General features: G+C 48.4%; 1 protein-coding gene and 1 long non-coding RNA gene across 2 annotated transcripts in view; one reads left to right on the top strand and one right to left on the bottom strand.

Moving 5' to 3' along the window:
- Positions 1 to 5,833, top strand: part of LOC132538128 (uncharacterized) — a 78,039-nt gene extending 72,206 nt beyond the window's left edge. Inside the window, exon 3 of the long non-coding RNA XR_009549549.1 lies at positions 5,623 to 5,833. This is a non-coding gene — a long non-coding RNA (uncharacterized LOC132538128). The remainder of the gene's footprint in view (positions 1 to 5,622) is intronic.
- An 8,360-nt stretch (positions 5,834 to 14,193) lies between these two features.
- Positions 14,194 to 48,202, bottom strand: CD9 (CD9 molecule). The gene is made up of 8 exons (XM_007527834.3): positions 48,032 to 48,202; positions 26,520 to 26,622; positions 19,682 to 19,779; positions 18,989 to 19,063; positions 17,704 to 17,802; positions 17,475 to 17,564; positions 16,152 to 16,235; positions 14,194 to 14,763 (listed from the first exon to the last, which is right to left on the bottom strand). Exons 1-8 carry the CDS (start codon positions 48,095 to 48,097, stop codon positions 14,698 to 14,700), a joined length of 681 nt encoding a protein of 226 aa, XP_007527896.1. The 5' UTR covers positions 48,098 to 48,202; the 3' UTR covers positions 14,194 to 14,697.
- Positions 48,203 to 71,016: the final 22,814 nt, after the last annotated feature.

The following is a 71,016-nucleotide window of genomic DNA, read 5'->3' on the forward strand; positions in this document are numbered from 1 at the left end:
ACCTGTAGCACTGCTTCACCATTTGCCATCCTGCTTCCTGCGTGTGGGGACTGGAAGCTTGAACCCAGGTCCTTGTACATAGTAGCATGTGCGCTCTACCAGGTGAGCCACTGCTCAGCCCCTCACTTTCATTCTTTACACACAGACTTGTGATAGGAGATGAAACCTTGAAGTCTTTATAGCCACCTTGTACCCAGGAACAGACCAACCCAAAGGCAAAAAACGATGGTTTGAGGACATGAGGCTGGTTTTGGTGAGGTGGAGCCTGTCATTCTCAACCACTAGGAGTGGAGTATCGTGGAAGGGTTCAATAATAGCAATTTGTTCAGGCATTGGGCTATGGTACACCTGGTTGAGCACATCTGTTACCATGTGCAAGGACTAGGGTTCAAGCCCCTTCTCCCCACCTACAGGGAGGAAGCTTCATGAGCTGTAAAATAGTGCCACATGTTCTCCTCCTTTCTCTCTCTCTCTCTCCCTCTCTCTCCCTATTTTCCCACCCCCTCTCTTTTCTCTTGAAAAAAATGGCAGCCAGAAATGGTAGAGCTGTGCAGGTACCAAGTCCCAGAGTCCTGGTGACACAACAAAATAAAACAACCTCATTTGAGCCAGAACTTCCTATTAGCACTCAGAAGGACCAACAATCAAGGCCTATGGGTTATAATCTTAAAGTGACTCTCCTGTCTCATGCTGTCCCTCACTTGGGTTCAGTGGATGGGGGGTGAAGTGGGGGGAGGAGGAGATATTTGCCCAGGACAGACATGTGGCAGGCCCTGGACTCACTGATCCTTTGTAAATGGAGTCAGTGACTTCAAGTAGCAAAACACAGTTTTCCCTGTGAGCTGGATTGCAGGCGCTGGGAGACTAGCAATTGTGGTCCCCTGGCACTTGGGGGTGGGGTGTGGTCAGGGCTTCTCTCTCCTGTGAGTTTGTCTCTGCTGTGAAACTGTGTTTCCTGTCCTCCCAGCTGGAGATGATTTTAGGAAGTCCAGACCAGTGGTCAGAAACACAGAATGAGGGGTGGGCAGCACCTGCCCCCCAGCATCCCAGAAGCCTTTGGAGCACTGTGTCCTTCCTGACTCCCAGCTCTGCAGGGTGTCACCTCTGAGTACTTAAGGATGGTCTCATAGTTCCACCTCTTCTCTATCTCCTGTGGTCTCCATGTAGAGAGTTATTTCCTGGTTTTAGATAGAGACAGGGATAGAGACAGAGACAGTGACAGAGATAGAGACAGAGACACAGAGTGAAAAAGACCACAGCATCAAAGCTTCTCTCAGTGTAGTGGGGCCAGACTAGAATTGGGGTCTTGCACATGGCAAAGCAGTGCACTATCATAGTGGGATACTTTTCTGGATATATTTATTTATTTATAACTGTGTGGAAAGAGAGACCAGAACACCTCTCCGTCACTATGTGGTAGTTAGGATTGAACCCAGAGCCTCAAGGGTACAAGGCATTTCTTTAAAACAGAATCATTTTCTGGTTCCCTCCTGTGATTATTCCTCCCTCTCTCCCTTCCTTCCTTCCTTCCTTCCTTCCTTCTTCCTTCCTTCCTCCTTCCTTCCTTCCTCTCTCACTCCCTCCCTTCCTTCCTTCCTTTAGAATTTTAAAAATATTTATTTATTTTTTAAATTTATTTTAGATTGAGACAGAGAGAAATTGAAGGGGACAGAGGATACAGAGGGAGGGAGGTGGGAGGGAGGGAGAGAGAGAGCAAGAGAGAGAGAGAGAGAGAGCCCTGCAGCACTGCTCCACCACACTGTTCATGAAACTTCACCCCCCTGCAAATGGGGACTGGGGGCTTGAACCTGAGTCCTTGCACACTGTAATGCATGTGCTCAACTGGGTAAACCACCACCCAGCCCTGACATGATTATTTCTAGATTCTTTCATTTCTCTCTTTGATTTTTTTTTTATAGCCTTCCAAAACTTGCTCAGCTAATTTCCTCTATTAGATCCTCTCTGATGAAGCACCTATTTCAGATGCTGTCTTCCTCAGTAGACCTTGATGATAAGTTTGGCTATTTAACAATTTCTGGCTCATTTCAACTGAAAGGAGGTGTGAGTTACACTATGCACAGTAGGCGGTTCTTTAGGGAGAAAAAGATGAAACGCCTGCTTGCATCAACCGGGGCACGCTAAAATGCTCCTCTTCCTTGGGGAGAGGTTTGTGTTTCACTGAAGCACCACAACCTTCACTCCTGCCTGGCCTTCCCACCCAGAGCAAGTCTTTTGTGTCTTTCTTTCATGGACCAAACTATGAACACACCCTCCCCCAGAGCATCTGGGGGTGGTGGCGGTGCCAGGTAGTGGGGGAACAGACTCCAGGCTGGTCAGAAAGAAATGAAGGGGAAATCTTACCAGAAGGACAGAAGCATCCCTGGAGCTTCTGCCCTGTCTGTAGCACCCCAGAGGAGGCAGATGGCCTGGGGGAAATCCAATTTAAGAGGAGAGAAATCCAATCAGCTCTCCAGGAGTCTGCTGTCCAGGGGTGGGGTGGGGGAAAGAGGATTACATTAGCTGCTCAGCCTCTCTAAGCCAGGGTTAGACAGAGTGGTGAGGTGGGTGATTGATAGGTGAAAATTTAGTTGGTGGAATAAGGTGCTTAGGCACGAATGACAGCCCTGGCAAGGGCCCCAGGGACCTGCAGTTGGCCCTGCCCTCGGTTTTCCTCTCTGCTACCTCCCTCTTACAAAGACTGCAACCCTGCTTTGTTTGGGAGTATAGCCATAATTATTTAAGGGGACCCTCTCCCATCTGCAACCCTCTTTTTAATGAAAATTCCAAGGCAGGGCTCCTGGGGATAAAAGATTGTAGGATAGGAGCCAGGCGGTGGGGCAGCGGGTTAAGCGCACATGGCGGAAAGTGCACGGACCGGCATCAGGATCCCGGTTCAAGCCCCAGGCTCCCCACCTGTAGAGCGGTCACTTCACAGGTGAAGCAGGTCTGTAGGTGTCTTTCTCTCCCCCTCTCTGTCTTACCCTCCTCTCTCAATTTCTCTCTGTCCTATCCAACAACAACGACAGCAATAACAACAATAATAACAACAACAACGACGATAAACAACAAGAGCAACAAAGGAGAAAAAAAAATTTTTAAGTTTCTTTTAAAAGAAATAAATAAAGATAAAAAAAATTTAAAAAAGGGGAGTCGGGCGGTAGCGTAGCTGGTTAAGCGTATGTTGCGCAAAGTGCAAGGACCAGCGTACGCATCCCGGTTGGAGACCCCGGCTCCCCAACCTGCCGGTGTGTGTGGGGGGGTCGCTTCACAGGCGGTGTAGCAGGTCTGTAAGTGTCTATCTTTCTCTCCCCCTCTCTGTCTTCTCTTCCTCTCAATTTCTCTCTGTCTTATCCAACAACAGTAATAACAACAACAAATTAATAACCACTACAATGATAAAACAACAAGGGCCACAGAAGGGGAAAAAATAGCCTCCAGGAGCAGTGGATTTGAGGTGCAGGCACTGAGCCCCAGAAATAACCATGGAGCAAAAAAAAAATTAAAGAAGAAAGGTAGATTGGTTACCAGTAGCAGTGGATTCATTTCACAGGTACTAGGCCCCAGCAAGAACCCTGGTGGCAATACGTAAGTAAGTAAGTAAGTAAGTAAGTAAGTAAGTAAGTAAGTAAGTAAGTAAGTAAATAAAGATTGTGGGACAGGGCTCATCTAGGATGACTGTTCCTGTGGCCCTTGAGCCAGCCAGCTCTGATGCTATTCCAGGAGTCCTGCCACCTTGCATGTCCCACCATGGGGGAAATCCTGAACATGGACTTTGCTCCCTTGACCACAAGCCCTGGGAAGAGGAGTGTTTCAGTGGGGGTGGGGGTGCCTGGCTCCCTGATTAGATCCTTTCTGCTCAGGGGGTTGCTGGTGGGCTGGGGATGCTGGGGACAGAGGTTGCCTGAGGAGCTGGGGAGACTAAGGGTCTGAAGCCTCTGCAGACCTGTTGTTTAGCCTCTTATGGGAAGTTTGGAAGCACAGAAGTCATGGTATTGGTTGCTGAGTTGCTGGACACCTTTCCTTGACAAAGCCTGTTATTTAAGGATTAAGATGCTCTCTTGTTTGACTCTTGAAGAACCTGGCAATGGCACTGAGTATGGAAACTGCAATACTTGCAGAGGTAAAGCATTATTTTGAGTTATTTGGGGGTTGCTCATATATTCCACAATGAACACATGCATACACACACACACACACACTCCTTGAATTATGCTGAAGTTATGACAACTGATCTCCCATTCAATGGAAAATGTTATAACTTCATTTAAAAAAAATTTTTATTACTGGGGCTCAGTCAGTACAGCATATGCCTGTTCATGCCCAAAGCACGATAGGACTCATATTGGAGTCCTGACGCCACACCTGGGAGCACCATGCTGCCAAGGAAAGCTCCAGAGATGGAGGAATGTTGCTGTCGTGTCTCTCCTCGCCTGCTCCCAAAATAGAAATAATGAAGAAATTGGTCTAGGAATAGTGCAATCGCACATGAAGACCTGGTACTGCTCAAAGACTGCACAGACCTGTTGAAAACACTGTGGCAACCAGCGGAATAAAACTGAAGATCCAAGTCTTTCAGCTTATTGTGATCAGAAAAGGCTGTGACCACAAAATCATAACTGCTGTACATCATGCAGGAGTTAATTATATGCAATTATTAATTAACCCTATAGTTTTACCTTAAAAATTAATTTACTTACTGGATAGAGACAGAAAAATCAAGAGGGAAGGGGGAGATAGAGAGGAAGAGAGACAGAGATACCTGCAGCTCTGCTTCACCACTTGTGAAGTTTCTCCCCTGCAGGTGGAAACTGGGGACTTGAACCCAGGTCCTTGGGCACTCTAATATATGTTACTACCTGGCCTCAGCTCTTCAGACATTTGAAAACAAGGCTGACTGTGCTGTTGGCCCCTTATCCTCCTCAGGTTGGGAGTCCTTGGTCCTTCAGGCTGGGGTGATAGCTTGGTGTGTTAGTGTGCAAGTCTGGCACATTGGCACTCCAGAGGTCCCAGGTGAGATTCCTGGCACTGCCACATCCCCTCCTTTCTCTTTCTCTCTCTCTTGCAAAAACAAAGTAAATATTTTTGTGGAAAATAAATAAATAAAAGTCCCTGATCCTTTCCACTATTCTTTTTTATTTTTTTATATATTTTTTATTGTTTATTTTTCCTTTTGTTGCCCTTGTTGTTTTATTGTTGTTGTTGGATAGGACAGCAAGAAATGGAGACAGGATGGGAAGACAAAGAGGGGGAGAGAAAGATAGACACCTGCAGACCTGCTTCACTGCTTGTGAAGTGACTCCCTTGCAGGTGGGGAGCCGGGGGCTCGAACCAGGATCCTTACGCTGGTCCATGTGCTTTGTGCCACTTGCGCTTAACCCAATGAGCCACCGCCCGATTCTCTCCACTCTTCTTTGGTGTAGCTGCTGCCTCGCTTTTTCAGGAGTGGCCTGGATTGGAGCCCTGCGGTTTCTCTGCTGCACCTACAGCTCTTACTCTCCCTCCATCTGGACACCCCCTCTCTGGACTGAGGCCAGGCGTGTCCTCCCTGCATCCTACCCTCCCCCCCCCATCTAGGGCTGCTGCTACATTTGTGAGAAGCTATGTTTCCATGTCTTTTCCCAGATGAAAATTGGTTCTCTATCTCACATGGACGTCATGGAAATGCTGTTGTGGTTCCTCCTGTGATACTGATCTTGGGGCGCCCTGCTGATGCTTGCTGTAAGATGGCGCAGAAAGACAACTGGAGCTGGGCTGTTTCCAGCATGTCAGCTGTCTCATCTTGGGGAAAATAATTCACCCCTCTGAATCCCAAGTCCTCCCACTTTAAAATAAAGCAAAACACCCATCATTTATTTCCTGCCTTCATTACAGTTTGGAAAAAAAGAAACCTCTTTGTTCTCGGTCTCCTTTTTAGCTGTAAGAACCCAGGTGACAGACTTCTAGCCAACAATACACACACATATGTTTTCGGTTAAAAGGGATTGTTGTTAAAGAGTCTCTGCCCTTTTCCTCTATTTTCTCCCATGTATAGGTGCTGCAGCAGCTACTCTGTGATCATGGAGCACAAGTAAAGAGAATCATGACAGGGTCTATGACAGGGTCTAGCTGCTAAATCAATACCTGTGGGTCCCCACCCAGAGTGGGGAAGCTTTGTGAGTAGTGAAGCAGTGTTACACGTGTGTCTCTCTGTCTCCCTCTCTATATTCCCTTCCTCTTTTGGTTTCTGTCTCCATCCAGTAAATAAATTAGTCAAACAAACAATAAAGACAAGTCACAGATGCTACTATTCCATCCTGAACTCCCTAGAACCTCACCTCCCTAGAGCCCTTCCCCACTAGGGAAAGATAGAAATAGACTGGAGGTGTGGATCAACCTGTCAGTGTTCATGTCCAGTGGAGAAGCAATTACAGAAGCCAGACCTCCCAACCTTCTGCACCCCATAAAAAATTTTGGGCCATACTCCCAGAGAGGGAGAAATGATAAAGAAAGATGACCAAAGGACCCTGAACCCCAATTCCATCAAGACCCAGAGTGAGAAGAGGGAAAAAAGGAAAGATTCAGAAATAGACGTACAGAAAGGAGAAGGTAGGGCCATAGAAAAAAAAAGGATATATATATATATGTAGTCATCCATATCTGTGACCTTGGGAGAACCACTGCAGTTTCCAATGGAGGGGATGGGGACACAGAACTCTGGTGATGGGAGCGGTGTGGAATTATACCCCTGTTATCTTGTAATTTTGTAAACCAATATTACATCACTAAAACAAACAAACAAAAGCCAAAAAATAATACCTGTGATTGTCTGCAGACTTAACCTGTGATAATGGAAAATTCTCCATTATCTCCCAGTCAAACTTACCTAGCTAACTCAAAATGTTGCTGAAAGCAGAAAAGCAATTACAGAAGCCAGACCTTCTATCTTCTGCACCCCATAAAGAATTTTGGTTCATACTCCCAGAGGGATACAGTGGGAGAGTTTCTAATGAAGGGGATAGGACTCAGAACTCTGGTGGTGGAACTGTATGCAACTTTACCCCTGTTATTTTACAGTCTTGTTAATCATTATTAAATCACTGATAAACTTTGTTTTTACTGTTGCTGAAAGCACCAGGGATAATGCTAAACAGCATATTTGGGTTGTTTGATTTCATCAGTTGATACTTATCACTTATTTCTGTTAAGGTACACCTATTGGGCACCTTAAATTTGATCCCAGCCTGTGAGATTTCTTTGAATTACAATTATGCCACCCCAGTCATCAGGCTCTCCTCAGAACTCCACTAGTAATACTATTCCAAGATGTTATTTGTTTTTATGTTTCAGATTTTTTTGTTTTGCAAGTTGCTTTTATTTAGAATGTCAACTTTCTAAAAGGTCAACTTTCTAAAAGTTAACTGGACAGTAGACTAGGCCAAAATTGCTATGCACAAAAGAGGGAAAGCCCAAAATGTCACATTCTGTAGAGAACCCAAAGTTCTGTTTTATTCAGAGCAAACAAAAAAAGAAACTTTTAAAATCATGACTGAGTTAGCGTAGAGCTGGGCCTCCACAAGAGGGACCTGTCCTCTGCATGTGAATGAACATACCTGATTGTGCTAAAAATCTGCCCATGGTTCTCCATCTCATTCTTAAAAAAAAAAATTATTATGAAAGAGACAGAGATAATGAAAGGGAGAGACCAAAGTAATGCTCAGCTCTGGCTTATGGTGGTGGTAGGGATTGATCTTGGAAACTCAGAACCTGAGGCACACAAGTTGGAGCTCTACCAGGCTGAGCTATTTTTCTGCTCCCTCTTGTGCTCTAGATGCTCATGGGAATGACTGTGCTAAACATCTGGTGTCCTAAGGCTCTATCTAGTTAAACCCCCTACCCAAGAAATGAGGCTTCCATGGAGTGAACCATCTTAGCTCCACTTTTAGGTGTGGGGTGTGGAGATGGGCCCCTAAGTGGAGGCAGTAGGGAGTTGGTGGATTTTCAAATACTTTTGGTTTGTGACCTGGGAGGTGGTGCAGTGGGTAGAGTGCAGACACTCAAGCATGAGGTCCTAGCTTGGTTGCTGGCCTTGCCTGTGCCAGGTCCTCTCTCCCTCTTTCTCCATAAATCAGTAATAATGCAACTTGTCATCTTAAACATGCTTATATGTATAATTATTAAGTAATTGCTGTATAATACTAAGTAAAAATAACACACAAATTATTTTCACACTGTTGTGTAACCACTGTTAACCAACTATCCCCAGAACTTTTTCATTCCCTTTAAGAGAAAGGCCGTACTCAATCACTCACTAATCACTCAGCCCCGAGTTATCTGGAAGTCATTTTCATCCATTTATTTATTTATACTTTTGTTGCCCTTGTTTTTTATTGTTGTTGTAATTATTATTGTTGTTGTTATTTTTTTTAACTTTTTCTTTTCTTCATTTTCCCTTTTGTTGCCCTTTTTTTTTTAAAATCGTTGTAGTTGTTATTGTTGTATTGTTGTCATTGATGTCTTTGTTGGATAGGACTGAGAGAAATGGAGAGAGGAGGGGAAGACAGAGAGAAGGAGAGAAAGATAAGACACCTGCAGACCTGCTTCACCGCCTGTGAAGGACTCCCCTGCAGGTGGGGAGGGGGGGGCCTTGAACTAGGACCCTTATGCCGGTCCTTGCGCTTTACGTCAGGTGCGCTTAACCTGCTGCGCTACCGCCTGACTCCCAGTTGCTGTTATTGATGTTGTCGTTGTTAGATAGGACAGAGAGAATGGAGAGAGGAGGGGAAGACAGAGAAGGGGAGAGAAAGATAGACACCTGCAGACCTGCTTCACCACCTCTGAAGCAACTCCCCTGCAGGTGGGGAGCCATGGTCTCGAACTGGGGTCCTTACACCGGTCCTTTTGCTTCATACCATATATGCTTAACCCGCTGTGCTACCGCCTGACTCCCTGGAAGTAATTTTCTATCCTATGAATTGACCTCTTCTAGATCCCCCCCATATAGTTTGAATCTTAAAGTAATTGTGGTTTTTTTTATTTCTTTATTGGGGAATTAATGTTTTACATTCAATAGTAAATACAATAGTTTGTACATGCATAACATTCCCCAGTTTCCCATAAAACAATACAACCCCCACTAGGTCCTCTGTCATCTTTCTTGGACCTGTATTCTCCCCACCCACCCCCACCCCCACTCCCACCCCAGAGTCTTTTACTTTGGTGCAATATGCCAATTCCATCTCAGGTTCTACTTGTGTGTTTTTTTTTTCTTCTGATCTTGTTTTTCAACTTCTGCCTGAGAGTGAGATAATCCCATATTCATCCTTCTGTTTCTGACTTATTTCACTTAACACAAATTTTTCAAGGTCCATCCAAGATGGGCCGAAAACGGTGAAGCCACCATTTTTTACAACTGAGTAGTATTCCGCTGTGTATATATACCACAAATTGCTCAGCCACTCATCTGTTGTTGGACACCTGGGTTGCTTCCAGGTTTTGGCTATTACAAATTGTGCTGCTAACAACGTATGTGTACACAGATCTTTTTGGATGGATGTGTTGGGTTCCTTAGGATATATCCCCAGGAGAGGAATTGCAGGATCATAGGGTAGGACCATTTCTAGCCTTCTGAGAGTTCTCCAGACTGTTCTCCACAGAGGTTGGACCAATTGACATTCCCACCAGCAGTGTAGGAGGGTTCCTTTGACCCCACACCCTCTCCAGCATTTGCTGCTGTTACCTTTCCTGATGTATGACGTTCTCACAGGAATGAAGTGGTATCTCCTTGTTGTCTTTATTTGCATTTCTCTGACAATCAGAGACTTGGAACATTTTTTCATGTGTTTCTCAGCCTTTTGGATCTCTTCTGTGGTGAATATTCTGTCCATGTCCTCCCCCCATTTTTGGATGGGGTTATTTGTTGTCTTGTTGTTGAGTTTGGAAAGCTCTTTATATATGTTGGTTATTAAACTCTTGTCTGATGTATGGCATGTAAAGATCTTCTCCCATTCTGTGAGGGGTCTCTTGGTTTGGGTAGTGGCTTCTTTTGCTGTGAAGAAGCTTTTTAATTTGATGTAGTCCCATAGGTTTATATTTGCCTTAGTCTTCTTTGTAATTGGATTCATTTCATTGAAGATGTCTTTAAAATTTATGTGGAAGAGTTCTGCCAATATTTTCCTCCTAGTATCTGATAGTTTCTGGTCTAACATCCAAGTCCTTGATCCAATTGGAATTTACTTTTGTATTTGGTGAAATAAAGTGGTTCAGTTTCATTCTTCTGCATGTTTCAACCCATTGTTTCCAACAGCATTTGTTGAAGAGACTCTGCTTTCCCCATTTAATAGTCTGGGCACCTTTGTCAAAGATTAGATGTCCATAGGTGTGGGGGAGTAATTGTGTTTTTGACCAAATCTTTGACACTGGCTTAAGGCACTAGGATTAGAGTTGGGACTGCCAAACCTCAGGCAGGAAAGTGTTGTGTTAACTTTTGTGCTAACTTTTAGGCTTGAATTTCTTCAAAATTCCTGCATGGGGTCTGAGTAGTGGTTCACACAGTAAAGTACATGTTCCATGCTTGAAGACCAGAGTTTAAGCCCCTGGCCCCCATCTGTGGGGAAAAGTTTCATGAGTAGTGTACTGCAGGTGTTTCTTCTTGTTTTCCCTGTCTCTGCCTCTCACTCTGTTAAAACACAAAACAAAAAAAAAAAAAAGGGAAGTTGGGGTAGCACAGTGGGTTAAGTGCAGGTGGCACAAAGCGCAAGGAATGGCTATGGTTCCTGGTTGGAGCCCCCAGCTCCCCACCTGCAGGGGAGTCGCTTCGCAGGTGGTGAAGCAGGTCTGCAGGTGTCTATCTTTCTCTCCCCTTCTCTGTCTTCCCCTCCTCTCTCCATTTCTCTCTGTCCTATACAACAACTATGACATCAATAACAACAACAATAACTACAACAATAAAAAGGGCAACAAAAGGGAAAATAAATAAATAAATAAGTCACTGGGAGCAGCAGTCATGCAGGCACCAAGCCCTAGTGATAACCCTGGTGGCAAATACATATACCCCACACATCACAGCATGTGTTAGAATTTCATTTCATTAAAAAGAGTCTCATTCTGAGAGTCGGGCGGGTAGCACAGCAGGTTAAGTACAGGTGGCGCAAAGAGCAAGGACAGGCATAAGGACCCGGGTTTGAGCCTCCAGCTCCCCACCTGCAGGGGAGTCCCTTTACAGGAGGTGAAGCAGATCTGCAGGTGTCTATCTTTCTCTCCCCCTCTCTGTCTTTCCCTCCTTTCTCCATTTCTCTCTGTCTTATCTAATAATGATGACATCAATAACAACAATAAAACAACAAGGACAACAAAAGGGAATAAAATATAAAAAAAATTAAAAAAGAAATAAAAATGAAAAAAAGAATCTCATTCCATAAAACAATCATACTTGGGGCTGGGCAGTGATGCAGTATAATCAGTGTAAACGTTAGCATGTACAAGGCCCTGGGTTCAAGCCCTTAGTCCCCACCTGCAGTGGGGGAAGCTTCATGAGAAGTCTCTCCCTATCTCCTGCTCCATTCATTTTTTTCTCTGTCTCTCTTTAATTGTAATGGAAGCATCCTCACACCATAACAGTTGCAGATTCTAGCTATCATCGGCCTCGCCACACAGTTCCCCGAAATCCCCCTTGTTCTTCTAGAAACTACCCACTTAGCTGAGCTTGGAGTCTAACAGTTTATTTAGCTGGTTGGTTTATGGAATTTCATTTCTTTCCCAGGTAAATTGGGAGCTTGCTGCATGCACGCACCTCCTTCCTCAGCCACTCACCTGTGGATGGGCACCTGGGCTGCTTTGCCTTCTGCCTGCTGTGTGTGGTGCAGCTGTACACATCTGCATATTGGCCTTTTAATGGAATGGCATTCACGGCCCAGTTTTAATATTTTTAATATTGCCACCAGTTATTGCTGAGGCTTGCTGCCAGCACTATGAATCCACTGCTCCAGAAAGCTATGTTTTTTTTTTTTCTATTTTTCATTTGATAGGATAGAGATAAATTGAGAGGGGGAGATAGGGAGAGACACCTGCAGACTTGCTTCACCGCTTGTAAAGCTTTCCCCCTTTAGATGGGGAGTGGGGGCTTGAACATGCCAAGGCCTTTGTGCATGGTAATATTATGTATTCAACTGGGTATGCCACTACCAGGCCCCCTCCCCCAATTAAATCAGTACTATTATTTTACTTTAAAAAATCTCTTTCAGGCTGGCAACATAGCTCAGCTGGATGGTGTGTTTGCTTTGCCACACCAAATTTGAGCTAGGCCCCCACCATACTAGAGGAAGCTTTGCTGCTACGATCTCTCTGTTTTGATCTGTAAAAAAGTCAGGAGTCCGGCGGTAGCGCAGTGGGTTAAGCACATGGATGCAAAGCGCAAGGACTGGCATAAGGATCCCAGTTCCAGTCCCCAGCTCCCCACCTTCAGGGGAGTCACTTCACAAGCGATGAAGCAGGTCTGCAGGTGTCTATCATTCTCTCCCCATCTCTGTCTTCCTCTCCTCTCTCCATTCTTCTGACTGTCCTTTCCAACAATGACATCAATAACAACAACAATAACTACAACAATAATAAAAACAAGGGCAACAAAAGGGAAATAAATACTAAATATTAAAAATTTTGTTTTTAAAAAAAGTCATCCCAGAGTGGTGGAGTTCCAATATCAAAAACAGAAAGAGAGAGAGAGAGGAAGCCAGAATACCATTCCTGCACATGCATGCTGGGGGCTGAACCTGGGCCTTCAGGCATGCAAGTCTGGTCCCCAGCTGCTGATTTTTTCATCTTTAAATGTTAAGAACCCAAGCTGAATCAAGGAGTGTGAAGTAAAAGCAGGCTTCCTCTGTGTTTTTATTCTTGTGTGGCCATGAATGGCCTGGCAGACTGCAGCTGTTCCCAGGGAGCTCTCCCACTGGTAGCTTGCTGAGACAGACAAGCATCTCCAGTGGCCTCCTTCCTGCCCCACGTGCCAGCCCCTGGAGGACACAAGGAGCAGCGGCCATTTTGCAGCTCACACGCATCACTGCCTCTGTGCTGGCTCACTGCAGCCTCTCCAGCGCCTGACCAGGGTGGTGTCTGGCTCTGCTCTGAGCACTCCCTCGCCCCACCAGCTGTATAGCAGGCCTGGATCTCTTTTCTTCTTCTTAGTCTCCAGTTTGTTTTTGCAAGCTCAGCCTGCTCTTGCCTTCCTTCTTCATAGCCATCTGTCTTTGCAGACTGTCCCATGAACTCCAAATCCCAGAATCAGACAGAAAAACAAGAACCTTAGGGGCCAGGAGGTGGCACATACCCAGTTAAGCACACATATTACCATGCATGAAGACCTGAATTTGAGCCTCTGTTCCCCACCTGTATGGGGGGAATGCTTCACAAGTGGTGAAACATGTCTGCAGGTGTCTCTGTATTACCCCCCCCCAATATTTCTCTGTCCTAGTCAATAAAATAGAAAAAGAAAAAAAAAGGATGGCGGCAATGGTGGATTCATAGCGTAGGTACTAAGCCCCAGTGTTAACCCTGGTGGAAATAATACAAACAAACAAACAAAACACAACAACCACACAGGCTACTTAACTTGCTCCTATGCTGTTGTAAGATCAAATTCCCCATCTACCTACTGACCTGTCTTTCATATCTGAAACTTACTTCTCTTCTAAATCCCTGATGGTTAGGAACTGGATAATTAAGCATCAAATATTAGTGTTAGCACACAGTGATCGAGCACCAACTATATGCCAGATGCCAGGTTTGGGGTGAATGGATACCAAGTTCCTGCTATCATGGGCTCATGCTTCCTGTTGTACCCGTGATGTCACACACTGCAGTGAGAAGGATTCCAGTGCTCACTCTGTTATAAACAGTGTCATCCAGAATCACAATCCTTCCTCTCTCCATGCTTCCATTTTTACACTTCCCATTTTAATTTGATTATAAAGGTGTATAGGATTTATTTCATGAATGAGAAAGACTTTGAGTTGTGAGTGAGAGAGGGCAGAGCATTGCTCTAGCATATGTGATGTGAGGGATTGAAATCAGGGACTCAGGATTATCAGTCCTATACTCTGGCCCCCAAGTCACCTTCCCAGGCTGCCTCAGCTACTTCTGAGAATCACAGCAAGTAGCAACCGAGAGACACTGGGAAAGAGAAATGTTTCTAAAACCACAACAGAAGCCACCAACAAACAACAATTAGTCTACTGTCATAATCCTTTATTAAGTATCAAATTGTCTTCAACATAAGTTACAACCTGATTAAATTTGATAGATATTTTTATCTATTTAAAGACAAAAAAATTCTTTTTATATACAGTATCTTTTTTCTAGAGTCTAGCAAATATAGTACCTTTCATTGCAGGATTTCTGCTTAATATAATAAGCAAAAATAACTGACCAAAAAGGAAAAATGAAAATACAAGCAAACCAAACCCCCAAATCCCTTGACTACAAATATCCAGGTTGAAAAGCATTAAAAAGACAAACACAGAATAATTATTTTTGTTTGGTTTAGACGTGCAGAACGGATACTAAGGTTAGTGGCAAAAAAAAAAAAAAAAAGAAAACACAACAATAAACAAAACAAACAAATAAAAAACCAAACAAAAAAACAACCCAGCAAACAATAAACTTTAACCCCCAAGAAAATCACTAACAATCTTCAGTGGGACTCTTCCTGCTCAGGGGTGTGAGCTGACTCTAGACCATCTCTCTGCTCCTACGGATGGCACAGCACAGGATCATACTGAAGATCATGCCGAATATCTGCAAGACAGAAAAGGGCAAGGAATGGGGTGAAGGGACACGGGAGGCATAAGTCACTCAGGCCAGGACAAAAGGCCATGGCATCCACAGGTCAAACGAGTGGAAGGACCTGGGAGCAGGGGAGCTGGAGGCCAGATGCAGGAAGGCCACCCACCACGTGTGATTCTGAATGTGCAGCCACCTGCTACACCAGCTGCACATGTGACTTCCTGAGGAGAACGTTCTGGATCAGACAGGCATGCTCAGATCCAATTAGTGGGCTAGTACCTCCACTTTCATCTCTGGGTATGAGTGCTTTCTCTTTCCTTCCTTCCTTCCTTCCTTCCTTCCTTCCTTCCTTCCTTCCTTCCTTCCTTCCTTCCTTCCATTTCTTTCATTTGGTAAGAGACAGCGAGAAGTTGAGGGGGAGGTAGAGATAGAGAAAGAGACACCTGTAGCACTAGCTCACTATTTGTGAAGCTTCCCTCCTGTAGGTGGGGAGTGGGGGCTTGAACTTGGGGCCTGGTACACGGTTAACATGTGTATTCAACAGTGTGCATCACCTGGCTCCTCTACTATATTTATTTATTTATTTATTTATTTATTTATTTATTTATTTATTTACTGCCATTAGAGTTATTGCTAGGGCTTGTTGCCAGTGGCCACTTTTCCCTCCTTTCCTATTTACTTGATAGGAGAGGAGTTGAGAGGGGAGTAGGAGATAGAGAGGGAGAGAGACAGAGACAACTGCAGTCCTGAATCACCATTTGTGAAGTTCTCCCTTGCAGGGGCCTTTGCACACTTAACATGGTGCTCAACCAGGTGCACCACTGCCTTCTAAAAGTTCTTGTCATGGCTTTTATTGAAAGCTGTTTCAAGCCTTTTAAGCTGCAGGTGAAAAGTACCATTAAGAGGGGAAGTGATTCTTTCTTGAGAAGCAGAGGGAGGGGCCCCAGGCAGGGTCCTTGATGGTTCCTAGGGGCCGATGATGTGAGAGACAGTGGGGTATTTAGACTTCTGCTCCTTGGAACACCTCTCAGACCACCCAGGCAACAAAACTCATGTCCAAGCAATGCTTACTGGACTACTTTCTTAGAATGAGGGAAAGCAAGTGCATGAGAAAAAAACGTGTCCTGGAGATGAACAGAAGGGTTATTGGGACAAGGAATTCTACTCCTCTGAGCATAACACCTGCAGCAGTGGCAGTGCCCTCCCTTCCGTGGAGCCTCAGAGCTGATTGGTTGCAAGGCCAAAAGTTGGGTAGGCACTGGGGCCTAGTCTCAGAGGTTTTACTTCCACAGTGAGGTGAGGCCTGAATTAGGTGCAGATGCGCTGTGTGGAGACAGTGCCTAGTGGAGTGCAAACCCACAGCCCAGAGGACTGTTTCCTCCTAGCATCCCCACACTCACCATTACCACGGCGATCCCGATGCCCACAGCGCCGATGATGTGGAATTTGTTATCGAAGACCTCCTGGATGGCTTGAGGGCAGGGCTAGGGGGAACACCGGACCTGGGTCACACACCAGCTCCTCCATGCACCGCTTCCCACCCACAGTACCATCTCATCCCAGGAGGACTGTCGGGCTCCGAGAAAGGACAGGAGTAGGGGGAGGTTAAATCTAGGCAGGAAATTAGGAAAGGGCCAGCTGTTTATAGGAAGACCTGGGTTTGATCCCTAATATGACAGCAGTGAGACAAAACAAGAACTCCATTGGGTGGTGGTATGGTGCTTTTGTCTCTTTCTCTCATAAATAACTAAAATAAGGACCAGGCAGTGGCACACCTCATAGAGTACTGCAGCGTTACCATGCACGAGGACCCATGTTCAAGCCACCACCCCCTGCAGGGGGGAAGCTTGTGAGGCAAGTACTGTAGGTGTTTCTCTTTTCTTTTTTTAAAATTTCTTTATTGAGGGACTAATGGTTTACAGTCAACAGTAAAATTATACAATAGTTTGTACGTGTCATGTGTCTTTCTTTCTCTCCACCCCCGTCAATTTCTGTCTCTATCAAAAAGAATAAAATAAAATACCCCCCCCCCCAAATACTTAAATGGAGCCAGAGAGGTGGCTCAATGGAAGAACACACACAGCCCAAATATGAGGCTGGGGCTAAGCCTCTGCACTGCAAAAGAAAGAAGGAAGAGGGGCACACCTCTGTTTTGGGTTCTATTTTTCCAAGATCAGAGAAGAATGGATGTGTTCAGGGTGGGAGAATCAAGTTCTATTTTTCTTCTTTCTTACTTTCTTTTTTCTTTAATGACAGTACAGCTCACCTCTGGATGGTGGTGCTAGGGATTGAACCTGTGACCTCAGAGCCTCAGGCATGAAAATCTTTTACAAAACCATTATGCTGTCTCCCCAGCCCTGGGGTCTATTTCTTATTGGCCCTAGATAGGGCTACTGGTTATTAGTTTGAGATGTGGACAGGTGCTCTAGCTTATAATCACAAACTGTTGACAAAGTGGAAGCCAGGACTTGGGGCACCTGTCCTTCCTGATGGCTCTAGGGCTGGGGGACAGATGGCTCCAGGTGGCAGGCAGCTGTGATAGTCATTTCCCTGGCCTCACCTTTATTTTGCTGCCCTTGAAGGAGCCCATGTCCCAGGGTCAGGGAGAACAGCAGAGAGTAGCCTGGCTTTCCAGAACAAGATGACAGCCACCCACCCCACTGCAGCCTCCCAGCTATAGGATGTGCCCAGAGCAGCGGTGGGCTTTGTTCCTGAGTTCATACCTTTGTAGTGATGCCTTCCATTAGTTTTTTTTCAGGGCAGATGTCAGTGAGAAATTGTTCAAGTGCCCCGGTCATCCCGCAGCAGTTCAACTGCAAGAAAGAAAGGCCGGGGCAGGGGTGAGAGAGGTAAACAGAAAGACACAGACTGGAATGGTCACAGGGGTCCTGGACCATAGGCAGCAGGCAGCCAGTGTGCACAGAGCCTGGGAGGGGGCAGGCAGTAACGTACTGCGAAGTGGATGGCCTTCAGTGTCTCCTTCTGCAGCTCGTCCTTGTTCTTCAGCTTGGTATAGGTGTCCTGGTAGAATTTCTGGACTTCCTTAATCACCTGTGGTGGGCAGATGAGAGAGTTGCAGAGATGGCTTCTTTGGGGGAACAGATGCCACTCTGAGATTCCCTCTCAGGCAGGTCTGGGCTGAGTACCAGAAGCCACCAGGCTAGTTCCCCATCCCAGCTTGCTCCCTTCTCTGCCTGCAAGCAAGCGAAATCTCTTTAGGGCTGGAGGAGTAGCTCACTGGGTAAGGCATGTGCCTTGCCATGCGAGCAGCCCAGGTTCAAGGCCTAGCCCTATGTAGGAGGTGCTGAGGCACTCGAGGAAGCCCCGGCATTGTGGTCTCTCTTTCTCTGAAGATCTGAATGAAAAAGCAGCCTGGTGGCTGAGGATGTGGTGCAGTGGGTTAAGCATCAAGCTGTCACACATGAGGTCTCATGAGTTCACAAGTGCCAGAGTGATGCTCTGATTCTTTTTCTTTCTCTCTCATCCAGAAATAAATAAATAAATAAATAAATCTTTAAAAAAAGTGACCTAGGATGATGATATCACACATGCATGAGTTTTGGGCCTCGCATATACAACAAAGAAAAAACAACTCAGATTGACTCTCAAATGAAAGCATCAGGGAAAAAAAAAGATTGTAAGATTCCCACTCCTGTCTTGATTATTTCCTTTTTAGAATTATTTATTTATTATTGGATAGAGACAAAGAAAAATTGGGGAGGGGAACAGAAAGGGAGAGAGACAGAGACACCTGCTTCACCCTACCTGCTTCCCTTCTACAGGTAGGGACCAGGGGCTTAACCAGATGCATCACCACCTGGCCCCCTCAATCATTTCCTTTTGATCCTCACCTGTGGGGGGTCTGACAGAGTTTGGGGGTGGGGGTCTGGATCATGCCTGGCACATCTTTCCAGTGGAGGTTAAGGAACCAGGGCATCCAGCCCAGAGACCATGCCTCCCTAACTCCTCTCCTCAAGGAAGTTGTCGGGAGGGCTGCTGAGGTCACACTGATTGCTATTCCACACAGGGTAAGAGCATAAGGGCTCACTTTGTGTGTCCTCAGAGGGCTCGTATTCTGACATGCATGCCTGGTGATGAACTGAAAGGCAAGGTGTGAAGGCTGGAAGCTGAGCCAAGTGACCACGCAGGATGTCCCCATGTCCTCCTGTACCCTGGCCCTCACTCCGAGTTTGCAAGACCTCAGGTCCCTGGGTGAGGCCTCAAGGGAAATACCTACCTCTTCTTTGTGAGAGTAGCCCCAGATGGCCGCGGCGATCTCAATGGCAAATATCACCAAGAGGAAGGTGAAGAACTAGAAGGCAAAGGGGGTGTGGGGGGGTGGTTGTGAAACAAAGAGCATGACCAGGCTGGGAATCAGGCAGCTTGGGCACTGAGGGGGTCAGGTGAGGCCTGCAAGGCAGGAAGGGCCCCTGGGTGGGCCTTTCTAAAGTGTTAACTGTGGAGAGTTAGCCAGCTCTAAAGCACTACTGCTCTCTCACAAACACCTTGGAGCCCTGAGGAAGGAATGGAAGCAGATACACTCTGGGGCTTGAGAAGACTCTGAAACAAGATGGCAGAGGTACTTGTGGACTCAGGGGCAGAAATGGAAAAAAAAGAAAAGAAAAAGAAAAGTTGGTCTTCAAAAAAGAGTGAAGCAAAGCCCTAGTAATGAGACAGGCTCCACAGAGGTAGAGGAGCAATGCGTGGCTTAGGAGGGCAAGATGGCCACCTGGCTGGGTAGATGGGGCCTGAAGTAAAAGGACCCCCACCCCCCAGAGTAGGATAGCTCATGTCCTTAGGTTCCCTCTTCATGTGTCCCCACCACATGTTCTCTGTGGACCTGGACCTGCTCAAGTCTTGGGGTATGGGTGGAACAGGAATCAGGGCATCTGTGGGGGGAGTTGGGGGCAGGGAAGAAGGGGGCACTCACCAGTCCCAGCATGCACTGGGACTCTTGCACGGCACCACAGCAGCCCAGGAATCCCACCAGCATCATGAGAGCACCAGCTCCAATCAGAATGTACACTCCTGAGGGGGAAGAGCCAAGATCACCGACCAAGTTATGGAGACAGTCTTGGAGGTGTGTGTGTGTGGGGGGGGGAGGTGTGCCCAGACAGCTCCTAACAATCCCCTGTATGATGCTCTGGCTTTCTCTGGTTTCTCTCTGGGAGGAAGGACCCATCCTTATTAATGCAACTCCTTTCACCTCTGCCCTTCAGTCTCCCTCCACCTCATTCTCTTCAAAGATATCCCCCTCTTCCACTCTACTGCCCACACCCCTTTCTACCTTCACTCAGCCTTTCTAGAAGGTTCCATTATCCCCTAACCTAGGACCAAGGATATATGAGGTGTGGGGGCACACCTCAGAGTCTACTTGGGAAACCAATTCAGTCTGTTAAGCTGTTACTAGCAAGATGAATCCAGCCACAGTACTTCAAAGTTACTGTTATTATTATTATTACCACCACCATAAACTCAGCTCTGGCTTAACATGGCATTAGGGATTAAACCTGGGACCTCAGAGTATCAGGCATGAAAGTCTCTTGTTCAGATCACTGTGTTCTCTCTCTGTACTTACTACTGTGACTTAAAGTTGACCCTCCAAGTCTGGGCCACTACACTTCTGACTGGACAGAAGAGGTGGGCAGAGCAAACTCCCTGTAGAGATTAGCAAGCTGTGCCCAATCTCTAAAGGGATCTCTCCCAATCCCAACTTCTGGGTGGCATTTAGGTGTTTTTCCACCCCTAAGATGTTGACAAAGGCACCTTGTTCTAGTGCAAAGAACACAGACCTGGGTGTCAGAAGACCCTACTAGCTGCTGTGTGACCTTGGGGAAATACACACACCCTCTCTGGGCATCAGTTTGCGAGGCTTTACTGTTCAAAGACTTCAAAAGACCCTTTTTGATACACCAAGGGGCTTTCAGACTGCAACAAGTTGAAACGCATGGCTGGGGTGAAAGGGGGAAGTGGCACTGTCTCTGGGCCTCCAGGAGCCCCCAGTCTGAGTGACCAAGAGGGAGGCAAGAAAGGCAGCCACTGTGACAGCTCCTGCCTCTGCTCAACATGACGCCAATCCCTGGGACTGGGGATACAGTGGCACAACCCAGACCTGGGCCACTCCACAGCTTCCAAGGGACACCTTAGTTGACATGGTAAGGTGGGGAGAGACATGGGGCACTTCCACAGCATCAGCTAGTTGGTGTCCCTGTCCCCCTACAGTGCCACACTGCTCAGGAGGCTGGTCCTCGGCCAGAGGACAAGCTGCATTTGTTGACAGCTGCAGCCACAGCTGGCCTACAGGGTCTACCCCTTGTCCAGTTACCCCCGGGGAAAATGAGCCCTGCTGCCTTCCAGTATGTTCCAGGCCACCTGGGAGGGGGCTGCTGTTGCACACTGAGAGCAACCAGCCCTGCAGGCCAGATGCAGTAATCTCTCCATACCGGGGATGGTGGTGGCTGTAGCAAGGCTGGCTTCAAGGGACACCAGGAGGATCCAAATGTGCAGGGCAAACGCTGGCCACTGCTTGTCCCAGCAACGACCGGGCACAGTTTCAGTTCCCAGCTCACACATGAGTTCCCTCCTTGCTATCCCTTGAGGGGTCCAGGGAGGCTCCTCTGTGGCCGGGGCTGCCTTAGGGAACATCCATGACGGAGCCCCACCACTGAGGGGTGGGAGCCTTGCAGTTAACAGCTGAGGCTCACGGGTGGCATGCACAAGGGGCCAATTGTGCCTCTCCCAGTCCCCCCACATCTGGTGTGACACCCAGTCACGTGGGTCAGCTGGCAAATGCCAACATTGTCTGAATGAGGACATTGTTCCCAGGCACATCAGCCCCAGCCCAGGCATGGGCACAAATGCAGCTTGTCTTCCGGCCGAGGCCCAGCCTGCTGAGTAGTGTGACACTATAGGGGAATGGGGACACCAGCCAGCTGATGCTGTGAAAGCACCCCATGCCTTTCTCCATCTCACTGGGGCAGGATAGTGGGTAAGGGATGAGGCTGGTAGTTGGGGATCCCTGATAGGGCAGAAGAGAGGGTGTTCGAAGGGGCTGGGTGGTGGTGCACCTGGCTGAGAGCCCATGCTACAATGCTCAAGGATCTGGGTTTAAGACCCTGGTCCCCACCTTCATAGGGGAAGCTTCACGAGTGGTGAATCAATGCTACAGGTGTTTCTGTTTTTATCCTTCTACCTCCTCCTTCCCTCTAGATTTCTGTCTCTATCCAATAACTATATAAATAAAATATGAAAATACATACATACACACACACACACACACACACACACACACACACACACACACAGAATGAAAAGGAGAGGGTGTGTGAAAAGATGCCGAGGATTTTCAGGCATGAGATGCTGCCTAGGAAGAAAGAACAGATAAGCTTGAAGCTTTCTCTTGGTCCAGTTCATAAGCTCAGGCAACTCAGGCCTTCAGAAGGCAGGGAAGTTGGGATAGGAGCCAAAGTGAGCTACTAGAGGGAAAAATATTTTGGGGGTGGGGGGGAGAGAGATCTTTTAATGGGCCTCCTGCTAATATTATCACTTATTTCAGGGCTCAGACTTCAGGACAAAAGGTCGTGCTGGTAACAGCTGCAGATCAGGGTATCCCCCTCCACAGCTCCAGTTGGGACAAAGACAGCTGCTCTGGGGACTTCTGCAGTGGCCGTCATGTCAGATGGGGGCTCGTGTGAAAGGAGGCCTCCAGAGGCTGGGCGGTGGCACACCCAGTTGGGGTACACATTGCAGTGCACAAGGACCCAGGTTTGAGCCTCCAGTCTCCACCTGCAGCGGGGAAGCTTCACAGATGGTTAAGCAGGGCTACAGGTGTCTCTATCTCCCCCTTCCTCTCAGTTTATCTTGGGGTTGATCAAATAAATAAACAAACCTCCCAGGAAGCCAGGGCACCACACAGGTACAGGCTGTCCCTTGGGAACTACCCGCCCCTCCCCCACCCCCACAACAGGCTGGTAAGCAGAGGCTGATGACACATGACAGGGCGTCTGTCCCCCTTTATGAGTGGGGTGAATGTTGGCTTTCTGTCTGACTCATGGAAAAAGCTATTCGTCACGGAGCCTTCTCAAGGCTCACTGTATCCATTTGCTTAAGGGCTGTTTATTCTGCCTTTGCCTGGATGACATTATAGCTCTGGTCCAAAAGAAAAAGAAAAAAAAAAAAAGAAAGTAAAGTAAGCACCATGGGCGTAGCAGAAGCAGTAGCAGACACCAGGCTGTCCTTCCTGTGAGAAAGGGTGCCTTCTTGCTTGGCAGGTGCTCAGCTGGGGCCCTGAAGTGGGCACACCGTCCCCATTCCATCTTGCAAACAGAACTTGCCACACCTGTTCCTGTAGGCAAACTGTAGCCAAGCCTCTGGACACATATTTGCTTAGCATGGTTTATCTAAAACAAGAAAAAGATTCATCCACCTAACTGAGAGGGACCAAGTACCTGAGCATCGATTGCTCTGGTATACATGGTATTGGGGGTTGAACCTGGGACCCCAAACGTGCAAGTCCCATGCTCTGGCACTGAGCCGTGGCCTTGGGGTCTGGATACTGGTTATTATCTGTAAGCAGCTAGCTTGGAGGCTCAAGAGACCCCAATTCTGCCTTCCAAGGCTCTCAAGTGCCCTCCCCCCCACCTGAAGGTGGCTGGTGTTTAGAGAGGGCACAGTGGGCTTCCTCTGCCCCAGCCTGGCACCCTTCAGTCATGGAGATGTTGTCGGTGTTTGATCTGGGCCAGCTTTGCAGCAGGAAAGCGGACACTGGGTTCCCAGATGCCACAGCTTCAAAGGGTGGGGTGTCCCTGTGGCTGGAGAACCCAGATGCCCTGCTCAGAGGCGACGGCTCTGGAAGAATGTTCAGTTAAGAAGGGTGCTGGCCTGGGGCTAGGAGAGCCAGCCCTCCAGCACATCTGGAGATGGTAAACCCAGTGTGAGCTCCCAGGCCTGACCTGAGGGGAGGCCAAATAAGGCTGTGGGCTGCCCTGGATGCCAGCTTCCGTGCTCTGCACTCTAGAGGCTGGAGAGAAGCAACTCTGGCTCCTCCAGCCTTCCTGAGGCCTTGGTATGGGGCCAGGTCAGTCTGTGGGTGCACTGTGGGTGTCAGTGTCACAGGGCAGGGCCTGGTCACCCCCTCTTGTCAACAGGAGTCTGGGGGTAAGGCTGGCTCTCACCCTTCAAAAGGTCCATGTGTTTCTGTTAGAGCTGAGGAGGGCCTGCAGTGACCAGTCCCAGGACTTGGTCCCCCTGACCCCTTCCCCAGCTCCTCTAAGGCATGTGATTATTCTCCTGTCACTATGCATGGTTGTCACCTCCCCAACAGGGTCATCCAAGCGGGGGCTGTCTCTCCTGGGGCTACAGTGAATTCAGAAGGCCACGGGAGCAGCTGGAGGGATAGCTCAGTAGACAGCACTGCATCTGCAGGCGCGAAGCCCTGGGTTTGACCCCCGGTATGATCTGTGAGTTGTAGAATAGGCTCTGACCCCCACTTTATCTCTTAGGAAATAAACAGATAACAGTGACAGACACAAAAGGCCACAAGAGGGTCTTCTGTCCACCCCTGCCAGTGGGGGTCAGTATTATTTCTGGATGCCTCTCTTCCCCCTTTTCTCCAATTCTACATGGACACTCAAGCACAGCAGCTGTCATGGGTTCAAGTCCTCATCCTGCCTGGTGTGGGGTATGTGCATGGGCAAGGAATTTCACCTCCTACACTCCTATTTTCTCTCTTTGTACCTCATGGGAATGAGACTGTACAACATGTGTGCACAGGAAAGGGGCCCTAAAAGAGGGGGCCCAGGCACCCCAATTCTATCCTCTAGCCATGAAATTCTTAACAAAAGCTGAAAAGCTATGGGTTGGGGGTGGCCAGATCAAGGGGAGGGGATGCTGGGTGCTCACCTAGGACCACCCCCTTCCACAGGCTCTTCTGGAGTGCCCTGCCTGCTCCAGGCCTCCCAGTTCCACAGGCGCCATTCCAGGCCTCCGCAGACTCCCAGGGAAAAAAAAGTTGCTGTTGTAAAAACAAGTCAGGGTGCCATGGAAACCTGTTCCCTCAAACTCCCAGCAGATTAAAAAAATGCATGGTGCTTTTTTTCCCCCTGGCTTTTTTTTTCTTTCCCTTTTCTCACAATAGGGAGACACACCCTAGAAAACCCCAGGGAGCAGCAGTAGGAGTAGGCTGTGCCCTCAGGCTTGGCCCAGGGAGTCATCCAGGGGCTGGATGGGGTGGTGAGAGGGGAGGGAGGCCAGTTCTGGCCAGACAGTGTTGGGTATCTCCTGCTTCAGACTGTTTTCTCTGTCTTCTTACCAAAATAACCCCCTGGGTGGGTGGGAAGGAAGTGACCAGGGTTATACTCTGAGCCTGATGACATGACAGCATCTGCCTAAATATAAGGGCTCCTTGGCTTTCTGGTGAATGAAGTGTCTCCTGTTCTCACCCAGGGCAGAAAAGAGAGTCCAGGGTTCTAGGGGAGGGAGGGAGAGGAAGAGGGAGAGGGAGAGGGAGAGTCCTGCTCATCCCATGCACACTTTTATTTTCGGGGGGGGGGGGGGCTGGAAACAAAAGAACTTTAGAAAAGAAATAAAAGAAATATCCCTGGGAATTTACTTCTGTGTCGGAGGTATAAAGGACTGAGGTCTCTTCCTATTCCTCCTGTGCATTCTGACAGTATCCGGGAGGCAAGACCCAGAAATTCTGTGACTTTTTAAAAAGTTTTCTGCCCTGCCCTGCCCTCCCCTCCCCTTCCTTCCTTTTCCCTGCCTCCCTCCCTCCCTCTCCCTCTCTTTTTCTCCTGACTTTTTCAAAGAGAGGCAGAGATGGTAAGAGTGAGAGGGAGGGAGAGAAACCACAGCACCGAAGCTTCCTTCAATGAGGTGGGGCTGGGCGTGAATCTGAGTCACACACATGGCAAAGCAGCGCACTGTCCAAGTGAGCTATTTTGCTGGGCCGACTGCTTTCATTTATTTTGGTGCACTAGGGCTTCTTGCCTGCCTGAGTCTACTGATCTCAGTGGACTGTATCTTTTCCTTTTTTAAGACAGAGCAAGGGGCAAGGCGATGGTGCATCTGATAGAGCAGACATGTTATAAATGTGCAGGGACCCTGGGGTTCAAGCCCCTGGTCCCCACCTGCAGGGGGGAAGCTTCACTAGCAGAGTGCTACAGGTATCTCTCTTCTCCCCCTATACATACCTCTATCCTCCCTTCCCCTTTCAATTTCTCCATCTCAAATAAATAAATAAATAAATAAATAAATAAATAAATCATGAGAGAAGGAGAGAGGACAGACAGAAAAATGCGTGGAACTCTCAAGTGGTGCCAGGGGCTCAAACCCAGGTCCTCATGTGTGTGCTAAAGTGTGCATTCTACCGGATGAACGGTCTCTGACCCTACAAACCTCTCTATCTTAACAGTGGGCTTTACACCATGAATCACCCGGGCAGAATCCTTTTTAATTAAGGACACGGTAAGATATAAGAGGACATGAAATCGAGAATCCCATGGATGAGAACAGAGGCTAAAGAGCTCTCTGACAGGGCCAAAGCCACATCAGGGAATGGTCAGGATGCCAGCCTCAACATGGGGTGGGTGGGGGTTGATGGCCTTTGTCAGTCAAATGCTAGTTCCTGGGGACAAGTACACGAAGGCATAGCTTGAAAGGGGTGGGCTGGCCCAGAGGGCTACAGCAGACACCTTCCCCAGCTGAGCCTCCTAGTCAGCACAGATGAAGCCCCCCTGCTTAAGCGGGCACCAGTCCCCCTGCCTCACCTGTGTAGAAGCTGGAGTGGTTATTCTCCTGCTCAAAGATGCTTTTGGTCTGAGTGTCGAACCGCAGCCATAGTCCAATGGCAAGGACTGCAATCCCAGCCAGCTGTAAAACACATAGGAGGAGGAGGAAGAGGTTAATCCCTGCTGCCAGGAACAGCATGAGGAGGCTTGCAAAGGTCTCTGGGACCACCCTTGGTGTCAGCAGTAGTTGGCTAAGGAAGAAATCATCACCTACCACCATGGAGGAGTGGATGGTTTAGACAAGGGAATGCTATACAGCAGGGAAAGAAAGCCAGCTTGAGCCATGAGCAACCCAGTGAACTCCGCAGGTAACACTGAGTCAAAGGAGTAAGAGCCACAGAATGCACATGATGCGATTACATGTTAATTAAAAGTAAGTGATTTTATCATGGAGTCAAGGAAGTGGTGATGGGGAGGGACTGGGAAAGATTTCTGATAAGGGCAGAACACCTGGAGGTGTGGTCTACAACACTGGCATCATGTGGATATTCACTTCACAATTATTCTTTAAACTGTGTTCTGAATTTTTTTTTTGGTAAGATTTTATTTTGATGAGGGGGTGTTACCAGAGTACTGCTCAGCTCTTTTTTTTTTTTTTTTGGTTATCTTTATTGGACAGAGACAACCAGAAATCAAGAGGGAAGGGGGTGATAGGGAGAGAGACAGAGAGATACCTACAGCACTGCTCACCTGCTTTACCACTCACAAAGCTTTCTCCCTGCAAGCGGGGACCGAGGGCTCAAACCCAGGTCCTTGAGCATTGTAATACGTGCACTCAACCAGGTGCACCACCACCTGGCCCCTCAGCTGTTTTGTATGATAGTGCTGGGGACTGAACCTGGAACCTCAGTCTCAGGCATAAACCACTATGCTATCTCCCCAGCCCTAAACTATTGGTGTTCTGCCTTTTTTTAAATTTATTTTTTATTGCCACTAAGGTTATGTCTGGGGCTTAGTGCCTGCCTGATGAATCCACTGCTCTCAGCAGCCACTTATTCCTTTTCTTTTTTTTTTCCCCCAAGATCAGATGAAATCAGGTGTGTTCAGGGTAGCATGGCCGTAGACCCTTTTTCTTCATTTGAAAGGACAGAGAGAAATTGAGAGTGGCGGGGGAGATAGAAAGACATCTTCAGCCTTTATTCACTGCTTGAGAAGCTTCCTTTCTGCAGGTGGGGAGTGGGGGTGTGAACCCAGGTCCTTGCATATGGTAACACGTGCACTTAACAGGGAGTGCTACTGCCCTGCCCCAGTGGTTGGTATTCTATGTATGATTCTTTACAAATAACATGCAAGATGCTTTTAAAAAGACACTCAGGGACCGGGCAGTAGCACAGTGGGTTAAATGCACATGACATAATGCATAAGGACTGGTGTAAGGATACCGGTTTGAGCCCCCGGCTCGCCACCTGCAGGGGGGTTGCCTCACAAGTGGTGAAGCAGGTCTGCAGGTGTCTATCTTTCTTTCCTCCTCTCTGTCTTCCCCTCCTCTCTCCATTTCTCTCTGTCCTATCCAAAAAGTCATGACCCATTTTTGAACAGAAAAACATAAAAAAAAGTCATGACTTAAAAAAAAAAAGACACTTAAAGGGCACAGATGTGCCAGAGGGTAACTAGAGTCCCTCACCAAGTCACACAGCCTAAGGAGTGACCAGGCTGGTCCTGATGCAGAGAGGGAAGCCTGACTGCCGGCCACAGGATACCAGGTGCATGAGTGAGTCTAAGCAAGTGACCCTACTGGATACTGGCCCAGCGATGGCCTGGCCTCTCAGCTCCACATCCACCCCATTTCACAGGCGGGCAGGTGTGGACACTGTGTCCAGAAGGGGATAGGACCAAGTTCTGGGCTGGCACAGCCTGTGAGGTGCCCCTGCCAAGTCCCTTGCCAGGCTCCCTGTGCCAGCTGAGCCCTCTCAGCACTGGATGGTGACTCATAGGCTGAAGTGTCCTGGCTGGCTGAGTGGGCCAGGGGGTGGGCTGCGGGCCAACGCCCAGGCCCCGGGTTTCACCACTGGCCCTCCGCAACAGAGGCCTCTGTGTCAGGTCCTGCCTGCTAGGCCATTTGGTTCTCCACCCAGGGAGCTGGTGCACAGACCTCTCTTTCTTCCCTCCTCTGCTCGTCTTCCCAATGACCCAGCAGTGAGCCTGGATGAGTTGGGGGGAGTGGGGTGTTAGCAGTGGAGGAGGGGCTGACCTGAGGCCTTAGCCTGTAGCAGAGCTGAAGCCCAGCTTAATACCCCAGCACATACAGTTTCTGAAAGAGGAACGGCCCTTCCTTCCCTTCTCAGCGTGGTGAAAGAAAGCAGACTATATACAGGCTGCTTATAGGGGGCTGGAGAGAAAGCTCACTGGGTCGGGTATGTGTGTGTCTTGCCATGTGTGCAGTTCAGATTTGAGCTTGGGCATCATATGGGAGACACAATGGCACCAAAATAAGCTTGCCCTCTCCCTCTGTGTAAGTTAAAGAGAGAGAGAGAGAAAGAGAAAGGGAGAGGGAGAGGGAGAGGAGTTCTGTAAAATGCCGTATTAGAGATCATATTAGAAGGTGGTACCACAGGCTAGGTTGTGGTGCACCTGGTTAAGTGCACAAGGACCTAAGTTCAAGTCCCCAGGGGGAACTATACAAGGGGAACCTACAGGGGGAAGCTTCACGAGTAATAAAGCAGTCTGGCAGGTCTCTCTCTCTCTTTCTCTCCTTCTCTATCTCCCCCTTCCCTCTTGATTTATCTGTGTCTATCCAATACAAATAAAATAAAACTGCATTCCCATGAAGGTGGACAACACAATGCTACAAAAAATAAAAATAATAGGTGGCACTGATGGGGTTTTGAGAGGACCAGAGCTCTCATGCAAGTGGGCAGCCTGGTGGGCAGTCCTTTGCCTCCCAAAGGTGTCAGTCTTCACCACAGGCAGTATCAGTGCCCCTAAGAATGACACCAACCCCAGAGCACAGACAAGGAAGCAAAGGCTCATGGGTGGTGGGCTGGAGGGGCAGAGAGTCCCTTCTCACTAAGCACAGGTTTGCAGGTGTTTGTGGTGGTGGTGGGGGGAGCAAGAACCTCGGCCTGCCCCCCTGCCTATGCTGAGGCAGGGGCAGCTCACATGAGGGGTGATAAGCACAGACTGCCCACAGCTGGGCTTTGAAGTGGTTCCCTGGTGCCCTGCAAAGTTCAAGCCAATATGACACCTCAACTCTGCTCCTAGCCCATGAGGCTCCACCAGACACCTGGCAGAGGCTGACTTGGGCCCTGGTCCAGGGCATTAACCTGCACCCCCTGGAGCTGGATATGTAACGTGCCCTGAGGTAATATAGCTAAAGGCTTGGCCACAAGCCCCTCCCTCACCTGTGTGCTCATTTGGAACACTGAGGCCCCAGACAGCAGAGGCCTTTCTGTCCCCTTTGTGCTCTGGATGTGGACTTGTGATTACAGAGAAGCACCTTCAAGCTATCTTCTTGCCCCCAGAGTTATCACCTCACCCTCATACCCCCTTACTCTGCTAGTCATGGTGGCTTAAGTCAGTCCCCATGAGAGAGAAAACAAAAGTAGCCAGTCCCAGAGAACAAACCCAGGAAGAAGATGGGAACTCGGTTAGCAGGGAACCCTGGCAGTGAGGACAGGGCACCCAAAGGAGATGTCCCAACCACCCTCCTGCCACTTTGGGAACCTGAGCTGGAGAGCTGGAACAGGGAAGGGAGAGACTTCAGACTTCAGGTGTTACTCCCCGCCACCCCCCACCCAGGGCAAGGACTAGGCCACATGTGGGGCTCTTCTGTGGGGGCACCTGTGCTGCTGGGTCCTTAAAGCCACTTTACTAAGAATGAGGAAGGAAAAGCAGCTGAGGAGATGGAAAGGGGGCAACAGACCTCAGCTTCTGATACCTAAACAACTCATGGAGGAAAGGAAGAAGGTTCCAGAAACCAAAGTGGAGAGGGAGGAAGGAGGTATGGGGGGATTCACTTAGGGTGAGGGACTGCCTGAGTTATTGACTTTTTTTTTTTGCCTCCAGGGTTATCACCGGGGCTTGGTACGGTGCCAGCACTATGAATCCACTGCTCCTGTTTGCCATTTTCCCCCTTCTTTTTCATTTTATTGGACAGGACAGAGAGAAACTGAGAGGGGAGGGGGAGATAGAGAGGGAGAGAGAAAAGTAAGACACCTATAGACCTGCTTCACTGCTTGTGAATCGACCCCCTGAAGGCGGGGAGCTAGGGGCCTGAACTCCATTCTGTGCACAGGTTCTTGTGCTTAGTCCTATGTGCACTTAACCAGGTGTGCCACCACCAGCCCCGAGTTACTGACTTGACAGGCTTGGGCTGATGCTCTGGAAGCCACCAGCTGCTGCTACAGAGAGCCTGCTTTGGCTGGCTGGGGTCACACGGCCACGGAAGGTGGGTAACAAGTGCCTTGTGCTGGCAGTGCTAAGGAGCACTGCGCCCACCATCCAGAAGAACCCCCTTTTTGGTGTGGCATAGCAGAGCTTCCAGGCTCCTCATGACCTGGATACTGGGAGGAACGGAGTGGGAAGGGCCTGTGAGCAGCAGAGGGCTAGGCCCTTAAATATGGGCTCAAAGTCAGCTGTGAAGGGATTCTATGGAATCAGGGGCTAGGGGTAGACACACAGAAGGGAGGTTGGTCTTCCAGATGCCACAGTCACTACCCCCCACCCTTTGGCCACCACTGCAGGACCCACGGTGGCTCGTCACAGATGCTCGGTGTCCCAGCTCCCTGGCCTGGTGCCCACAACCAGCCCGAGGCCCTGCCCAGGTCACCTGCTGACTGATTATTCCCAGTGAAGAGCAAAGGATTTGTTTTCTCCTTCCTACCCACCTCACTTCCTCATTGTGTGGGCAGTAGAAGCACCCCTCCCTACTGCCTTTGGGGGTTTTTCTTAATACACACTCACTTTAAAAAAATTCTTTATTTTAATGAGGAGAGAGAGAGAGAGAGAGAGATCAGAGCACTGCTTGGCTCTGGTTTATAGTGGTGCTGGGGATTGAACCTGAGAACCCAGAGCCTCAGAAATAAAAAGTCTTTTATACAATCACTGTACTATCTCCCCACCCTTAGTTATTATTATTATTTTTAAAATAAAAGATTTGAGCTAGGGAGAGAGCATGATGGTTATTCAAAAAGTCTCTGAAGTCTCAGGTTCAATCCCCAACATCATCATTAGCCAGAGCTGAGCAGTGCTCTGGTCTCAAGCGCTCTCAGTGTTTCTCTCTCTCTGTATTCTTTCTCGCTCATTAAAATAAGTAAATAAAATATTTTTAAAAAAGGTTTCCCCAACTACCAGGTAGTTTCACTCACATGTGGAATCTAGAGATCTGATACATATGGGATTCCAAAAACAAAATAACAGAAGCAGGCAAACTGTTTCTAAGACTTGTAAGAACTTTGGTGGTTATCTTTGGTAGGCTGACGGGTGTGGTATGAAACTAAATACTGTAATCTTACAATCTTCTAACCTACTATTAATCATAATTAAAAAAGATATACAGATTATACTTATCAGTAAGTGACTTAATGATCAGTAAGAAAAAAATGAAGTAGAATTAAAAATGGATTATGAACACATTAAAAAAAAATCAAAAGGTTTTTCACATCATCGTTACTCTATCCCCCCTAGCTCCACAAGTTCACTTTCTCCTTAGAGAGGAAAGGGACATGCCGAGGACATTCTCTGACACACTTGTCCAGTACATGTCACAGCTGTCAAAGTCCCAGCACACAGAAAGAGACAGATGCTGTCACAGTCCAGAGGGATTAAGGGGACACTACAGTGTGTATCGGATTGTGGATGGGGTCCAGGTATAGAAAGAGGGCCTGAGTGGCAAAACAAGTCAAATCAGAACCCATGTGGTTGACTCATCAGTCATGAGCCAAGGATAGCTTGTCAGCTGGGATGCATGTACCACAGGGTGGAGCTCTCAGATGCCAACAACGGGGGGGGGGGGGGACCTGAACATTCTCTCTGTGCTGTTAGCATCTTTGCTAAAGTTTCTGTAGCTCTTAAACAAATCTGACACTCAAAAACTAAAAGTTATTATCTCTATGACAAAATCAAGTGAGGCCTCTCTTTCAGAGGTTATGCCTCCTTTAAGAAGGATCTGCCAACATCTGTGTCCAGCAGAGAAGCCAGAATTCTCTTCTTCTGCACCCTCAAAAGAAGTTTGGTCCATACTCCTAGATGGGTAAAGGACAGGAGATGACCAGTGGGCTCTGAACCCCAATACCACTGGGACCTGAAAGGGAAGAGAATCTAGAAAATGACAAAAGAAGCTCCGTACTGTTTTGCTTATCTGAGAAGGAAGAGGAAAAATGGACCATAGCAGAAATGGGTTATGAATCATTGCAGACTATATATATAGTCAACCCATATGTGTGACCTTGGGAGAACGACTGCAGTTTCCAATAGAGAAAGAAGGTGGGGGTAACAACTCTGGTGATAGGAATGGTGTGAAATTATACCCCTATTATAATTCTGTAACTCAATATAAAATTGCTACTGCTACTGCTGCTACTACTACTAATGATGATAAAAGAACCTGATCCTAGAACCAACTCTCTCCTCTCAGCCTCTGTACCCTGTTTCCTGCCAAGAACACGTGGGCCAGTCTTTCTGTTCCTCCCAGCCCCTCTCTTTCCACCCTACTCCTCCTGCTCACTCTGGGCTTCCACTCCCGACCCACCTCCTAGTTCATCCTCACTGAGGAGCCTCCAGCTTGGTCCACTTCTACTGACTCCCAGCCAGGACGTAGTGGATGCAGGTGAGGGCCAGATACGAAGGCTTTTGCATTTGCTTTGTCTCCCTCCCTGATCTGTTAGCAAGAAGGCCCCCAGGACCTGCGCCCTCTTCAGTGGCTCCCTCTGCGGACTGGCTCTGTCCTTCATCCCCGCCTCTGCCCACATGAGGTCCTCCTCCTGGTCACCTGGCCCAGTGCATCCTCCCATGTGAGTGTACGTCCTGCCTCCTGAGAACATGGGCTCCTGGTCACTTTAGGAACTTCCCTGCTCCACCCACACCATGGGTGTTAGTAAGGAACAGTTCAACAGATGAAGCAATGTCTCAGGGAAAGAGAATTTCTGAAACCCACCAAGAATTCAAGCTGTCTGTCTAAGGACAAGCTTTTGTCGCCACTTCTCCACCCAGACCCACATTCTGACACGTCACAACAAGAGCTAGTACTCACCCAGGGAAAACACTTTGAGACCTACTAGGGGTGTGGTGAATGGTACTGTGAGATTCAGGGGCAGATCCCTCTCCAGTCTGCTGGAAATGGGAGCTTGTGAAAAGCCCAGGGGCTGCTGTGCTTAGTCCTCAAATAAGTCCAGGGGCTGGGTGGTGGCCTGGCAGAACACATACATACACACACACACACACACACACACACACACACACACACACACACACACACACACACACACCCCTGGCAGAGCACACACATTATACTATGTGTAAGGACCAGGGTTCAAGGCCCTGGTCCCCACGTGCAGGGGCAGGGGGGACACTTTATTAGTATCTGAAGGTGTCCCGCTTCTGTTCCCACTTCCTATCTTTCTGTCTTTCACTCCTTTTACAAAGAAATTTTTTAAATTATTTATTTTATTTACTTATTCATTTATTGGATAGACAGAACCAGAAGTGGAAGGGGGAGACAGAGGAGGGAAAAAGAACTGGGGACTTGAACCCCAGTTCTTACACACTGGTAATATGTGCTCTCAACCACGTACACCACCACTTGGCCCCTTCTGTTTCTCATTCTCTGTCCAAAAAATGGCACTGGGAGCAGTGGAGCTGTGCAGGTATTGAGCTTCTCAGTGATAACCCCAGTGGGGAAAAAAAAGTCCAGGCGGACACGCCAATTCTAGACGAGCACAGGTAACCCAGCACACCCTGGAGCTCAGGCTATAGCAAACAGGTCTGGGCCAGCCACTCCCTCGCTGTGGTAGGCACCCAACAGACAGGGGTGCATGAGGGTGAATCATACCCCAAGCCCTGCTGAGGGGCAGGCAGGGGCTCGCTTGGGAATCGCACCCCCAGAGGGAAAGGAAGTACCTTCTGCCCCCAGGAGAACTGCAGAGACTGAAGGACTGGAGTAAGGTGACCCTGGTTCCCACGGCGGATATGCCAGCAGTTCTGGTCAGATTCCATGCAGGTGAACATGACAGAGGGACAAGAGCCTATTTCTAGGCTTCAGGGTGTGAAGTCAGAGAACCATGCCATCTGGGAGGCAGACATCCTCCTGGGAGGGGCTCAGCTAGGCACTCCTTCTCCAGGTCCTCTCTTCCTGCAATACCCAGCCCTCAACTCATATTTTAGGAGAAAACACTAGCTGTGTACCCTTTACATGCAGCCATAAGAGAAAAGGGAGGATCATTCTCCAAAGGGTGTCCAGCTCTTGGTGCTCACATCTAAGCCTTCTGAGGGGTGGCATAGCGTCTGGAGGTGAGAGGGAGGGGTGAGGATGGGGCAGGGCCTTCTTCCTTGTCCCTGATGTCCTCCTGCCAAGTGCGGCTGTTTGCTTGTATCACTGAGACTGAGCAGAAGGGGCCATTTCCCCACTAAGGAGAGCAGTTCCCTGGCCTTGTCTGTTTCCCTGCCTGTGTCCAGAGGTTCCAAGACCCCCCAGGATGTCAGTGCCAGACCTCTAGGATGTGCTCCCTCCCCGTCTGCAGGCCTCAGAGGAGAGGGAAGGGCCGCTGCTCACACTGGCTTCCTTAGTGGAAAACATGTGAGGCTGCTGGGCTTGTGGGATCCAGCCCAAAACCATGGCAACCTGGCACCCCACGCAATGCCAAGTGGTCCTGGGTGGGGTCTGTGCCAGGAGGCTGGACTGGCCTCTCCCTACAGCTGCCTCCCATGGCCTTCTTCCACTGCTGTCTGGGGACTGGTGTTGTGGCTCTGGAAGGATATAGTCCTGGGGAAGACAGACCAGAGGACTCCAGAGCCCCCCGATTCTGTCCCAACAAGAAAACAGCGGGAGACCTCACACTCCACTCAAGGTTCCTGGTGACTCTCAACTCATAGCAGGATCCAAAAATGCCTAGAAGGACATGATCAGCCCCAGGGCCAGGTTTATTGGAGTCAAGCTGGGAGACCCTCAGCTGTCATAATGCTGAGAATGATGCCCTCCCACCCCCCATGTGAGAGTGGCCGTCCTGGGCAGTGGTTGGGCAGCCACAGTCTGGAGCCACCTCGCCCTCCAGGACTTCTGCTCCTGGGGGGTTCCACCCAGCTGAAGGGGGACAGTGGTCCACATGCATGGTCTGTGGCCTCACATGGCCCAGGGGCTAGGGCAGGCACAGGGAACTTCTAGGTCTGTCAGCTCATTGCCCCATCCTGAAACCCCAGGGGTAGGGGGCAGCCCTTGGCATATCAACAAGATCGCCTCCCAGCCTGAGGTGCTGGGTGCTCTGTCTAACTTGAGAAGCACAGTTCTAGGATGCCCTCTGAAGGGGGCACACGGGAAGCTCTCTGGGGAGGGGGGAGGATTCTTAATCCCCAGAACACTCTCCAAAGGCCAGTGCTGAGGTATGGGCAGGATCTACTGTGCACTCTGATCTTTCAGCTACAGGCAGGGGTTCCTGTGTCCTGCTAAGCAAAATAACTGTGGGGGACCTGGGGCTGGGGGGGGGTGCTAGTGAGTGAGGACAGGAGCAGGGAGGGAAGGAGGGAGAGGGGAAAAGAGAGAGAAGAGGCTGCTAGACAACTCCACCCTGAACCCACTAAGCTGAGGAAGTCATAGGAGATGGCACCTACTGGAGCCAAACTCTTTATGCCAAGGGTCCCAACCCCTGTACCCCCCTTCTAGGAACCTTTAAAAACAAAGTGGGGTCCCTGCAGGGAGCAGTCTTGGCTACCACCCCCCTACACACACACACACACACACACACACACACACACACACACACACACACAATGTCTGCACCCTGCTTTTTCCCAGGGCCAAACTGTCAGTTGTGTGTGAGAGCTGACCCTTGTGTAAACCACCCTAAATTCTATCAGTAGAAAAAAAATTTTTTTAAGAGTACTTGTGGAGGCACGGGACACTGAAATAGCAGGTCATGCCCAGGAGTGCCCACGTGCACATGCTGGGGACTGACATCTGTCCCCTCATTCAAGTCCCTTGTGACCCTGTTTTCACGGAGGACACAGGTCCAGAGAGGCTAAGTACCAGGCTTGAAGTGACTGAGTCAGCAAAAGGCAGGGCCTGTGAGGAACCTAGGCTGGATTCAAAGCTACACCCTTCGAACCTGGCTGAGTTCCCAGCTTGCCCCACTGGGAGATGGGAAAAATGGGAGCCTGCAAGGACTTTTTTCTTGGGGGAGCAGAAAAAAGAGAGGGACAAAGGGTGCTGAATTTCACAGGCGTCCTGAGCTAGCTGCTCCCACCTGCTGGTTCTGGGCAGCAACCTCAGCCCAGGTGGGGCCAGGAGGACACTGACCACTGGCTTCTCCTAGGGTTTTGCTCTTTCTTTCTCTGTTGATGTAAGAGATGGTGTCAGTCCATAGTCACGGCGGTCTAAGAACAGACATCCCACCAGGGCAGCTCTACCTCCCTCTCTTGTCTCCCTCCGAGTCTACATAGAAGCTGTGGGACATTGGCTCTGCTCCTCTTTAGGACCTGGATCCTGGTTGTTCCAGGTGTGGAAAGTTCTAGAAAGCATGAAGAGAAGGACAGATGTGGAAGCCTGCCTTGGTGAGGGCCGGATTCTCCTTACTCAGTTCCTCCTGTGACATTCCCAGCATGGCTTCACCAAGGGCCACCTGCTTCCTTCAGGGGTTACTTCTGACAAGGGGCAGCATGGGGGAGGGTGCCCTGCCTCACCCACCAGTCTCACTCTGGGGATGTCTCTGAGACCAGTGTTTGTTGAAAGTCACACTCTGAGTCATCTCCCCCTAGGCTGGGGAGCTGGTTCAGAGGACTTAAGTGAGGAGAAGGAGATGGGGTGTGGCCACTCAAGACAACTGCCCAATAGCTCAGAGAGGCTGCAGAAGTGGGAACCACAGCTGGAGCCTCGGGAGCCTTGCGTGACATGTCATACATTCCTTCCAAGGAGCCTAGAACTCATCTGTCTTAGGACCTCCACCAGGCAAATCAGGACAGTCAAGTGGCAGGAGAGTTACCCATGTCAGCACTTCTAACCACCCACACTCACCCTTCCTGCACACGCTGCCTGGAAGGGACCGCACTTACACATGTCACAACTTAAAACATTGGGACACGGTGGAGGGGGGTGGAAGATAAGATCGAAAGTCCAACCACCCCAAAGAAGCCATGTCACCTCTGCCTCCTGAGACCAATTATATCCCCAAGGGCTGAGAAGGTCATGGTACAACCTCCCCACACCAACCAAATCCAACATTAAAAAATATCAAAACCTGGGCCTGGAGATGGCTCTCCTGGTAGAGTGCATGCCTTACTATGTGCAGGGTTCTGGGTTCAAGCCCAGGCATTACACGGGAGCACCTGGGATGGTGGAATGGTACTGAGGTGTCTCCTCTCTCTGTCTGTCTCTCAAAAAAGGGAAGGAAAGGAAAGAAAAACTACTTTTTATAACACCAGGAGTCTTGCATATATGTGAGATCCTGAGTTAATTACCTGACTCTACGCTAAAAACAAATAATAAATAAATAAAACTTAAAAAGGGGGTGGGACAGTGGTGCACCTGGTTGAGTGCACACATCACCGAACATGGGCCTGGGTTTGAGTCCCTGCTCCCTACCTGCAGGGGGAAGCTTCATGAGTGGTGAAGCAGGTCTGCAGAAAAATAAAAAGGAAAAATGGCCGCCAGGAGCGGTGGATGGGCGGTGCTGACACCTAGGCCTGGAGCTAACCTGAGTGGGAAGAAAATATAAAAACTTAACATTTTAAAGTGAGTTTAATGAAATTCAACAAAAGTGCCTGTACCCCAACAGCCGCCAGGCCCCCCTCCCTTACATTGCAGGTGCCTGGGGGCCTTACACACTCCAGCCTGGAGCTCAAGTTTGGCCTCAGGCTGCTGTAAGCTACTGTGGGGGAGAGGGGTATCACCTGTGGGAGCAGCTTTGAGACTCCCCAGGGTGCCATGCATCCTGGGAGCTGGTTATAAAGGCCCCCCACTGCCCTTTCTGAAACTAAGAGTGCCAGTGGTAGGGCTGCTTCCCCCCCTCTGAGAAAGTTCTAGAAGATCACTCCAGTTGGAGAGGCTCAGAGAAGCACAGTGACTTGCCCTGGCTGCAGAGCAGGTGTGGAGCAAGGCAGCTGCCAGCTCCAGTTACCTGATCAGCAGTCTCTGTGGTGGCGGTTCAGATCCCTGCCTGGTCTGACAGAGTCCCAGAGCTGAGAAATGCTCTCTCCACTCCATCCAGGGTCACTCTCATTTTACATGCAGAGCCTTCATTCTGCCTGAGAACTGCCAAATCTTTGCTGCTATAGTGTGTGTGTGGTGGTGGGGTGCTGGGCCTGAGGGAGTGTGTGGAGAGGAAGGGGGGCAGGCAGGGTTGCTGGCCGGGGAACCTCTTTCCAAACTAAACCCTCTCATTCAAGTTTCCACCGCCTGCCTGCCTGTTGGCCAGACTCAAACACCCGCCAGCCCATCCCCATAAATCTGTTGTTTCTGCTAAAAACAGACTTTCTGAGCTTAATCAAAATCATCTGATGTGGGGGATTGTTTTGGGGATGTTTTGCTTTAAATTCCAGAAGACCACACATTTGTTTTTCATTCTGTTTGCCTCACTAGGATGTCCGATGACTCCGCCCCCCCACCTCTCTCTCTCTCTCTCTCCCTCTCCCCTTTCCTCCCTTCTCCCTCCCCCATTTACACACTTTGTGGATCAAGTATCTCTCATTCCCTCTATGGAACGGGGTTGCCACTAGCCTCTATGATCCTCAGTGGTGAGAGACAACCCCCCCACGCCCCATCAATTTCACCTAGTAAGCAAGACCTGGATATGCGAATTGCCAGGTTGGCAAAGGCAAGCCTAGCAAAGCTCACTGCAGCTCCTCCTGCTCCATCGAGGCATCTCTGAGCTATAAGCCAGCCGGGGGCCAGACCCAAGTGCCCACCTAGTGTGTCTGACCTGTCACCTGCCTTCTTCCTCTGCTGGGATCCCCACCTTCTCTTTGTACCTCTTCATTCTCAAAACAGAAAATACTCAAATATTTGCTCTGCTCACACCTGCTCGAAGCACTTCTCTGGATTCATGGAACTTTCACAAGAAACCGACCCACCAGATAGGAAAGAGTCACAGCCACAGAGGATACCTAGAGTTCGAGCAGTTAAGAAGCTTGTCTGGGGGCTGGTTGAGGATCTGGGTTCAAGTCCCTGCTCCCCACCTCCAGAGGGGACATTTCACAAGAGGTGAAGCGGGTCTGCAGATGTCTAACTTTCTCTTTCTCTCTAGTTCCCCCTCCTCTTTCAATTTCTCTGTCTTATCAAACAAAATAGAAAGAAAGAAAGAGAGGAAGAAAGAAAGAAAGAGAAAGAAAAAAAAGGAGGGAAAAATAGCCACAGAGAACAGTAGATTTGTATAGCCACCAAGCCCCAGCAATTATTCCCTGGTAGCAATAAATAAATAAATATGTCTTGTCTGACATCACACAGCATATAAGCAACTGAGTTATCACTCAAATCCATACTCGCTCAGTGGCAGACCTTCTTGCTAAACTGTTGATCCCAAGCCATTCTGTTGTTTACTGTCAGGGTCAGGCTCTCCCACTTTCCTTCTTGCTTCCTCCTAGTCGCAGCCAATGCTACTTCAAAAGCAGCATCTTCCATCCTAAAAAGGCCCAGGAGGAGGGGTTGTGTGGCAACGCACTTGTTTGAGTACATAGGCTATCAATACAAGGACCCAGGTTCAAGCCCTTTCTCCCTACCTGCAAGGATGCTGCTTTATCAGCAGTGAAGCAGGTCTGCAGATCTTTCCCTCTCTCTCTCTCTCTCTCTACATCTCCCCCACCTCTCTCAATTTCTCTCTGTTCTGACAAATAAAGCAGAAAAAAAAAAAAGGAGAGCTCTTGAGGACCCTAAGAAGGTGGAAGCAGCCACTTGGCTTAGCCTCTCTCTGACGAAGCCGGCAGTATATCTTTCGCCTGTGCTTTCTATTGCCGGCCACTGGCCTGCCCAAGAGCCACACCCTTGCTGGCCGTGGCACTACTCCCAGCCCACCTTGGCAACAACTCCCTGCCACATTGGCCTCCCACTGGCTGCCTTCCTGTGAATCTCTGCCCTGGCCCCATAGCTCCCTCTGCCAGCAACGGGGATGAGGGAGATAGTGCAACTCAGCGACACAGGCCTGGGCACTAGGACTTGGGGGGCACCTGAGTAGGAGACAGCTCCGCACCCTAAGGGCCCCCTCTAGCACTGGAAGGAAACATTTTTTTCCTTTTATTGTTTTATTAGGGAAGTAATAATTAACAAGGCAATCACTGTCACATGAGTACAGTTGCTTATCTTGCACTGATAGGTGTCTGCACACCACACCCACCACCAACAGAGGGAGGCCCTCCACCATGAAAACCAAATTTTCATCTGAGAAGGGGTTTCTCTGTCTTAGGGAATCCAGGGGCTATAATTTGATGTGTAGGGAGAATGGAGTATGGAAAGATTGCCCCAGGTTTGTAGCACATCTAAACCATAGCCTCACATCACAAGGAAGGAGGTGTTCACACTGGCCTGGGGTGTGAACTCACTGCAGTGGCTCGCCTGAGTCTGTTTGGGTTGTTTTCAGTGACTGGGTGGTCTTTATTTATTTTTACTTTTTTAGTTATTGGGGTCTGAGAGTGATGTACCTGGCTGAGTGTACACATTACTGTGTACAAGGACCTGGTTAAAGTCCCCCCCCCCCCGATCCCCACCTGCAGGATGGAAGCTTCACAAGCGGTCAAGCAGTGCTGCAGGTCCCCCCCCATCTCCTCCTTTTCTTTGGATTACTGTTTTTATCCAGTAAATAAGTAACCACACAAAATAAAGCTTATTAATAAGAGGGAGATGGAACCAGAGCATCACTCTGGCACATGCAATGTCAGGGATCAAACTCAGGACCTTGTGTTTAAAAGCCCAATGCTTTATCCACTGTACTACCTCCACAGATGCACTGGGAAACATTTAAACAGCAGGGATTTCTCACAGTCCTGGAGCCTGGGACATTCTAGGTCAAGGCACCGGAGACTTGATGCCTGGTAAGGATTCTCTCCCCTTTGGTTCATTGGTTGTGGAAGGCAGACCTCTCATTACAACCACAAATGGCGAGCAGGAAAGAACCTGCTCTCTGTGGCCTCTGCTCAGAAAGGCACAGATCTCATTCTTAAGTGCCCCATCTACATGACCTAATGACCCTCAATGGCTCTACCTTCAAATACCATCCTATTGGACTTTAGGGTTTCATTTACAAATTTAGGGGAACACAAGCATCCAATCTATGGCAAATAACTTTTTACAAACAAGAAACTTCCACTGAACTGAAAATCAACAAGCTCACAGCTAAGTATGATTTTGCTAATCATATAACATAATGCTTTAATAAGTCCATGTTATCATTTATCATGTGGTTGATTCTATCAGTACAGGTAAATTAGAAAGAGAATGCTACAAGAAATCTGATTTCAATTCAACAACACCATTTGACTTTATCATTTTTAAAATATTTATTTATTCCCTTTTGTTGCTCTTGTTTTATTGTTATAGTTATTATTGTTGTCATTGTTGTTGGATAGGACAGAGAGAAATGGAGAGAGGAGGGGAAGACAGAGAGGGGGAGAGAAAGACAGACACCTGCACACCTGCTTCACCACCTGTGAAGTGACTCCCCTGCAGGTGGGGGGGCTCGAACTGGGATCCTTACGCCGGTCGTTGAGCTTTGCACCACCTGTGTTTAACCCACTGCGCTACTGCCTGACTCCCACTTTTTTTTAAACTTCTATAGCCAAGGGACTTTTTGGCTATAATCCACGTTGCGCCACTTCTGCACTTGGGACTTCAACATGCTTGTACATTACTTGGCGCCACACAAAATACCAACTAAAATCTAACTCAAATGAATCTGGGATCTTCTCTAAGTCATGCAGCTTAGTCCTCCCACCCTACTATTTAACTCAGCCTTGCATCTTCTGAGGAGCCCAAGTCCTCAAAGAAGACATTTCTCACTTTCCAAAGTCCTTGGGTGGGAGGCGACAAGGGAAGGCTGACTGAGACTTCTAGGGGGAGGAGGGAAAGACACAGCTTTGCTGCATCCGAACCAAGACACATCATCCCTCCAAGCTCTGGGGAAACCGAACCCAAGAAGCAAAAACTTGGCTGGAAGCTCATAAAACTGCATTCTCTGTGTTGATGAGAACTGCAGAATCCTCATTAAATTAATCAGGAGGCAAAGCCACTCCTTGGGCAAATGATTAAACCGAGACAGTCTGAGCAAGGATGGGTGTGGATGGAGGAGGCCAGCTCCCCAGTCTGGGGTGCCCTTGGCCATGAGGGGAAACTCAGGGTTCACTCATGCTTTTCTCAAAGTCCACCCCCCACACACCTTGGGGCTCCAGGGGATGGTGTGAACTCAATTTCTGGGGCAGAAACCCAGGGTGCAGGAAGTCAAGGGAGGGAAGTCAACATGTGGTGAGGTGTTCATAACTTGATGTCCGTGAGCATCCAGATAAAGTAACAATATCACCCAATTATTTTGGAAGAAGGTCCCTGAATTCATGGGATTCCCTAAGAGTGTTTAAAAATTATCCACAACTAAGTCATCGTCTTCTTTTTTTTTGAAAGGGGACTGCCGGATGGATGTAATTACTGTGGAGTGAGCTCATCTGCAGAGGGGCTGCGGCTTTCCACAGCTGTGTGCCATCACCCGGTGGAAAATGAACATGGTCCTGGACCGGGGTGACTTTTTCCATCGCGGGAAGCAACAAGGGAGCTGAAGTCAGACTGAGAAAACATAAACTTAAAAAAATAATAATAATAATCAAATCTGCCTGGTGAGGATTGGCCCTCTTGGCCTCCCAAGTTCCCTTGGCTGCAGATCTCTGGGTAGTTGAGAACATGGGTCCCTCAGGCTCTTGTCCACATTTTCACACCCCAAAACAAATGAAGTCATTGCTCTCCTGTGAGAGGTGAAGATTGCTTTTGGGTGAAATGACCTGGAAAACTGAGGCGGGCTGGGGGGAGAGAGGGGGGTGGACCTGACTTAGACTCCCCTGAGCCCAACCTGAGAGAGGTGACACAAGTCACAGGGGTAACCAAGCCACAAAGCCCTGGGAAACCGTGATCTCAGCTTTCTCCTCCTCTGGAAGGAACCATGCTGGGGCCCTGTGTTCCCCAGGAGAAAAGGAGCTTTTGTGAGTCCAAGGTGTATCATTAAATGACAGATAGTCTGGGTGGTTGTTTCTGAAAAGCCACGCCTCCTCATAAAATATCATTAAACAGGCAAACAGACAAATCAAATGTGCCTAAGAGGTTAGGTTTACAGTCCATTTCAGAGAGAGAGAGAGAGACAGAGAGATATGTTCCAGAGGTCTGAGGTGGGAGCTAGAAGCTTCTGGAGTACTCTGGGTCCTAGCAGTGGCCTACACTGAAGTTGCACAACCTCCAGGACAGCAGTCCCCTTTGAGTGGGGAACAGTACCATCAGTCATTAAAAAGGGGAAGGTTGTACAAAGTATATGTATGGAGAAGACCCCCCTCCCCCAAAAAAAAACACCACCCAAAACAAAACAGGAACCTGCCTTTGTGACAGACAACGGATGCAAGGAGAGAAGCCTCTTGCTCTGAGCAGCCACGCACACGCACACCTGGCCTCACCTCACCTCTTCCCAAACCTGCCACCTCAGTACAAACACAGCCAGCTCTGCCAAGGCCCCAGCTGTCTGGGTGCCAGAGGTGGGAAGCCATTTTATGTTCAGCCTGAGGTGAAAGGAAGGCTGGGCTCTCCCTGGCAAAGCAGCAGCAGCAGGGTGGGTGGATGGGTGGGGCCTTTGCTCCCTCACCCCCCATGCCCACACCCTGCCCAGGCCCAAGATCTTGCTGGGTGCTCTCTTCCTGCAGTTCTGTTTTTGGCAGTGGGGCCATGCCCCTGGCCCATGAAATGGAGGCCCTGTCCTGTGGCAGGAATCTAAGGAGTGGAGAGAGAGAGAAGGCGGGAGGGAGTGAGGAGGCTGGCAGCGAAGGCAGGGGAGAGAGGGAGGTGTCTGTTCATGCCTCACTGAGGGAATTGCTCCCACTCTCCCCACCACACCTCACTCTCCTTTCAAGGAATGAATCATGACAGCTACCGAGGGCTGGGGGCTGAGTACAGGGCTCTGCAGTAGCTCTCTCACAGAAGCTTCTGACAGGCCTGGGCAGCAGGCGCCAGCTCCAGCTGGTGCTGGGGAAATGGGATCTGGGGCAGCTGCTCCACCAAATGGGGCCCAAGGGCATCAAAATGGGCAGCCCACAGCAAGTGCCAGGGCCAGCCTTGGTGCCCACCATGCCTCTCCACTTCCTGCTGCCCATCTGGGGCCTGTGGGAAAACTCTACTGCTTGAGGCAGGCAGGCGGGGTGCGGCAGGTTGTTGAGTCTGAAGAGATCCTTTGCTCCAACCTTTGGGCTTTCCCTGAAACAGGTCTGGAGCACAAAAGCCACCTGTTGAGGTTGTCGGGGGACAGGACTGGACAAAACCAGGTCTGACTTCCCAGTTCAAGGGCCCATCTATGTTCCCATGAAGCTCTCTTAGGTCTAGGTGACATCATTTCTTGGAGAGAAGAATCCCCTGTTATTTCCATTGGGGAGGGAGGGTGATGGGCAGTGGGCCTGAGGGCCGAGGCAGGAGAAGCTGAACCCCGTAGGGAGGGGTCCAAGATGAAGGACAGGGCTGTAAAGACACGCTCCAGCTTCTTAGCTTTATAGTCAACCACTTGGAGGCCAGAGAGATAGCCTAGTGGTTCTACACAAAGACTTTCTTTTTTTTTTTAATATTTATTTTATTTATTTATTCCCTTTTGTTGCCCTTGTTGTTTTATTGTTGTAGTTATTATTGTTATTGTCGTTGTTGGATAGGACAGAGAGAAATGGAGAGAGGAGGGGACGACAGAGAGGAGGAGAGAAAGATAGACACCTGCAGACCTGCTTCACCACCTGTGAAGCGACTCCCCTGCAGGTGGGGAGCCGGGGTTCGAACCGGGATCCTTATGCTGGTCCTTGTGCTTTGCGCCACCTGAGCTTAACCCGCTGCGCTACAGCCCGACTCCCCTACACAAAGACTTTCATCCTCAGGCTCTGATGTAGGAGGTTCAATCCCCAGCACCACCAACAGCCAGAGCTGAGCAGTGCTCTGGTCTTTCTATGTCTCTCTCATTAAAATAAAATATAAATTGGAAAAGAAACTAATAAAGCTTGCCACTCAGGAAGATGTGTTTCCTTTTTTGCAGGCTCAGTAGGCAGGGAGGTCTGGAAGAATGCAGAAGCTATTGAGACAGGGAAGTCTGGGTGACCAGGGTGTTGGCAGAACAGACTGCTAGTTTGGCCCTGGGCACCAGGCAGCGCTATCTGGGGAGTGTGGGCAATGCAGGGTGGTCACCCAGGGCCAGGAAGAAGTATTGCCCTGTCCCTGGTCCCACAGCTACTGGGGAGGCATCTCTCCAGACCCCTGCCAGACACTCTGGGCATAAGGTGTGAGTGACTCTGGCCTCACTCAGGACTCCTGCTTTGCAAGGTCCACATCACGCTCCAAACACCACATTTATAAATGCCTGGTCCGGGCAGAGCAAGAAAACAACACAAACCATCCTCCAAGATCACTTCCACCAACAAGGTGAAGGCAGTGCTTCCTGCTCTTCTCCAGCACAAGGCCTGGGATCTGGGACATGCACCATCTTTGAAGACATGAGGGCCTCCTCTCCACAGGGACCATGACGGGAGAAGAAAAGAGGAGTAGCATAAAGGGCTTGGGGCTGGACTGTCACCCTGGTGGGGTGGTTCTCTGCTTCTGTACCATGAATAGGAGGGAACACTGGGCTGGATAATCTCTAACATCATGCCTCGACCTAAACCCAGACACAGCCTCTGAGGAGTCCTTTCTGTTGCAGGGGATAAGATAGGGGATAAGGCTGGAGGTGGATTGGCTGTCCTGGTCACTCCCAAGCCTCCCATCAGGTTCCCACAGGGCTTGTGCACGCACTCTGAAGCCTCCCCCCAGCCCCAAACCTTGATGCAGCCAGAACAGGAAGATGAGGACTAATCAACAGGCAGGCAAGGGAGAGGTTGTGCTGGGAGGAGAGTGGAAAACTCCCCAAAGGGCAAGGGTGAGGTGGGGTGGGGTGGGGCCTGTGGCCTCTAACATTCTTTCTGGGTGCCAGGGGTGGTGAGAGGAAGAAGCCGGCCTGCAAGTACAAAGAGGCAGGGGTACCCACGGTCAAGAGTGTCCCCAACACCCCAGGGCTGCCCTTAGCAGGGTGTATGCTGGACATGGTCTGGAGATCTCTGTTTTCCTGTCACCACTTGGGGGCACACTGGACATCAGCCCCCAAGTTCCTAGGGGCCAGGCACCAGAGACCAGTTGGGGGGAGACCCAGGGACACTCCCTTTACAGTAGGGGCGGGGCCACGGCCTTCTTTCCACATTCATCTCTGGAGAGTGACACGGGCGACCTTGCCAAACTCCCGACCGAGCAGGGACAAATGCCCTTCTGTGCACAGCAGAGGGCCTCAGAGTCAGGACACATGGGTCCCTGTTCCCGCAGGGGGTGTCCCTAGTCCCCCCCTCCACCTTGCCACAGGGGGAGGGCCCAGGCCAGTTCTGAGCCTCCCCCGGCGCCCCGCCAGCCCGCGGAGCCTGGAGTCCCCCGGGTGCGCCCAGGTGGAGCTGGGCTCGCGGCCCCGCCCCGCTGCTGGGTGGGCCCCCAGGGCGGGCACCCTCCCTCCCTCCTGGAAGTGGAGAAACATTAGGCACGTCCTGCTCGCAGCCGATAGGATCAGCCCCTCCTCCCGGCGCAGCAAACTTCTCTCCAAATCCAGATACTTATCAGAGAGAGAGGAAGAAAATCAAGACAGGCTAGTCTTTCAGGGAGTTTTGAGGGAACTTGAACTTTTTCACGGCGGTTCCCAAGCACAGCCTGCAAAGTGTGTGGGGGGTCTTCTTCCAGGGCGGGGTGGGGGTCCCCAGCGCGCGCTCTCTCTCTCTCCCTCTCCCTCTCTTGGAGACGGGTCCCGGGCTCCCACAGTCGGTGCCCCCTTCCTCTCCGGTGCTGAGTGCCCTCCTCCCTGCGCCCCCAAAGTCCCCCGGAAGCTCCTCGAGGGCCCTGGCGCTCGGGGGCCGCACCCTAGTCACTGCGCCCTGAGTCCCCGGAGAGGGGGCTCCGGCTACTCCCTGTTGCCCTCCCGTCGCCCCTCTGCGAAGGAAGCAAACACTAACCGCACCCCAAACCCCGGCCCCGGGAGTCCCCTGCCTGCCGGCTGGGGGGAACCCCGCGCTCACGGGCAGCGCCGGTTACCGTGGGCAGGTGTCCCCAGAGAAGCGCGCGACAGGGGCGCTCGTTGCTCGCTCACCCAGAAGATGAAGTTAAATCCGAACAGCAGGTACTTGATGCACTTGGTGCCCCCCTTGACCGGCATGGTGCGAGCAAGACGGGCTTGGGCCGGACGGCGGGCAGCGGGCGGACAGAGGAGCTGGCGGCGACGCTCTGGCCTGCGGGGTGCACTTTTAAAAAGTGCCACTCCTTAGGCTCGCCGCTGCGCTGCGCATGTGCCCGGCCCCGCCCCGCCCCGCCTCCGACACGACCACGCCCCCCCGATAGGACCCCGCCCACTGCGCTCACAGGCTCCGCCCACCGCGGGCCTCCGCAGAGTTCCCCCTCCCCACTCTGAGTGGATGCATCCCAGCTGCCCGCCACCTCGCTCTTCCCTCCCTGCAGCCCTGGGGAGCTGCCAAACCGCCGCGCCCCCGCCCCCCGCCTCCCGCCCCGCCGGCTGTTTTGGCCTGGGCTGCTAAGGGGGCTTCGTCCAGTCATTCTTCCCCTGCACCCTCTACTTTGAGACACTTTCCCTGGCTCTTGGGGTACAGTCCCCCAACCAATGAGGGCTGCCCCTAACGTTCTTGTTTAGGTCCCAATTGACAGGGAAGCTGCCTCTGTCTCTGTCTCTGTCTCTGCATCACTCTCTCAGCAGATGAGCTGGCCATGAGGAATTAGAAGCTTGCCACGCAGGTGGGAACATAGACCAGGCTTCTAGAAGTTTCACCAGTAGCAGTCCCTGAGTGGGCTGACTGCAGACATCTCAGTTCAGTGAGGCCTGGGGGCTCAAACGCAGGAACCCCTGCTTGCAAGCCCTGCGCTTTTTTGCTGTCCCACAACGAACTACTTTTTAGTATTTTTTATTTTTTATTTATAAAAAGGAAACATTGGCAAAACCATAGGATAAGAGGTCCACACAATTCCCACCACCAGCTTTCCTTATCCCATCCCCTCCCCTGATAGCTTTCCTATTCTTTATCCCTCTGGGAGTATGGACCCAAGATCATTGTGGGATGCAGAAGGTGGGCAGTCTGGCTTCTGTAATTGCTTCCCGGCTGAACATGGGTGTTGACTGGTCAGTCCATACTCCCAGCCTGCCTCTCTCTTTTCCTAGTGGGGAAGGGCTCTGGGGAAGCGGAGTTCCAGGACACATTGGTGGGGTTGTCTGTCCAGGGAAGTCTGGTTGCATCCTGCTAGCATCTGGAACCTGGTGGCTGAAAAGAGTTAACATACAAAGCCAAACAAATTGTTGAACATCATGGACCTAAAGGCTGGAATAGTGCAGATGAAGAGTTGGGGGGGGGGTCCTCCATTTTGTAGATAGCTAGTAGGCATATTGCAGTTATATTCCAAAGGGCCTGTGGCTATACTAGTTTTTTTTTTTTTCCCTGAGCCTGAAATCTGATATGCAGGTGGATTCAAGTTATTGTCTGGGGAGTTGATGTCATGACTGGAAAAGGGACAGAAAGCTGGATCAGAGAAAGAGTAGCTCCCTAATATGGGAAAGGGGTATAAATATTGTTGACTGTAAACCCCATCGATTTGATGTGATCTGGGGCCCATATTCAGCTTAGGAGCCTATGTGACCTCTGCATCCCTGTGGATCTGAGCTCACATTCTGTGGTCATGAGTAGGAACATTCTAAGCTGCCCCAATATCAACCTATCTTCCTCAGGTGTAGCATAGAGTATGTTGTCCATCCTCCCTTTGGAGGATGGAACATTCTCTACCATTGATCCAAGTTGAGGGCAAGGTCCTATGGGGGCCACAAAGGGGTCTATTTTGTTCCTGATAGAGCTGACCAGTAACAATGGAGAGAGGGATTTATTTGAGGTCTAGGATTTATTTGAGGTTTAATTTAAAAATTAAAACATCTTTTAAAAAAAGACATTTTGTGTAGTGAACAGGGAGATAGCATAATGGTTATGCAAAGACTTACATGCCTGAAGTCCTGAGGTCCCAGGTTCAATCCCCAGCACCAGTATAAACAATGGCTCAACAGTACTGTTTAAATAAATAAATAAACTAGCAAGTAAATTACTACTTAGATTTATGAGACTGGAACTCAGCTCTGACCTATGCCTGGACCCAGGCTTACAACTGTGCTCTAATACACTGAGCTGTCTTTTGTGTGTGTGTTTTAAATTTATTTCTTTATTGGGGGATTAATGTTTTACAGTCAACAGTAAATACAATAGTTTGTACATATATAACATTTCTCAGTTTTCCACATAATGATTCAACTCCCACTAGGTCCTCTGCCACCCTGTTCCAGGACCTGAACTCTCCCTCCCACCCCCACCACCACCCCAGAGTCTTAGTTTGGTGCAATACATCTATTCCAGTCCAGGTTCTGCTTAGTATTTTCTCTTCTGATCTTGTCCCATTATTCATCCTTCTATTTTTGACTAATTTCACTAAATATGATTTCTTAAAACTCCATCCAAGATGGGCTGAAAATGGTGAAGTCACCATTTTTAATAGCTGAGTAGTATTCCATTGTGTATATATACTACAACTTGCTCAGCCACTCACCTGTTGTTGGACACCTGGTTACTTCCAGGTTTTGGCTATTACAAATTGTGCTGCTCTGGATAAAGTATACACGCATCTTTTTGGATGGGTGTGTTGGGTTCCTTAGGATATATCCCCAGGAGAGGAATTGCAGGATCACAGGGTAGGTCCATTTCTAGCCTTCTGAGAGTTCTCCAGACTGCTGTCCACAGGGGTTGGACCAATTTGACATTCCCACCCGCAGTGCAGGAGGGTTCCTTTGTCCCTACCTCTCCAGCATTTGTTGCTGCTACCTTTTCTGGTGTATGATATTCTCACAGGAGTGAAGTGGTATCTCATTGTCTTTGTTTGCATTTCTCTGACAATCAATGACTTGGAGCATTTTTTCATATGTTTCTTGGTTTTTGTGTGTTTCTTATCATTGTTTGACATGATCTCTTTGGCTGTTCACTCACAAGTTTTCCAGCATCTATACTTAAAAGGCAGGTTATCTCAGGACTGGAGCTGGGGAAGATGAACTAGATCCTGTCCCTGCCCTCCAGGAACTGTGATTCCTCTGAACATGCTGGTGCAGTGAGGTCACTGAGATGGACTTGAGGAATAAGGGCACAGAAGAAAGCTCTGTGATCCAGATTAGGAAGTGGAACTGCAGAGCTGCATAAGAGCTGTTGTCCCCAGAGAATCCTGGGAAAAGGCTAGGGCTGGGGCCATGAGGATCTGGGCTAGGCTCATTTGGAGAAGGTGTATGAGGAGGTGGGCTGGGGTCCTAGCTGTGTCTGAGGTGAAGAAGAATGTTGTTGCTCTGGCTTTTTGCACACTGAGGCTGACCTGAGGGCCACTGGAAAGTTCTAGCAAGGAACTAGTTTAGGCAACTGTGTGGAGACAGCAGGGGGAAGGTGGGAGGCCCCTTCAGGATCAAGACCACTGATATCTCTAGGCCTGGACTCAGAATTTGCGGATTAGACAGGAAGCAGAGGCGTCCTATCTGGGGTGCAGGAGGGCAGTGAGAGGTGAGGTAAAGACAGTATGGGGTTCAGTCAGGAGGTTGTTTAAGCATGAGACAGAGAACTGAACTGAAGTGGAGGCTGGAGAGTGAGGCAAAGCCAGCTGAGGGGACAAAGGGGAAGTGAGAGAGATTGAATCAGAGCTGCAGGAGCCAGGTGGTAGAGGACTTCATTCGTTCAGTTGCTTTACTTGTTCCTTTCATCTTTCCCATCAGGGTATCTCTAGGGTTCAGGGTGACATCACTATGAATCCACCACTCCTGGCAGGCTTCTCCCCCACTCCCTCTTTTTTTTTTTTCTTTCTATTTGATAGGACAGAGAGAAATTGAGAAATTGAGAAGGGAAGGGGATATAGAGAGGAACAGAGAAGAGACACCTGCAGACCTGCCTCACTCACTACTTGTGAAGTGTCCCCCCCCCCCCACTGCAAGCAGGGAGCAGGGGTTGAACCTGGATCCTTGTGTATGGTAAGATGTAAGCCACCACCTGCCCCTGCCCCACTCATGTTTCTTGGGAACTGTGAAACCATCTCCGTCCCACAGGGAAGCACAATAGTAGGCTGGGTTAGCTGTCAAGGTCAGGGTGGACATTCCAGAGGGAATTACAAGTGCGGAGCCTCTGGGCTATACTGAAAACTCCGCAGACCGGGAAGACAGGGAAGGCAGGAGGATGAGAAAGGAGAAGCAGAGCAAACTGGGCTCTCTTAATCAATGCCAAACAGACCTGTGGAATAATTGCAGTCAGATTTAGCCTCAGTCACCACCACCCAAATCCTCCCAATCTGGCAGCCATGATGGAGTGCCAGGCCCTGAGAGGAGGCCTGGAACAATGTCCCATTGTGCAGCCCTAGCCAGCCACCCACCCACCTGGGGAGGAAGGGCTGAGGACAGCAGAGATCTCATCTTCCTGTCTCTCCTTTTCTCCCTGCCCTGTTGACAAACATGTGGGAGGAGCTCAGTTAATGTCTGAATGTGTAGAACCCACTTCTCAGGGCAATGGGGAGCACTGGAGGAGGTAACTCACTGTGGAGGGCCTAGTACCCGCCTGCTGTGGAAATACAACATTTTAAAAAAAAAATTATTTTTGATTTTTAAGAAAGGATTAACAAAACCATAGGGTAGGAGGGGTACAATTCCACACAATTCCCACTACCCAATCTCCATATCCTACCCCCTCCCCTGATAGCTTTCCCATTCTCTATCCCTCTGGGAGCATGGACCCAGGGTCATTGTGAGTTGCAGAAGGTAGAAGGTCTGGCTTCTGTAATTGCTTCTCTGCTGAACGTGGGCGTTGACTGGTCGGTCCATACTCCCAGTCTGCTTCTCTCTTTCCCTAGTAGGGTGGGTCTCTGGGGAAGCGGAGCTCCAGGACACATTGGTGGGGTCTTCAGTCTAGGGAAGCCTGGCCAGCATCCTGATGACATCTGGAACCTGGTGACTGAAAAGAGAGTTAACATGCGAAGCCAAACAAATTGTTGAGCAATCATGGACCCAAAGCTTGGAATAGTGGAGAGGAAGTGTTAGGGGGGTACTCACTGCAAACTCTAGTGTACTTCTACTTTCAGGTATATATTTTGCAGTAGTTTATGGATACGTGTGAACAAATGCTCTCTCTCTCTCACAGAAACTGGTGTATATCTAGGTTTTGGGACTCTGTTAGAAAGTGAACCACCTGAGATGGAATTAGAGTATACTATGAAAGGAAAGGTCTCACCCGAGTAATGAAGCTGAAGGGTTGTCATTCCACACGTGAAGTCTCTGGACACAGTCTGAAGTGAAGCATGTTGAGGTGGCAATCGTTGTGTTGGTTAGGTTGTGATCAGCAGATGCAATATTATTTGATATGGATTGGGAGAGGCATACGGGAAAGTGGGCCCTATCCAAGGGTTCCAGGACTGGGGGAAGTAGAGGCTCTATAGTGGAGATGTGAGGTTCCTGCTGTCTTTGGGTTCAAGAAGACAATAAATAGTTAGTGTTATTATCACATTATTTGGTAAGAAAATACAACATTTAAAAAAAATACTTGTTTATTGCCTTTTCCTGCCCTTGTTGCTTTATTGTTGTTATTGATGTCGTCACTGTTGGACAGGACAGAGAGAAATGGAGAAAGGAGAGGAAGACAGAGGGGGAGAGAAAGACAGACACCTGCAGACCTTGTTGTGAAGCAACTCCCCTGCAGGTGGGGAGCCGGGGGCTTGAACCTGGATCCTTCTTCTGGTCCTTGCATTTTGTGCCACATGCGCTTAATCCGCTGCACTACCACTGGACTCCCAACATTTTGTTTTAAATAAAGATTTATTTACATCATGGGACACAGAGTACCACAACCTCTCCAGCACCTAGGATGTTGGGGATAGAAGCTGGGGTCTCATCTATGCAAGGTCTGCACCTCCCTCACCTCCCCACCCCCTCAGCCAACTCTTTCCCTGCAAGATTTATTTATTTTCCCTATTCCAAATTGCTATATAATTTATAAGGTGATTGTTGTCACATGAGTAAAATTTCTTATTTCCCCTTGATAGGTGTCTACATACCACTCCCACCACCAATTTTAGTCCTCCTTCATCATCGTACTCTGGGTCCCTACATCCTCTGGACCTTCAAACTGTATTTATTTTAGGGGAGAGAGAAAGAGAGAGAATAGTGACCTGGGAGGTGGTGCAGTGGAGAACACATTGCACTCTCAAGCATGAGATCCTGAGTTCAATCTGTAGCATCCCATGTGCCAGAGTGAGGTTCTGCTTTTCTTTCTCTCTTTCCCTCTCTCATTAATTAATAAATAAGTCTTTTTTTTTTAAAGAGAAGATGCAGGGGCCAGGTGGTAGCAGCACATCTGGTTGAGCGCACATGTTACCATGCACAAGGCCCTGGATTCAAGCCCCCAGTCCCCACCTGAAAGGGTGAAGCTTCAGCAGTGGCAAAGCTGTGCTGCAGGTGTCTTTTAGTCTCTCTCCCTCTCTGTCTCCCCTTTCCCTGTCAGTTTCTCTTTGTCTCTATCTAGTAAGTAAATAAATAAGTTAACAATAAAACAACAACAACAACAAAAGAATGACACTCTTGTGAGAGAGAGAGAGAGAGAGAGGATGAGAGGCCTGCATATAGCTTGATTATTTACTGTGCTGAGGATTGAACCTGAGTCCCACATATATACACAGTCTGTCCCATGGGACACTGCCCCAGCTCATGGTATCTTTCAGTGTTGTCACTATTACTGATAGTCCTCGCTAGGTTTTCGGAAACTGGGGCTGCAAGTGAAATCGAGTCCTCAAGTGTCAACCTAGACCTGCATCATTTATTTCTCATCAACATGGCAATATGGCTGCTGTTCTTCCAAGGCCTTCCCTGCCATTACTTACAGGTGAGAAACAGTGAGGAGGCCTCTAGTTAAGTGTCATACGCTCCAGGGTGTCTTAAGAGTCCTAGATCTGTTTTGGCCAAGTCACTTCCTCTCTCTGGGCCTCATCTGCAGCAGGAGCAAAGGCTTCTCCAAAGTTCTGACCTTCTGTGGTGCAACGCAATCCGAGTCAGAATGTGTTTGTTACAGGCGACTAGGAAAAGGATATGGAAAAAAATATGGTTTTGCTTAACTGAAAGGGGAAAATTTGGGTAAACTCCTGAGTCACACATCACATGGGAGGTGTGAGGGCTTCCAGGCTTTGTGCTGCTTTAGGTGGTGGGAAACTCTTCCTCCCCACTCTACCAGCCTGGGATTTCTGGAGCTCCTGCCTCCCCAACACCCCTCCTGCTTCCTGTCCACTTTGGCTCTTGTCCGCCCCCTGGTGGTAGAAGTTGAACACGCAGGGGCCAGCCCCCACTGATGTCCCAGCCCACCCTCCTTCAGTGGGGACTCCTTTCTCTCTCCCTCTCCCTCTCCCTCTCCCTCTCCCTCTCCCTCTCCCTCTCCCTCTCCCTCTCCCTCTCCCTCTCCCTCTCCCTCTCCCTCTCCCTCTCCCTCTCCCTCTCCCTCTCCCTCTCCCTCTCCCTCTCCCTCTCTCCCTCTCCCTCTCTCCCTCTCCCTCTCCCTCTCCCTCTCCCTCTCCCTCTCCCTCTCCCTCTCCCTCTCCCTCTCCCTCTCCCTCTCCCTCTCCCTCTCCCTCTCCCTCTCCCTCTCCCTCTCCCTCTTTCCCTCCTCCCTCCTTTATTCCTTCTTCATCTCTTCCCTCTCCTCTCTTCCTCTCCTCTTGTCTCTATTCTCTTCCTCCCTCTTCTCTCCTCTTTCTTATCCTCTCTCATTTTCTCCCCCCCCCCCCCAGCACTGCTCAGCTCTGGCTTATGGTAGTGCAGGGGACTGAACTTGGTACCTACCTTTGTTGTCTCTGGCATGAAAGCCTTTTTGTATAATAATTATGGCATCTCTCTAGCCTTTATTTTTTCCTTGATACTCCTGCCACATTTACCCCTGGTGATCAATCCTTCTTTCTAGACAGTTCTCTCTCTCTCAGTGTCTTTGGAGTTGGACCATTGGATTCACTTCTTCCTCTTCTAGAAACTTCTTGCTGTATCTCTTACTGAACTCAAATGGCACTATTTCACAAAGGCTATCTTGAACACCCTTTCCCATCATGGATTCCCTTCTTTGAATCTCTCCCAATTACAACTCCCTTTCTTATGTCTGTACATATCTGGATTATTAGTGCCTCCAAAGGACACTTGCTTTTGCTGAATTTCTGTCATCTCCAGAGTACCAGACCAGCCCTCTGCTGAGTCTAGAAAATCTGCAAGGAGGTGGGATCTCCCTCAGGCTTTAGACCTCCACCTTCTCTACCCTTCCCCACTGGACCCCCCATTTTTAATATTTTATTAATTTTTATTTTATTGCCTAGAGACAAAGAGAAATCAATAGGGAGATAGAGAGAGACTTGCAACACTGCTTCACTCATAAAGCTTCCCCCCTACAGGTAGGGACTAGGGGCTTGAACTGGGGTCCTTGTGCATGGTAACCAGGTACACCACTGCCCAGCTTCCACGTTCACCCCTCTTCCATTTGGGATGACTTCTCTGAATTCAGGTCTTGCCATCTCAGAATCTGTTGGCATCTCCATTTCAATATCTCCCTACCCCCATTAGTATATGTCCTGTGAAGAAGTTACCTGCCAAAGGCAAAGAGATTTTCCACATAAGATTAAGTTAAGAATTTCAGGATGGGGAGTCGGGTGGTAGCGCAGCGTGTTAATCGCACATGGCACAAAGCGCAAGGACTGGCATAAGGATCCTGGTTCAAGTCCCTGGCTCCCCACCTGCAGGGGAGTCGCTTCACAGGTGGTAAAGCAGGTCTGCAGGTGTCTATCTTTCTCTTCCCCCTCTATCTTCCCCTCCTCTCTCCATTTCTCTCTGTCCTATCCAACAATGACATCAGTAACAAAAACAATAACTACAAAAAACCCCCCCCAAAAAACAAGAGCAACAGGGGCCGGGAGGTGGCGCACCTGGTTAAGCACACACATTACAGTGCACAAGGTCCCAGGTTCAAGCCCCTGGTCCCCGCCTGTAGGGGGAAAGCTTCATGAGTGGTGAAGGAGAGCTGCGGGTGTCTCTTGTCTTCCTCTCCCACTCTATCTACCCCACTCCTCTCAATTTCTCTCTATCTCTATCCAATACTAAATAAATAAATAAAATAAAAAAACAAGAGCAACAAAAGGGAAAATAAATATTAAAAAATTAAAAAAAAGAATTTCAGGATGGGGAAGTTATTGGATTATTGACTGATGGCCCAATGAAATCACAGGGGTCTTTCTTTATAGAAGTAGCAGGAGGGGCTGAGCTAGAGAATGTGATGTGAATGAGTGTGTAGCAGAGATGGAGGTGAGGTAGAGGGCCAAATATCAAGGGACGTGGGAAGTTTCTAGAAGTTGCTAGTAACAAGGAAATTGATCCCTCCCCCCACACTTTACATTTCAGAACACAATTATATACCCCCTCCCCCCAAAAGCTTTGTTTTTAAAGGGAGGGACAGGGAGATAACACAGTGGTGCAGAAAAGCTTTTATACTTGAATCTTCAAAGTTTCAGGTTCAATCCCTGGCACCACTATAAGCTATAACTGAGCAGTGCTCTGGTTCAAATTAAAAAAAGAAAGAGAAAGGGAGAGAGAGAGAAAGAGAGAGAGAGAGAGAAACCAGAGCATCACTCTGACACATATAGTACAAATCCAGCATGGCAAATGCCTGCAAATCCAGCGCTCCACTCTCCTCACCACCTCTTAGGCTCCATAATAGGAAAATTGTTTTATTTTATTTCACTTTATTTTTTGATCAGACAAAAAGAAGTTGAGAGCAGAGTTGGAGATGGAGAGGGAGACAGACACCTGCAGTGCTTGCTTCACTTCTCCCAAAGATCCCCACCTGTAGGTGGGAAGTAAGTAGTGGCTCGAACCCAGGTCCTTGAGCATGGTAAAGTATGCACTTCACCTGGTATGCCACTGCCTGGCTCCATAGTAGGTCTGTCATAAGCCACTCCCTTTGAGGCAATTTATTAAGTAGTAATAGAAAGTAAATATAAGTACAGCTCTCTCCAACATTATGGCCAGAATTCATGTCCCAAGGAAGGCCTCCCTCTGACTTCCTCCTCCAATTCTTCCCAACTTCCTAGCAGCCTGACCCCACCTGGCCTGGGACTCTGGCTCCCACCCCCACACCTGATCAATGAGGAGGTCTTCTCACAGCACAGCTGGGATTCCCAGCCTCAACAGGACAATGAGGGGAGGGAGGAAGCTGAGGAGCCTGAGACAGGAGAGCCTAGTTTTCTGGCACCTGCCCCCAGGCTCATTTCTCAGCTTTCTTTCCTCATCCATGGTGACTGGTGCCAGCCTGGAAACTCTTCCTCACCCTCTCTCCCCTGTCCTATCACCCCCATTGAGCTGGGTGTCTTGTGACTTCTTCGGGGGACTCAAGCTGTCCCACTCTCACCCACAACTTCTGATCTGTTTATGTAAACTCTTACTTACTCAGCTTGTCAGAAAGGTCATGATGCATTTTTTGCGTAGAAAATATGCCATGGCTTTTCTGACAACTCAATAATTAATTAACTAATTGATTTTTAAAGTTCTTTAAACATTTATTTACTTATTCCCTTTTGTTGCCCTTGTTTTGTTGCTGTAGTTATTATTATTGTTGTTATTGATGTCATCATTGTTAGATAGGACAGAGAGAAATGGAGAGAGGAAGGGAAGACAGAGGGGAAGAGAAAGACACCTGCAGTCCTGCTTCACCGCCTGTGAAGCGACTCCCCTGCAGGTGGGGAGCCGGGGGCTGGAACCGGGATCTTTATGTGAGTCCTTGGGCTTTGCGCCACATGCGCTTAGCTTGCTGCTACCGCCTGACTCCCACTTAATTTTTATTTGATAGGACAGAAGTTGAAGGGGGAAGAGGAGATAGAGAGGGAGAAAGAGACACCTGCAGACCTGCTTTACCACTCGTGAAGCTTCCCTCCTGCATGTGGGGGGGGCCTCGAACCCAAATCCTCAAGCTTTGCAACCAGTTGTACCATCGCCCAGCCTCTATTTATGTAAAATTTTAAGAAGATTAACTTAAAAAACAAATTTTAAGTATTTTATTTTAATGAGAGAGGGAGAGTCAGTCCAGAGCATTGCTCAGCTCTGGCTGATGGTGGTGATAGGGATTTAACCTGGGACCTCAGCCTCAAGCATGAAAGGCTTTTTAAAAAAATATTTTAAAATATTTTTTTAATTCTCTTTTGTTGCCCTTGTTGTTTTTGTGTTGTCGTCATTGTTGGATAGGACAGAGAGAAATAGAGAGAGGAGGGGAAGACAGGGAGGGGGAAAGAAAGATAGACACCTGCAGACCTGCTTCACTGCTTGTGAATTGACTCCTCTGCAGATGGGGAGCAGGGGGCTCGAACTGGGATCCTTTCGCTGGTCCTTGCCCTTTGTGCCATGTGTGCTTAACCCACTGCACTACTGCCTGACTCCCAGGCATGAAAGTCTTTTGCAGAACCATTATGCTGTCTGTCTTTCTAGCACTTAAGGTTTTTTTTTTTTTTTTTTTTTTAGATCAGTAGGGAAAGAAAGCTAGAACCTCATTACAAACAACCCTTTTTGATTCCCTCTTTCCTCTAACTTCAATACTTCCGCCTCTGCCTGGCCTCCTGTTCCTGGTTTGGCCCCTTTCAGCCCTCCTGCACCTCTGGGTGCCCTCTTCTTGTATCCATGTAGGTATACATGATGTCCACTTGGCATTTCCAGTTGTAGCCTCTACTGTCCATAACCCCAGGTCAGCAACACAAATCATAGCTCTCAGGGTAGGCGTGGGCAGTGTAAATGGCTGATCTTTAATATCCTGGCGTTTTGCTCTTTCTTGTTCATCTTCCTTGCTCAAAAAGCCTCCCCAACACCACAAGTTGTTTTCCAGAGCCGTACTTCTCACAGGGTGGGGCAGGATGAGGCTTTCTTATTCTGTGTATTATTTGTCATCTGCCTTCTCCTGCCAACATGTCAGGCCCAGCAGGGCATTGAGCTGTGGCTGTCTTGTGTCAACTGTGTCCCAAAACCCTCACACAGTGTCTGACACAAAGCAGGTGCACAAAAGTATTTATCGGATATATGACAGGCTAACAACCCGACTTCAAAGTCAGTATCCCTACTTGTTTGTCCTAACCTCTGTCTATAACCCTGTTCCTTCTCCTGGGGTGATGCATGAAATCTCAGCCCACACCAGACTACTCTCTTTTTATGTCCTCCTGCCTGCGGGTTTTTTTTTTTTTTTTTTTTTGGCGGGGGCACCTTTGTTTCTGGCCACCTCAGCCTTTCCTGGCCCTTCCTCCAGTGCTTTTGTCTGAATCAGTCACTGGACACTTAGCAGATGCCATCCTGGCTGGCAATATCTCTTTTTATGCATCTTAAAAAATTTCCTGACCAAATTATCGAGTCTTACAGTGCCTGGATAATAGACACTCAGTGAGAAACAAAGGTTCAAAGGATGACAGTTGGATGAGCACAGGCCAAGATCCAGATCCAATTCCAGCAGCCATGCACAGACTCAGTCTGCAAATAATGCTAAAAGGATGGTCTCATAGTTTCCAGTTGAAAACTGGGGAAGGGGCCAGCCAGTGGCACACCTGGCTTAGTGCACATTACTATGCACAAGGACCTGGGTTCTAGCCTTCTGGTTCCCACCTGCCCGGGGGAAGCTTCATGAGCAGTGAAGCAGGACTGCAGGTGTGTGTGTGTGTCTCTCTCTCTCCCTGTCTATCTCCCCCTTCCACATTGATTTCTCTTCATCTGTCTCTATACAATAAGTAAATAAAATGTTAAAAATAAATAAACTGGAGATATAGAGGCCTGTGAAGGTTCAGTAATTTACCAGCAAGTGGCAGAGCCCGGATTTGAACCCAAGCTGTTCAGTCTGAGCCCAGGTACTAAACAACCTCTTCATGTGGGCAGAGGGCATGCTCACCGTGGCACAGTCCTGCTTTGTTATGTTTTGATTGTAGTTGCAGGGGGAGAGCCGGTGGGTGCTGGCCCAGGGAGTGCACCATACTGGACATACCTCCCCAGAAGCTGGCTCTCAGTCTTGGGGGGTAAGGAGGGGTATTGAGTTTGTGCCTTAGTCCTTCTCTTCTGGTGTCTACCCATGACCTTCCCTCCCTGTAGGGTGATGTGGGAGGCTGTGCCTTTCCAATCTGGGCGGTGACTCTGGATTCAGGAAGGTCGGGGCTGGACACAGGCTCTTCCTAGAGGAAAGTATGTAGAGGTGTGGTTGGGGGGACTTGAACCACACAGGGCACTGCACAGCTGTGGTTTATGCTAGTGCTGAGAATTGAGTCTGAGAGCTTGAAGCCTCAGGCATGAAAGCCTTTTTGCAAAACCATTTTGCTGTCTCTCCATCCTCATTCTGTACTTCCTTTCTATTGCTTTCATTTTGGAAAAGTTGCAAAGCAAGTTCAGCTCCTCTTCCCCAGCCTCCAATGCTAACGCAGCCAACGTGTATTTGACAAACACCAGGCTTGAACGATGGCCCAGTATAGTTAACTGTACTGAGAATTTTATACGGATCTTGCCTGGCTTCTTGCTGTTGTCCTCTTCCTGGTCTAAGGTGCATCCAAGAACTCACCTGGATTCAGTGTCTTGTATTCCTCTGAAGTCTCTGAACTCATTGGCTCACTGCAATCTCCAGGCATTCTCTGTGTCTACAGAAACTTCCTGATTCCCAGTAGACTCCTATTCATCCTGCAACATCCTCCTTTTAGAGTGAGGGTCAATGTGTGTGTGTGGGGGGGGGGGAGGTAAACTTGGTAGGCGTGGTCTTTGGGGATCTGTTAGACTCGTTGAGAGATTTGAATGACTAACCACTCTTTCTGCACTTGGTGTCTCATCTGAAGCTTACTCGAGTTTTTTTTTTCTTTTTAAAAATACTTTATTTATTTGATAGAGACAGATAAATGGGGAGGGGAGAGTAGAAAGGGGTAGAGAATGAAAAACACCTGCAGCATTGCTCCACTGTCCACAAAGAGTACCTCCTGAAGGTGGAGACTGGGGGCTTGAACTCATGTCCTTATGCAGTGCAACTTGTGTGCCACCTTTCAAAGACATGTGTTCTAGGTTTGCCTTCACCATTTACTACCTTGACATCTTGAACCATTTTTCTCTCTCTGCATGAGGGCCTCCACATGTGTGATTTCATCACTTTGGGTCTGACTCTTTTATTCTATTAAACACACACACACACACACACACACACACACACACACACAGATCTGGTGGTGAGAATTGTGTGGAATTGTACTCCTCCTATTCCAAAGTCCTGTCAATATTTCCATTTTATAAATAAACCAAAAAAAAAAAAAGAACAAAAAACATCCTCCTATGGCTTCTCACATAATGACTGGATCGGTAGCAGTGGCCTCCTTTCAAATGTTTATTTGATCTGTGTTACTTTTTCTCAATTATTCTTGCTAAATTATACACCAGTGTTGTTTATCTTTTTATAAATGTAGCTGAGTTTTGTTGATTGAGTTTTAAGCCTCCTTTGGGATGCATTGGATCGATCTTCTTGTGGTGCATCCCGTGAGTACCCATTCATTGGGGAAACTGACGATCCTTTCTAGCCGACTGAATCCACATGGATCCCAGTCACTTTCAAAGCCAGCAACAAGCAGCTCCTGACAGCTTTCAACCTGACACTGTTGACTGGCTATGGAAGAAGGGCAAACGCTAGAAGAAGAAGAAGCCTCCTTTATGCAAGACATGCAAACACCAGTGTGTATTATCCACTCTCCCCTCCCCTAGCCTTAGTTAAAGAACTGTGGCTATGCGGGACTCACAGGACAGTGCTAGCCGCTGGCTGGGAGCTGGAACAGAAATGTGGGTCCACAATTTCCCTTTTTACCACCTGCTGTCCTTCCAGCTCTGCCTGGCCCCCTTCATTCCCTGGTGTGGCACTCTGCTTATTTTGGTGGGTTACAAGTTTCCTGTGGTTTCTGACCACACTGTGTGATTGGCATGACAGCACCATTTTTAACTTTGGGGACAGTTGTTCCTCAGGCTGCTCCAGGCCATACTATCACTGTTATCCATGCCCCCTTGTGCCAGGCAGGACAAGAAGATTCCTTCAATGTGGTTGGGGTCAGGCTTGAACCTGGTTCACACACATGGCAAAGCAGGGCACGATCCATGTGAGCCATTTTATTGGCCCAAATATGTATATTATTTATTTATTATTGGATAGGGACAGAGAGAATTTGAGGGGAGGTAAGAGAGACAGAGAGACACCTGCAGTCCTGTTCCACCTCTCGTGAAGCTTTCCTCCAGCAGGTGGGGACCGGGGGCTTGAACCCAGGCCCTTGCACAATGCAATGTGTGCGCTTAACCAGGTGGATTGGATATACATTTTTTGAAAAGGCAAAAATCCCATCTAACCTTATCTGCTACCAACCTTGTCTTCCCTTCAAAACCACATTCAAGAAGGCTTTTTTATGCCCTGTTTAAAAAAATATTTGCTTATCTATTTATTTGAGAGAAAGGAGCAAAGAGAAGACCAGAGCCTCACTCTGGCACACACAATGCTGGGAACTGGACTCAGGACCTCATGCTTGAGAGTACAGCATTTCATCTACCGCGCTACCTCCCCGGCCACATATGTGTTCTTTTTTTATGCAAATACAAGTGCATGCTAGTACTCACTCCTTCCACCCACTTAAAAAAAGATTTTTATTTATTTTACTAATGGGAGAGGTAGAGAGAACGAGAGATAGGGAGAGAACAGAACATCAGTTTTGCACATGGATGCCAGGGTCCAGTGCTTAAGAATCATGCACTTCCTGAACCACTTTTTTTATATTTTTAAAATTTTTTAAAAACTTATTTTCTCTTTTGTTGCCCTTGTTTTTTATTGTTGTTGTGGTTATTATTGTTGTTGTTATTGATATCATCGTTGTTAGATAGGACAGAGAAATGGAGAAAGGAGGGGAAGACAGAGAGGGGGAGGGAAAGATAGATACCTTCAGGCCTGCTTCACCACCTGTGAAGCGACTCCCCTGCGGGTGGGGAGCAGGGGGGGGGGGGCTGAAACCAGGATCCTTACGCCAGTCCTTGTGCTTCGTGCCACATGAGCTTAACCTGCTGCACTATTACCTGACCCCTCTGAACCACTTATTTATTAATTTTGCTTTCTTTTTTTCTTTCTTTTTCTTTTTTTTTCTTTTTTCTTTTAGAAACTCAACACTGGTACACTTTCTTTTTTGTATCTAGTGGGCAGAATTACGTCTCTACCCATTGGGGGATTATCTTGGATACCTGGGTGGACCTTATCCATCACCTTGAAGATCAGAAACTCTTTCCTGGTTGTCATCAGAGAAAGATGTGACAAATGGTCATAGACACATGATAGCACTGGCCTCCTGGCTAGGGGGAAGAGGCTGAGGAAGGAGGACAGGATTTGGAAAAGCCAGGAAACTAGCTCTCTGTCAGACCTTGAGAGAAATTCAGCTGCTGATACCTTTATGTTCTTTCTAAAATTGATTTATTGGCGCAGTGGTAGAACTTTAGACTTGCAGACAAGCAGTCCTGAGTTCTGTCCCTGGCACTGCTTATGCGAGAGTGCTCTGGCCTCTTTCCTATCTCTCTAGCTCATGAGATAAATAAAGTTCAGTTTAGAATATTTATTTAGATAGATAGAGACACCAAGCACTGCTCAGCTGTGGCTTACAAAAACAGGGATTGAACTTGGAACTTCTGAGCCTCAGGCAAGCAAGCCTGGTGCACTACCACTGTGCTGTCTTCCAACAGCTTGCTCTTAGTTCAACAAGACCCAGCACCAGATTTCTGACATACAGAGATGTAATATCACCAGTCCCTCTCTTTCTGTCAGCTTGTAGTTATCTCTAGGCAGCAATAGGAAACCACGACTTTATCTCAGAGAGCTATCTATTTCAAGACAGAGATTGCAAAAGTACCACTGAACTCATCTTGGCACTAGTCCCTCAGTGTGCATGGGGTCTGGAGATTCTCAGGCCTTGGCTGGGCTCTCAGCTTTGTGTTACTTCTCTGAGTCTGTCTCTGTATCTGCAACGAGGGAAAAAAGCCACCTAAGAGTGCTCAGAGGGTTAGATCCTTATGCACTCAGTTCTGGACAGTGCCTGGAGCATAGTGAAAGCTCAAAAATGTCAGCTGGGGACTAGATGGTAGCAAAACTGGTTTAGCACACCTGTCAGCATGAACAAGGACCAGGGTTTAAGCCTCCAGCACTGACCTGCAGTGGGGAAGCTTCATGAGTGGTGAAGCAGGCTTGCAGGCATTTCTTTTTCTCCCTCACTCTCTACCTCCTCCTTCCCTCTCAATTTCTCTGTCTTTGTCCAACATTAAGGAACAAAAATCCTAAAAAACAAACAAATAAAACAAAACAAAACAAAACAAAAACAGCTGCAGAGGTCAGGTAGTGACATACATTATCATGTTCAAGGACCTGGGTTCAAGACCTTGGTCCCCAACCTGCGGGGGTGGGGGGTGGCTTCATAAATAGTGCAACAGTGCTGTAGGTATCTCTTATTCTCTCTGTCTTCCCCTTGTTTCTCAATTCCTCTGTCTCTATTTTTTTAAAAAAAGGAAGTAAAAAGGAGAGGGGGATAAAGATAGCTGTGAAAAGATCAACAGTATATTTGATAATATGGAGCTGTCCCTGTGTTCTCCTAGCCTCTCTTGGCTCAGTGTAGGCCTAGGAGTTGTACATGAACTTGCTTTTGTTTTTGCAGCTAACACCCCCTCCCCTTGTCCTGCTTTTCTTTACCCTGATGAGTGAGGCCTTGTTCCCTAGACACTGGTCCCAGTGAGAGCAGGTACTGTCCCAATGTCTGAGTCCTGGATATTCAGGATGGCACAGGGCCTGAGCACTTGTTCTGTTAGCACCCTGCAGTGGCTCTCTCACACCTCCCAACATCTAGGATCCCTCCTGACTACCCTAGGGGCACACCAGGGGGTACAGCTGGATCCCCAGCAGACTCCTAGGCTGCTTCTCCATTGCAGAGTCTCTCAGTATTGGTGACCCCCTTAGGTCCCCAACAGTTTGGCCATCCCACAAAGAAAGATTTAGACCAGGTCCCCTGAGATAGAGGATATGTTCACACGTATCCATAAACTAGGGCAAAATATATACCTGAAAGCAAAAGTTCACAATAGTCTGCAGTGAGTACCCCACAACACTTCATTTGCAGCCTTTAGGTCCATGATTGTTCAACAATTTGTTTGGCTTTGTGTGGGACTATGTATAAGCTTGGTAGAGCTTAGGGAAAACTCCCCCCATCCTTGGATGGAGGTCTGGGAAAGACACCTCCTTGTTAGCCTCTCTCACAGAGATGAGTAAAGGGGAAAACAGTCTCTCAGACTCAGTTTCCCTTATCAGACTCTCAAACCCACAGAGATCTCACTGTTTCTCCCCACTAACTGCAGGCCACATGGCTTCCTGCTTTAAGGTTCATTCAAAGTTCACATAGTCACCCAGAGTTCACATAACCACCTCACTTTTGATCACTAAATAGAACATACTCCATCAAACACCTCCCTGACATCAGTCAGTGAAACCCCCAAAACACTATTTCTTTATAGTCTTTGAAATGATGTCATGCATTGTTTATCTTCTCTCTATCTCACCCTGCTGGTTTAACCCCTACGCCTTTCTCAAATGCCTTTAGATAAGTAACCTGTTTGTATCATGGAGAATAATTATCTTGACCTTTATGTATTGCATCAGTTCCTGTCATATCAGCCCCCTACCATAGGGGCAAGCTGACCTTTAAGAAACCTGTAATTTCTGACATATTTGAAAAATGTTCTTTGTTTGGTTCTCTATTTAAACCCATGCCTATCTGCCAATAAATGAGAGGGTTCCAATTCTCCCCGGTGTCTCTTGTCTATATCGTTGAGTCCCTTGAACTGACGAGGGAGAACCAGTAAGCTTACCTTCCTTACTGACAGTCACCTCTCATAAGTGCCAGCAGCTTTGCATGTTAACTCTCTTTTCAGCCACCAGGTTCCAGATGCCAGCATGATGCCAACCAGACTTCCTTGGACAGATGACCCCACCAATGTGTCCTGGAGCTCCGCTTACCCAGAGACCTACCCTACTAGGGAAAGAGAGAGGCAGACTGGGAGTAAGGACCACCCATGTTTAATGGGGAAGCAATTACAGAAGCCAGATCTTCAACCTTCTGCATCCCACAATAACGTTGGGTCCATACTCCCAGAGGGATAAAGAATGGGAAAGCTATCAGGGGAGGAGATGGGATATAGAGATCTGGTGGTGGGAATTGTGTGAAGTTGTACCCCTCCAATCCTACGGTTCTGTTAATGTCTCCCTTTTAAAATAAATAAATAAATAAATAAATAAATAAAAAAGTTACCTATTCTAATTAAACTACAAAATAAAACAACAAAAAAAAGATTTACACACACATTATTTATTTATTTATGATAGAGACAGAAGTTGAGATGGAAGGGGAGATAGAGAGGGAGAGAAAGAGACACCTGCAACCTTGTTTCCCTGCTTGTGCAGCTTCCCCCTGTAGATGGGGACTGGGGGCTTGAACCCAGACCCTTGCATACTTAATTGTGTACTCAGCTGGGTGTGCCATAGAGTTACTTATATTTTAATATGAAACAGAGAGAGGGAGAGAACTAGAGCATCAGCCTGGCACATTCAGTTCAAGGGCTCAAACTTGGGACCTCATGCCTTAGAGTCCAGCACTTTATCCACTGCGCCCCCTGCAGGGGTCCTGCTTTTCTGCTGCCCCACTGAGGCACAGAGGACAAGTTAGTGCCCCCTTCCAGCAGCAACCCAATTGCTTTTTTTTTAATGTCTCAATTACTTTTATTTGTCTTGTGCAAAGGCAGTGGGAAAAACAAGTAAGTTGGACCTTCATATATCAACATCATATGTCATTAGTAAACTTTTAAAAGTTATGTCAATTTTTAAATTAATCTTCTTGGTTCACCCAAATATGTATTTATTTTCGAGAGAGAGAGAGAGAGAGAGAGAAAGAGATGCCAAAACACCATCAAATTTGTATTATATTTGGTTTATTACACCAAAGTAAAGGACTCTGGGGCAGGTGGGGGGAGGTTTTCAGGTCCTAGAACATGATGGAGGAGGAAGACATAGGTTGGGGAGTTAGAGTATTATGTGGAAAACTGAGAAATGCCACACATGTGCCAACTATTGTATTTTACTCTTCAGCTGCTTTTTAGGTGATGGTGGGGGTGGAGTGGGACACAGAAGGGGTATAGCCCTGAGAGGCAGACATGTGGGATACATTTCTAGTTCTGCCATTCCCTGTAAGGTGACCTGGGATTGTGTGAGTCCTTTCCCCTCATGAAAAAGAGGTGGTCTTGGAGGTGGTGCAGTGGCTAAGGCACTAGACTCTCAAGCATGAGGTCCTGAGTTCAATCCCCGGCAGCACATGTACCAGAGTGATGTCTGGTTCTCTTTCTCTCTCTCTCTTTCCTATCTTTCTCATTAATGAATAAATAAAATCTTTTTACCAAAAGGCCCCTATTATCCCCTATCTGTGTGGGTTGTGGGCATCCTGGGAAGGCAGTCCCCATACTCCAAGGTACTGTAAGCAATATTCCCCCTCTGTCCGGATTTGCTCCTCACCTATGGGGTTGGGTCACTACTTTATAGGGAGCTAGGCTGCCCCTCTTCGCTTTAAGGCTCCAGGGCCTGAGCGTTGAGGCGATAACTCCATGACTGTAATCTTCTTTCTATTGCTGAGTGTCCTTGCTTTTGGTTTTGCCCTGCTCTGGACTGGCTGGCCAGCTGGTTCTCCTTTCTCCTCTCTGGGATGGGGGGTGGGGAACATGAGCTTTCCCCTTGCTTGAGACAGAGGCTTGCCCCCACCCCCACCTCCCCTACCCCCCAAGCCCTAGACACTCATGCCTTTGCCCAGCATGGAAACACAGCTGTATTTTTAGCTCTGGCTGTGCTCCAGCATGCTGTGCCCCTCTCCAAAGGAGCTTGTTCAGATCTGCAGGGCTGCAAGAGTGTGCCCCAACATTTTCCTGGGCTCTGCTCATACTCCTCCCAAACCTTCCCCTTGACCTGCTCATTTTCTGGGAGACATCTGCCTTCACCACAGGCTTTCCCTCAGGTGTCTCCCCAACCCCTTCCCACCCCTTTCCCTCTCTTCACAGAGGGACAGTCCCAGATAGCCAGAAGCTGGAGGGGACAGCCATGGAGGCATTATTTATGATACTCTTGCTGATCTGAGAAGCCAGTGGCATTCAGGAACCCCCCCCCCCCTCCTTTCTCATGTGGGTATAGTTAAACCAGCCTGCTTTGTACAGTCAAAAGTTGTCATCCTAGAGATTATTGCCCCTTCATACCTTTATTCACATTTCAGGTGAGCAGACAAGCTAATTATGTCATTTGAGTCAAAGACTTTTCTTTTTCTTTTTCATTTCACTGGGGTCAATAGTATACAGTATGGTTATTGACACAGTACCCACACTTTCTCCTCTGCCATGACAGGTGTCTGCAGAATATTCTCACCTCTTGTGAGAATTTTCCACCATCATGTACCAGGCCCCCAAAGTTGTAACCTCTCCCTCTCCATTAAATTTGTAGATGGCTCTGGGTTGTATATTCATTTTGATGATGTTAATTCTGACAACCCATGAACATGGAATATCTTTCCACTTCTTTGCATCTTTTTCAATTTCCTTGAGTAGTGACTCATAATTTTCAGTATACAAGTCTTTCACTTCTTTGGTTAGGTTTATTCCTAGATATTTTTTTGTTTTTGTTGCTATACTAAAAGGAATTGATTTCTGGATTTCAACTTCTTCTAACTTAGTGTTTGCATAGAGGAATGCCACTGACTTTTGAATGTTAATTTTGTAGCCTGACACCTTACTGTATTGCCTGATGATTTCTAAAAGCTTCTTGCTGGATTCCTTATGTTTTTCTATGTATAGTATCACATGATCTGCAAATAGGGAGAGTTTGACTTCTTCTCTTCCAATCTGTACCCCTTTAATTCCTTGCTCCTGCCTGATTGCTATGGCAAGAACTTCCAACACTATATTGAATAATAATGGTGATAGTGGGCAGCCCTGTCTAGTACTTGATCTGACCTCTCCCTCTCCTTCCCCAGAGTCTTTTGCTCTGGTGCAATACACCCCATCTAGTCCAAGTCTAGCTTTGCATTTTTCCCTTTCTGTCCTTGTTTCTTAGAGACATTTTTCATTTTATTTAGTTCTGAATTTTTTATTTTATTTTATTGGATAGAGACAGAGAGAAAACAAAAAAGAAAGGGAGAGGAAGAGAGGGAGGCAGGGAGAGAGAGACACACCTGCAGTTTCATTACTCATGAAGAGGGGGGAGAGGGAGAGAGGAAAGGGAAGACACACACACACACACACACACACACACACACAGAGAGAGAGAGAGATAGAGAGAGAGATAGAGAGAGAACACAGCATCAAAGCTTCCTTCACTGTGGTTGGGTGGGGACTGGGTTTGAACTTGGGTTGTGCAAATGGCAAAGCAGTGCATTATCTAGGTGGACTATTTTGCTGCCTTTGTAAGTGATCTTGAGATGGTTTGCTTTCTATTATCTTTCTTTATTTTTTATTTTTCTTTATTTTATTATTTTACTTTATTGTAGGGGTTAATTGTTTACAGTACAGTTGTTGACACATGGGGCCAATCTCTCTTCTCTCTGTGACAGGTGTCTGCAAAACACTCTCACCCTCTACTTAGATTTTTTCCCACCACCCTGCACCAAGATCCCAAGTCTCCCCAGCCCTCTCCCTTTCCCTTCTTCCTCGGAGCCCTTTGCTTTGGAGCAGTACACCCCCAGGCCATGTTTTGTTTTGTTTTCCCTTTCTGTCATAGTTTCTTTCTCTATTTTTTTATTAGTGATTTATGAAATTACAAAATAACGGTTACAATTCCATACCATTCTCACCACCAGAGTTTTGTGTTCCCATTCTCTCCACTGGAAGTTTCAGTGGTTCTTCTAAGGACACAGATATAAGTTGACTATCATTTCTATGTATCT

This window comes from Erinaceus europaeus, chromosome 4, assembly GCF_950295315.1.
Source record: "Erinaceus europaeus chromosome 4, mEriEur2.1, whole genome shotgun sequence".
NCBI classification, from domain to species: Eukaryota; Metazoa; Chordata; class Mammalia; order Eulipotyphla; family Erinaceidae; genus Erinaceus; species Erinaceus europaeus.

Excerpts from the sequence above, each read along its gene's own strand:
- CD9 (XM_007527834.3), bottom strand. The coding sequence starts at position 48,097 with ATGCCGGTCAAGGGGGGCACCAAGTGCATCAAGTACCTGCTGTTCGGA. Across the intron at positions 26,623-48,031 it reads GATTTAACTTCATCTTCTGG|CTGGCTGGGATTGCAGTCCT; the intron begins GTGAGCGAGCAA and ends TGTGTTTTACAG. Across the intron at positions 14,764-16,151 it reads TCGGGATCGCCGTGGTAATG|ATATTCGGCATGATCTTCAG; the intron begins GTGAGTGTGGGG and ends TCTGTCTTGCAG.